At 40.5% G+C, this 72089-nt stretch overlaps 2 protein-coding genes and 1 long non-coding RNA gene across 3 annotated transcripts in view; all 3 read left to right on the forward strand.

Moving 5' to 3' along the window:
* Positions 1-4743: 4743 nt before the first annotated feature.
* On the forward strand, positions 4744-44396 carry epb41l3b (erythrocyte membrane protein band 4.1-like 3b). The gene is made up of 26 exons (XM_042428230.1): positions 4744-4894; positions 12106-12281; positions 17094-17237; positions 22689-22793; positions 23048-23090; positions 23219-23294; positions 23620-23838; positions 25312-25399; positions 27422-27574; positions 28185-28282; positions 28748-28923; positions 29406-29611; positions 30095-30679; positions 32066-32119; positions 32584-32619; positions 33119-33184; positions 33890-34075; positions 34770-34832; positions 35430-36308; positions 37059-37106; positions 37373-37450; positions 38882-38965; positions 39603-39701; positions 40386-40466; positions 40869-40984; positions 43266-44396. The coding sequence occupies exons 2-25, from the start codon at positions 12117-12119 to the stop codon at positions 40977-40979; spliced, it is 3843 nt and encodes a 1280-aa protein (XP_042284164.1). The 5' UTR covers positions 4744-4894; positions 12106-12116; the 3' UTR covers positions 40980-40984; positions 43266-44396.
* A 3200-nt stretch (positions 44397-47596) lies between these two features.
* LOC121908622 (zinc finger and BTB domain-containing protein 14-like) lies at positions 47597-50333 on the forward strand. The gene is made up of 2 exons (XM_042428799.1): positions 47597-47703; positions 48337-50333. Exon 2 carries the CDS (start codon positions 48358-48360, stop codon positions 49528-49530), a length of 1173 nt encoding a protein of 390 aa, XP_042284733.1. The 5' UTR covers positions 47597-47703; positions 48337-48357; the 3' UTR covers positions 49531-50333.
* A 17141-nt stretch (positions 50334-67474) lies between these two features.
* The window catches only part of LOC121908877, a 12269-nt gene continuing 7654 nt past the window's right edge, over positions 67475-72089 (forward strand). The window contains exon 1 of the long non-coding RNA XR_006099318.1: positions 67475-67561. This is a non-coding gene — a long non-coding RNA (uncharacterized LOC121908877). The remainder of the gene's footprint in view (positions 67562-72089) is intronic.

Genomic DNA, 72089 nt, shown 5'->3' on the forward strand with positions numbered 1-72089 from the left:
GTACTGCAAGATTGGAAGAACCCTAAGTGTCCCAATGCAAAGGAATGGAGTGATGAAATGATTAAGATTTCATCATATAATCACATGTTGGGAAGAATTAATCATCGGGGGGGGGACAACAGAGAGTTCAGTTTTGGTTTCATGTTAAATTGAACTTACAATAGTTAATTAATGACCGAACATCTCTTGTGTCCATGGCTTTATTTTAAGTTAAGGGATGGCCGTCTTCTGTTCTGTGTAAATATCCTGTACTGTATCTGCTCTATCATATGCCGTACTGCTCCAAAAAACATATAATAATTTTAATTATTAAAAAAAGGAAAAAAGAAAAGACATTGGATTCAAGGTTAATCAAGGTCAAGGTCAGCATTTATGACCAGTCTGAGCAGAGGAGTTGCACAGGAACTAAGTGTCTGTACACAGCAGAAAAAAGTGAAGACTTAAGCAGCCACATAAGCTAAGCAGAGTCCAGAGATCACATGTTGTCTGTCCTGTGTGGTATTAATCATTCTGCTGACCAAGGGCTGTTCTGGAGGCTGTGAGGAGTCATAGATCTGCACTCACGCTTATCTGCGAGTCACTATACATACAGAGACAGAGGACTCATAGACAATAGAAACTCAAAACATCAGCTATTATTGTAGAAGTCTGGGCCTGATATTTCAGTACTGCAAATATTTCCTTGAAGCATCAGTTATCTGTAAAACTAAAGTTATTTGATTTAATCTAAACTTCCCATGTACAGTATCATTGTCAATCAAGCACAGTTGGTGATACTTCAATGGAGACACACAATTTCCTGTGCAAGGGAACAATTGAATATATGATTATTACTCAAATCAGCATGTGATAGCAAGTTTTTTATGAATTTTTACAGAAGTAAGAAAGGAGAAATGAAGTATGCTCGAATATTTGTGAGTGTTTTTCCAATCTAGAAATCTACTGTGGTTTTAAAATGAATTGAAGCAGTGAGCAGTGAGTCTTTGTCTTATAAAACTGGTCATATTAACATTAAATCAAGAAACTTTTGGTTTTGCAAAAGCTATGCAAGTACTGCAGATTCCACTGAAAACAGCTCTCATCCACTATTAGCTCATTGTTTTAGTTCTCCAGACTGACGAAACCAAAACAATGCCATTGATTATAACTGAACGCAGGAGGCCACACAAGTCAAACGCACATCAGCACAAAATGGACTAGAGCTGAAGTAAACAAGTGACTGGTGAAGAAAAATGGACTGTCAAAGAGAGACAAATATTTTTGTTGTTATGTTGGTTGATGAAAGCAAGCCAAAAAAAACAAGTGAATATAATACTGAAATTTAATAGGTGGACAAAAAGGGACTCTCAGAAGATGCACATGTTGCTCTGTTTTTGCCAGATGTGTAAGAAGCCAGTTGTTTTCTAACACAGTAGCTATAAAAACCTGAAAGGCTGAATGCACATGTGTTTTTTTTTTTTGGTTTCGTTTTTTACAACAAACGCTTTGACATGTCAATAAGTAACGTTAATAATGGCGGCGTTCTGTTTAAGTGTGCACTTTCCAGGTCCATGGTGTGATTGATACTGGCTCAGTAATGGCATAGTGAAAGCCCGGCTGTAAATAGGATGGACCCATAATTAATTTTATTAGTTACACGTGTGTTTTATCTGCTTTAACAATCAGATACATGCTGTGAAAGTGTCGTATTTGCTGAGAGTTTGTCTCTGGATCTTTCGCCCCTTAGTGGCCATAAAGCAACTTTAAAGGAAAATGACACCTTAGTTGTTTTGTGATAAAATTGATGTTATTTGTATCAACCTTTTTACAGATCAGAACAACAACGGTATGACTGAACTGTGCAAAATATCTTCCATTTCTCTCTTTTTTAATGGCTATCATGGAAGTTACTTATTACCTTCAAAGGGGAGCAACATTTGATCGAGTTAATTAGCTCAGCCAGGTCGACTTTGTAAGCTTGCCAGCATTTCTTCCTGTATACTTCCTTGAGTCTTGTGCTTTTATTTCCTTGTCTTTTGCCTGTTAAATATTTTTATTGCATTCAGTTTTTATTAGCTAGAATCAGGTTCAGTGGGTTTATCTTTGTAAAGCACCTTGAAAAAAAATGCTTTTATGATGACATTGTCCTCAAGTCTGAAATATACATCACCAAACTAACAAAAAAAAAAAGGATCCAGACATGTAAGCCACATTGCAATTAGCTGTTTTTAACGATGCAAGCATATAAGCATGGATGTATGATTCAGGGACAAGCTAGTGTGTAAGCCCTCATTTACAATTAAAGATTGTTTACTGCATTACAGGCGCACAGTCACCACCCACTGGCCAGACGGGCCCTGGTGAGCAATGTCTGAGACGATCAGTCGGGTCATGACAACACTGTCCCAGACTCCACCTGCTCTAAATGTAGATAACTATTGTTTGGCTGGGCAGAGAACAGACACCCTTGTTAGCAGTGACTGCCTGTCGTATGTAGAAAGCCTCAGTGCGGTTGTGTCAATTTGTTTTGGGACTGTAAACAAGGTTATCATTACAATAATGTCAGGGCTTTGAAAAGAAGAAAAAAAAATGAGGAAATGAAAGAGCCAGACTGTAGAGAAATGTAGGAATTACAGTATGTAAATTTAGTTACTAAATGTTCACAACAAACCACATATTCTTCTCAATAATGCTTGAACTTGTGGGGTTGTTTTTTCATACTGTATTGCTACCAAAGTACATACTTTCCTTAGACCCTTTTGTGGTTAATGGATGTATCACATCATGCACAGGATGACAACCAAATGAGTTATTGCAGCGTCTGAGATCACTGTGAGAAAACTTTCCTTTTGACTGCCCTCCCCAGGTGTTATTTTTCCTCCCTGCATAGAGGGTTACAGGAATATTTTGTTACATCTATTGTCAGGCCACTGCAGCTCTGAACCTCACTCTCTTTACAGCTGGTTGCTAATAACTTTGGTGTTGTAGGAATTTAAACTGTCACACAAATAGTAGCTAAATCACCTTGGACTGTAATGTGGATTATTTGTCATGCAGAACCGCAGCAGAAAAAAAAATCTCTGAAGCTGTAATGTGCATGACCGTGTGTTCATATTTGTGTACTGTACAGTATGTCTTGGCATGCAGTATACTACTTGAGCATGAAAGCAATTAAATGAAATAAAAGTCAAATGGGTGACCGAGTTGGGTCAAGTTCCCTTTGGGAGGCGGGAGGCAAAAACCCACAAATCCCTAGAGGGAACAACCCAGACACTAATTAAAAACTTGCTTTTATGTCTGTATTTGTGCACGCACGACCACATAAATGCACCTAGAGGAGGGCAGCAGATGTGTGTGTGTGTGTGTGTGTCAGTGTGTTCATGTGCTCACCATTTGGCTCGTACTTTTATGTCTTGTGTTATGTTTTCAATGGGGAGGATATCATAAAGTGCTCCAGACTGGGTGCATATTGTCAGTAAGTCTGTTTGAAACTATGCTAGTATTTTCTGCAATATTCAGTTCAGTAATGGAAAAAACTTTCAGATCCTTAACTGAAGTAAAAGTACCAAAAAGTATCAAGTAAAGTATCAAAAGTAAAAGTACTCATTATGCAGCAGAATGGCTCCTGTCAGTATTATAAGATTACACATTATATTACTGGATGCTGCTGGTGAAGAGTGAGCTAATTTTAACTATTATATGTGCTGTTGGGTAGTTTAATCTATTTCAAAAGCACACCATACATGTTGCATGTAAAATTTTAATTTGTGAACTAATAACTGTTGCTGTCATATAAATGTAGTGGAGTAAAAAGTACTATATTTCCTTTTTTTAGATGTTGTGATGTGAGGGAAAAAGTTGCACAGTTGTGAGCTGGTAATCTTCCTCTGGACAGATCATGTGAGCTGTGTAATTTTGGAAAAGTGGAAAGTGAAACCAATTTTCTTTTGCATAGTACATCAGAGCTGTAATGATTAGCCAACTGACAGAAAATTAATTGGCAACTATTTTGATGGTCTATTAATCGTTCCGAGTAATTTTAAAGGGGGGGGAAAATGCTATAATTCTTTGGTTCCAGCTTCTTAGATGTGAATATTTTCTGGTTTCCTTAGTAAACTGGATATCTTTGTGTTGTGGACTGTTAGTCAGGACAAAACTAGACATTTTAGGTTTAATCTTGGGATTTGGGAAACAGTGATATTTTCTAAAGATTGATCGACTAATCAATTAGTTGCAGCCCTAGTACACCCTATGATGATGTAAGGATTTTTAAACAAAACCCAGACATCTTCTGGTGTGTGTTTTGATGTGTTTAAGTTGGTCATAGTAATTTTTGCCTCAAAAGCCTGGAAAAGAAAGCAAAATTGACTTTTATTTATTTAGTTTCTTGTTTTGTTTTGTTGTTTTTTTAGTATTTGTTAATAATCAACATGCATTCTGGATCTGGCTTTTATGAATTTGTGGTGTTTTTACTCATATTAAGTAGCCTAAATAGGAACTACTTAAGAACAACTACCTCAAAATTATACTTAAGTACTAATTCAGTTTCATCTAATTACATTACCTTGTGAATACAGATTACTCGCACTGCCTTTTCCCAGTAAAACAACAAACCTCGTGCTATTAATTCCTCTGCTCCGTGTGCGCGTGTGTGTATATATATGTCTGTGTCTTTATATGTGTGTGTGTGTGTGTGCGTGTGTGTGTGTGTTTGTGTTTGTGTGTTGGGTGGGGGTGCTGCTAAAATAATGCCCCGGCTGTCCTGATATCCCACAATTCTACTCTCAGCTGCATAGTGGAGTTTGATAGGCTGGTAGAGAGGGGAACTGCAGCAGAGTAGCACCGCTGTCAGGAAACAGGAGCCCACTACGAATGCAACTCGCATAACCAGCTTGAACGAGGGACGGTTTACCTGGTAATAAACCTTTTCTTTTCCTGCTTTCTTCGCTTTATTTTACACTGAGACTGTCTTACATGAGATGCACGCTTCCCGGTTTGTACAGTTTCTTAGTTTTATTTCTTCGCATGCCTTAGTCGGGTCGTTTTGACCACAACACCCGCGGCCGATGACAGATAATTAACATTAAAATACACTTCCCACTGTATCCACTCAGACGGAAAAGTCGACAGGACGTAGCTAACCGTGTCGGCAACATTTTTCCGTTATGTTTTTGTGTTGTAACCTTTCTTTGCGTAACATTGTAGCGATATGTTTTGTGTGTGTGGGTTTTTTTTTTTTTTTTTTTTTTTGCTGAATGGGCTGCCTGCGGCGGTCGTTATTTTGTAGCTACAAGTCTGAGCTTTGGACAGATATTTCAAAGGAGCACACCGCTTAAGGTAGGCTAGCGTGTTCTAGTTTCGTGGCAGAAAGTGTTAAATGGGTGAGAACAACACGACAGAGATGCTTTTACAACCTATTTCCCCGCATTTGACATCAATGAAGGACACCGCTGAGTCACTGGCACACGCCGGAGCGTTTTGTAGGCAATTAATGGATGAAAATTGTCACATTGTCGGAGGTTAAGATGGTATTCTTGGGTGTTTTTTGATCTGCAGTGCGGTAGGCGTGGTTAGGGGCAGGATGACACGGTCTGGATCCTCTTTTTAGCATCCTTACATCCTTGTAGGCAGGGAATGCAATGGCCGGAGTCTGACTTGACAATTTAATTGAGATGCACAGTAAGCTGTGCATTGGTAGGCAGCAACATTGTAGGCCTTGTTTGCAGGGTTGTCACAGTCCATTCAGTGAGAGTGCCCCTTTGATCACAGCCTTAATTTGCTTCAATATGGGTACAGTGAGTTGGAAAATGCACATAGTTATCTTTCTGTCCCACTTTTGATATATATATATATATTAGGAGGATGGAGATCTGTCAGCAAAACTTAAAATCTGTTGCTCAAGTAGCTCATGCCAGATTTTATTTTCTACAACCCCAAAGCACAAATTTGTCTCAGAGAGCTTTTCAGTCTGCACAATTTACGACAGCCTCTATCCTTAAACCCGTGATTTGGAAAAGGAAACACCCCAAATAGGCTATATGATTACGTCACTGTAAAGTTTCTGTTGAGCACCACAGAGACACAATTGGGTCATGTAAAGTGGGAAGTAGCAACAGCCTCTTTTCATTGTTTTTGTTAGTAAAAAAGATCAACAATGATTAGTTTTATTTTATGCTAATATTTTACATATAAATGGTATTTATCAAGATACCTTCCTCTTAAACTGTGAGTGATTCTCGTCGGGTAGAACAGGCCCCAACAGAAAGCAAAAGTAATTTTCAGTAGCATATATTTTTTTGCATTTTGTTATGGGACAAGACTAGAGTTTCCAGGCCCAGGCTGGAATGTTTTCCAGTGAGCAGACACGGTCTAAACAAATTTCAAAAAACAAGCGCGGTGTAGACTTGTCCCAACAACACAAAGGCTCCATTTTAACATAATGTTCTTCAGCAGACATGATTGGTAATCAAGTCACAGCTGATTTACTGATTACCTATAGCTAATCTCATAAAATGTTTAATCTCTACTGGCCCTTCTCAGCGCCTGTTTAAGAAGTTATTAGCTGTTCATCAAGCTGCAAAAAGATTTAGTTCTAATCTTCTACATTAAGTGAGGATTTTCTTTTTTGTTAAAGTAGCAGCACAACTGGATTGAGAGCTACTAACTCCAGCGAACACATTTTTCAATAATTGCTGTCCTCGTCAGCGCCTTTTGGTGATGTTTGTGCCAGGCTTTGAAGGAAACCAACCCTGGCCTTAAGCGACCAACGAAGATACACTGATGGTTTCACACAATGAGGTGTACAATCAAAACGATATGTGAGTCGGTCTGTCTGCTGTAACCCTGAAGGGTCTTGCTGCAAGAGAGAGTAATGCTAAGAATGTAAACGCAGCAAGCTGATGGGATTTATGGCATCCTCAGCAAAAATGCTCTCAGCCACAGATTCACCTCCTTGTTGCTTTCCTTAAATGCTGCTGTGCAGGTTTGGATCGTTTAGTTCAGTTATGTCTTTGATGGTTCAGCTGAATTTTTTGGAAGTCTGGATGAAATAGGGTGTTACAGCTTTTAAATGACTAAATCAAATGTGCAACAAATGTATTTTACCCATTTGTGAGACTGTTTGTATGCGAGTGTCAGGGAAGATCTTCCATCTGGATGATATGAATTTATGCCAAATGTGTCTGTAGCCCAACGCTATTACAGTAATATGAAAAAGAGTCAGCTTGAGATGTTTTGCAGACTCACTCATGTTATGTTTTTTGACATTTGTAGCTCGGTAGAGACGTTTACAACGTACAAGGAATGGTTGGATGTCTTTGCAGGCTCTCTAAATGAAATACTAGTCTTGCATTGCCAGATCTGTGTCCACACTTAGTTTGTGCTGCACCAGAGCAGGAGAATGTTCTGGCTAAACATACTGAAGTAGAAAACGGATCTGGGTTGTTTGGATTTCTTGAATTGTCGAGGGCATGACTACACATTACTAAACATTGACATGTAACATGTTGTTAAGGAACATTTTCTACACGTCCAGTACATCCAATTCAACATGTAGCTTGTTAGCTTGAAAATTCTCACTAGAGTCAGACTAACAGGTAGTTCCTCATTTTATGGCACCAATTTAGGTGCGCTGGCATTCTGGTAAAGACATGACGGCCTGTTGTCATCTCCTCTGCTGGCCAATCCAACTAAATTTGAGCTTTGTCCGTTCCAGTGCTTTTTGTTTTAATCGTTCAATTCTGGGTTCTTTGGGAATGATGCAGGAGAGCATATTTGGCACAAGTCTTAAAGGTTTCTAAACGTCTGGGCCGCAACTAAATTATTTTCAAAATAGATTAATCTGATGATTACTTTCTTGATTATCCAATTAATCATTTGGCCTATAAATGTCATAAAAAATTGAAAAACACCCATCAATTTCCAAAAGTCCAAGATGATGTCTTCAGAGATCTTGTTTTGTTCAACCAACAGTCCAAAACCCCAAAAGATATTTAATTTACTACAATGTAAGACAAGGAAAAGCAGCAAATCCTGATATTAAAGAAGTGGGAACCAGCTATTGGTTGGTATGTTTTTCTTGAAAAATGATTAAAGCAATATTTGGTTATCAAGAATTTTTAACAATTGATCAACTGTTGCAGCTCAACACAATTTAGCATTTAATAACATTTTTAAAAAGTAACAGACAGATCTTCTCAAAAGTAGTACTGACTTCTGTTGTTGTGACAGCACTACCGTCACCACTGGTTGCCACACATACCGTGCATGCCGAGCTGAATCTAATGTTGCATCTATTATAAGTCACTGTTGTTAGGAGTATTTGCCGAATATCTAAATGTAAAACAACAATAAATATCAGAAATGAGTGTTGCTACCGAAGCACGTGGTTTGCCTACAACATTCATGACAAAACATATCAGTAATTTCGTCAGTGTTGTTGTTTTGAAGTCAGGACTGTTAAAAACTCTTTGGGGAGCAGAGTTGTCTCAATTGAGTGGCCATACCAGCTACATAGTATCCTGTTACAGTAGCTGGGTTTGTGTGTGACAGCTGTCAGCCCCGCAGCCATGTAGAGAGGGTCTCATCATATACGGTAGGCCTGCTCAGGATGGGCTTTGACGTGTCAAGAAACGCCAGCTATTCCCCTCCGTGTAACCTCCACAAGCCCCCCAGGGGGGCTATGGGTGTGGGGGCAGGGGTGGCAGGGATGGGCCCAGCTGTGGTGTGCTCCGGCTAATGGCACTCAGCACAGATGGCAGCTCGTCATCCTTCCCTCTCTGTGTGTGTGTGTGTAACTCCATGTGCGCAGGCCACTCTCCAACAGTGTGCATTACAATTACAAATGGACCTTAAAATGGAGGTTGTATGCATGGGACAGCATCAAAGCATTTAGTGTCAGCGATCAATTATGTAACGCAGCCACATACTGATAAGCCTATACCGAGCTTTTAGCATTGACATGAGTCTCCACTGCAATAAATAATCTCACTGCTCCATCTCAATGTAATGTGATTTTTGATTTAATTGGTTTGCTCAGCAGCAGACAGACAGGTTTGACTGTTTATATTGGGAACAAAGACATGGCGGGGGGGGGGGGGGGGGGTTAGGAGTAGTGACATTATTGATCTCCTGAGGATGATTTGTTTCAACAGGAAGACACGTGAGTAAGTGGATTCTGGCTGCCCCACCTTTAGAAGTCAGACCACTAAAAAATATTAGCTTTTATCAGGTGTGACTGAGGACAATATATCTGAGGTGACACTTGATAAAATGATCATGATAAACGATAATCTGCGAGATAAATTTGATGGCATCTTAGGGTTAATTTTTGCAGCGTTTGTTTTTTTTTTCTCAACATTCTTTTATATGTCAGTCACGGTGGCTGTCATTGTTCACGCTAAGTGCTGAGTTCCTCTTTGATTAAACATTTGTTGCTAATGACAGAAACACATGCATCACTTCCTGTGTGTCCTGATTTTCCAAGTAAAAACTCACCAAACGCAGAGCAGTAAAAGCCGTCATGATCTAAGAGTTTGAATCTCTGTTACACAATATTAATCAGCAATAGAGCAGCAGAGAATATGTTTATTTATTTGAAAATGTCAATATTAAATTTACTTTTTCTTGTTTTTAATTGACCAAGTTGAGTCTCATACTCTTTATGATAAGCCTATACTGGTGCAGTCATCAGCTGTTTCTGTATACAAGCAGAAATCCAGGGCGCTAAATGAGTTGTGAATACAGCTTTCTGAATGCATAATGTATGTACCAGTCCATGGTGAGGCACACACACACAAGGCTACTGTGTGGGCCGTTGTCTGACCCTGTGAAGAGCGCCTGTCACCAGTGACTGAACGTATTCTTCCTCCATTTCTATGGTGCTAAGATGTTCCTTTCCTTCCCTCCTACTATAGTTCCTGTTTCATAGGGGCGTTAAGAGAAGCAAAGGTTAGCTGTGCAGCCATCGTCTGTCAGCTGATTGCTTGAGCCCCGCTCTTCAACTCTGCCACACATGACACAATAGAGAAGCAGAGAGGCTTTGATAGGATTCTGGTTGAGTTGCCTCAGTGGTCTTTTAGAGTTGCTTATCTGTCCTCAGAAAACACGTTCTTTTAAAAGCCACGGTTGGAATTTGGGTCTTGTGACTTCATCACTACATTCACATCGCTGCTACTCAGACCTGTAATCGAGATTTGGTAATCTACTGTACACTATGCAGACTTTTTATAGCACCTGAAGTCACTGATATTTGAAAGGGTTTAATCAGCATGTGGTGTTCGGTGACCCATTATGCTTCAGCTCTGCACTCCTGACTTCTGTGAATGCAAAGGCAGAAGTGTTTTGTTTCATTTCCAAAGTCCAGATTTACTGTTGCTGTTGCTGCTGCTTCTGTAAGTCAACATAATTCTGATCCATTTTAACACTAACAAGTGGTTTTTGTTACTTGGCTAAGATTTATTTGGGTTTATATTGTAATCTTCTTTCAAGTTAATTCCATAGGGATTCAAATCCACTGCTCATTACCAAAGAGAAATTACCCTTCGGAGTTCAAAAAGCAATTTCCTGTGTAAGAATTTGTATTATTCTGAAATATAAAAGGCGGTAATACCAAATGATATTGAATCAAGAAGTTCCTTTGATTCAGGAATATAGAAATAATGTGTCTGTCACCGAGTGTGAGAAGAAGAACAAAACAACACGGAGGCATGAGGAGGGCATGGACTCCAGCTGTTAATAATCCAGTTATGTGCTTGCCAGTTCAGTTCACAGCAGGACAAGTGGAGTTAGGCATGTGGGCCAAATTTAGTCCTCCTTAAAAGCCTCTGTAAATTTTAAGTTTTTCTGACCGAGACAGGTTTCTTATTACAAATTGTAAAATATCTTGACCCACAAAATGCTAATTCAAGCTTTTGGCATTTCCAGATAATCAATACCAGCTGGTTTTTCTTTTATTTTTTTTTTTCTCTTCCTTGTGTTTTTGGGCACAGCACTCTGTTGTCGTTGTTTTAGCATTTTAGGCTCTGTGTCAAAAGTTTTTGGGGGATCACCTCAGCTCACAGTGTGGGCTTTGTTGATCCAGAGGCTGCTGTCCCCAGCTTCGGCTGGAAGTCTGAGATCCTCCCACCCCAGAGTAAACACGGCCCTATAAATAGAGCTCAGGGAGAAGGAGGCCAGCAGCAGAATGACAGGCATCCAGACTACAAACCCCAGATTCTCTGTAGCAGAGGCCCACTGTCCCACGCACACACACACACACGCCCTCCAAACCCCACATCCCCAGTGTCAAAGCCTGTGGGTACGGGTAGCACAGGGGCCCCCAGCGCGATCTGTCCTATCTGTCATCTTTGTTTGGCAAAACTGGCTATTAGATGTTTCCTCTCATTACCCAGTTTTAAGCCCATGGGACTGCATCTGTCACTGGTATGCTGCTATTCACAGAGGGAGAAGGTCATGCTATGAAAGACATTTGCTGGCGTGGTTCAGATACCGTGGATGGTTGCGTGTAAACAGATAAACTGTAGACTATGAAATCTGTTAAGTGCAATACTGAGGAAAATGCTACTCTGATTGCATTCTTTGATTAATAGATAACTGTTTAGTCTTTAAATTCTGAAAAAAAGGACAAATCCAGTCCAATTTGTCGTCTTTTAATTGCTTATTTTGTTTGAATAACAGATAAAAAAACACAAAAGGGTTCAGTTTTTATTCATATAAGATTGAGAAAAGTAGTAGATGATGACATTAACTAATTATTTTAGTGTTTTGAATAGGCTAGCACCTAGATATGTACATCATTTCACATTTGTTTTAAACCAGTTGTATCCAGCTGCTGAGGATATGTCAAAAGATTTTTATTTTAAAGTTTTTGGATGTTGAAGCAGTCTAAGTACTTTCTGTTATCAACAGCTGAAACCCCTGAGATTATTGAGAATGGGACTTGAGTGCAACTAAGCCACTTCGATTAATTACACTTTTATTCTGTCAAACAACATCCACATGTATGCATTTGCATCAGAGAAGAGCTTATCATTAAACAAAGCTGAAAGCAACAGTTGATTAATTTACAACAAAGTCAGCTGACTCATCAAGTCGTCTCCTTTACTCTCCTCTTTCATATCACTCCAGTGTGATTCACCATGACGACTGAATCAGGCGCAGACTCGGAGGCCAAGCAGCAGCAGGAGAACAAGGAGACAGAGAAGGGGACAGCTAAAGCAGCAGCTGAACCCGCCTCGCCTCAGAACCAGCCGGAGCAGCTTCCCGCCGCAGTCGGACACAGCACGCCGGCCAGGAAAGAACAGGTCAGCCTCTTCATAACCACATGCTCTCCCTCTGTGTGAAATGAGCCTGCAAAAAAGGAGTATATACAGCCAGTTGTCATGGAATTATCACGCACCTAAACTTTTAACATATTTTTTCTGACTCATTCTTGTAAAAATATTCTTTAGAAATATAATCAAACAATGATTTTTAAGATGTAAACACTGTACATATCCTTCTAGATAAGGCTTGAATTTGAGAAAACATTACACACCATGTATCCCTCCCCCCTGAATGAATTGTGTCTTTGTGTGGAAAATGTAAATGAACATGCAGAGAGGGGAAAAAAAAAATACTGACAACACCACCAGTGTCCTCAATGACAGTTACAACCCTGCATGAGATGCATCACGTCGACAAGTAAACTTATCTGTATGAGCGCTTTCATGCTTAGATCGAGAGACACCTGACAAAGTGGTTTTCAACCCTCATATTATGTCAGCTGATTGCACTGATTAGCACAACTTCACACAGCTGTGGGGTTAATGAGTAAGATGAGCTACTGAAGTAGTAAAACCTCATGGTGTTTTACGTGGTTTGTGGTTTAAAGGTGCAGTATGTAGAATTTAGTGGCATATAGCGGGAACAGACTTGGCAGAAATGGAATATAATGTTCATAAGTAGGTTTTAATTAGTGTCTAATCCCATGAAAATAAGAATCATTGTGTTTTCATTACCTTAGAATGAGCCCTTTATATCTACATAGAGAGCAGGTCCGCTTTGATGGAGGCCGCCATGTTTCTACAGTAGCCCAGAACGGACAAACCAAACACTTGCTCTAGAGAGGGCCTTTCATGTTTTTTCGCAAGTTTCACAGCCAACGTAGATTCTCCTACAAGTTTGGAAGGGGAGGGGAGGTGTATTCATTTGGTTGCAATCTGCAACCTCACCGCTAGATGCCACTAAATTCTACACACTGGACCCTTTAAGAGTTTAGGACAATGAAATGAACACAAATCACCAAAATGTTAGTAAAGTTCAATTGTTCTGGTAACACCTGGTGAGGCTGACTCTGTTGACCAATGATGAAGGCTCTTATTAAAGCACTTTTTGCATAAAACAGAGCATTGTTTTTTTAATATCAGACCTTGATTTTTAAGATTCCCACCACTTTGACGCTTAAACAACCCTGATGTGCTAGTTATTTATCGTCACTTTTAATTAGAGCTGCAGTGATTAGTTGATTAATCAATTAGTCAATAGACAGAACATTTATTGGCAGCTATTTTGATAATCGATTTATTGTTTTGAGTCATTTTTTTTAAGAAAAAATTCTCGGTTCCAGGTTCTTAAACGTGAATATTTTCTGGTTTCTGAAGTCCTCTGTGATAGTAAACTAAATATCTTTGGGTTGTGAACTGTTGGCTGCAAGAAAACAAGAGCTTTTAGGTTGTGTTTTGGGAAACAGTGATCAATATTTTTCATAATTTTCTTACATTTTATAGAACAAGCAACTAAAATAATCCACAGATTAATTGATAATGAAAATAATCACCCTAATTTTAATAAACAAAAACATCTACCATGTACCTGCACCATTGTGGACTCAAACACTACTTTGATATTCTGGTATAGAGCAGACGTTTCTAGTTAAGTGACTGTGGCCTGCAGCCTGTCCATTTAATGTCTTGGACAGTCCAGGTCGCTACCGATGTTATCTGAACACTAAGTGCTTGTCTGCAGATTTCGGCCCAAACAACTTTCAGGGCTCACTATCTAATCAATCTGCAGATTGAATTTCCAGTGCTTCCAAACTGCAGGGGGACTGTCTCAGACTAAATGCAGATTCCTGCTTATTCACTAAATTATTAGTTGAAGGGAAAAACAGTATGACTTGCTGTACACGCATACGCATTTTTGTCTTCAATATGTGTAGTTTTGGCAGTCACAAATATGTTACTGACGTAGTTCCAGGCACTTTTTTATCCAAAACAAATTACTTCCATTTGATGTTTATGCACAAGCTTGAAGTCACACCAAACCAGTTGTGACACAAAGAGTCACAGAAATAGGACGTTAACTCACTGCAGCAGGTTTGAAACCCCTTTATGTTTATTTTTCATCTGCACAAGTCAAGATGTTTCTGTCTGATAGATGCAGCCTTGAGAGTAAAAAAAAATAATAATTTAAAGATCTAAATGAAAAACTAGGTTGAAAGATGTTTGATTTTCTGTATATAAAGGTTCTCAGACTGCATTAGTGCTGGGATTAGCTTTTGAGCTGTCCTGTCATGTTATTTTTACATTTTTGGCATGTACAGTAGCTGACAATCCTGTCTGAGAATTTAAAATAAGTGTAACAGTTGATTTATTTCAATTCCGTAGATTTCTACCATTTACAAGCGGACAATATTAAAGAGTCAAAAGGTCAGAGTCACCACAGCCAGATGCAGACTCTGAGATTTGTTTTACCTTCTTATGAACTGCCACATGTTTGAGCACAAAACCGCGATTTGAGCATGCTCTGGTTCACAACCCCTCTGACCCAGCAGTGTGGCGTTTATCACAATGTGGTAGAAGAAGAATGAAGTATGGAAAAGGGGTGTTTGATGAAGTGAAGAAACAGAGCATGACTTTAGATGTGAATCATAATATGGTTTAATGAGAGAGCAGCAGAAGCATTCATTATAGTCCTGGGCTGGGAAACAAAAAATCGTAACAAAATTTAAATGTCTTAATGTGAAGTAACAAAGCTGCAGGAAAGGAAGTCAGGAAAGTTGATGATACATGCACTTCTCAAATGCATCATTCATTTAAACATCAGAGATTTTGCTATACAGCGTACATGTATACTCTTCTTTCTAATATATCTGGTTGTATTAGTCCACCATTGTGATCAAGTACTCTGATGAGTAACATACCATTCAATATTACATTATATATATTTTTTTTTTAATTTAATCTTTATTTAATCGGGTAGTCTCATTGAGATTGAGCAGCAAACAGAAACAACTAAAGCCAGACAGTCACGATCAACAAAGACTTAATAAAAACAGTTCTAAGAGTCACAAAAACATCAGATAATAAAGCTTTAAAATCTCCGAGGGGTATGAAAGACTCTAGTTTGAGGGCAGTTTGCAGGTCACTCCATTTTAAAAGCTGCATAGTACCTGAAACCAGTTCTGCTGAGATCAGCGCGCACATATCAGATGTCTAAGGTTAAGTAGTTACTGGGTCGTGTTTCTCTAGTTGCAAGATTTCAATGAGGGAAGAGATGTGAGGTAGTTTGGAAGCATTTATAGATGAATATAATGAGATGATTATTTCTTTATGTGTGTATGGAAGAACATCCAACCTCATGATACAGAGAACAATAAAGACCACAAATTTTGTCATTAGTGACGAAGCATAATGCACCCGGATAAACAGCTGCTGAAGTAATGATTGTTGTCTACAAACTGGTTAATAATATAGTTTGTATCATTATTTGTATCATGAAATTACTTCAATGCATCCAATGAGATCTTGAATTTCTCTTTAGGGCTGTTACTAGCTATTATTTTCATTAGCGATTAATCTGTCGATTATTTTCTCCATTAATCAATTAGTTGTTTGTTCTATAAAATGGTAAAAATGTCGAACACTGTTTCCCAAACCAAAAAACGACGTCCTTAAATGTCCTCCTTTTGTCCTCCTTTTGTCTCCACCAGCCTAAAGAATGACTCCAGACGATTAATCGCTCATCAACATAGTTAGCAGTTAGTTTAATATTTGGCAGCTAACAGATTTTCTCTATTTCTTTCATTTACATTTGCTATTTTTAAAACATTCAACTCTGCATGTAATTATACTGCACAGCCCTCATCGTGTCACGCCGAGGTTGATGGATGATGCTCCGCAATTGTCAGAGCTGTGTGAATTGGCAGGAGCAAGGCCGAGAGAAATCACAACACTCTTGACACGACACTGTCAGCCTTCCCTGTGAGACACATGCCCCAGCAGGGTGCACTTATGAATGAAGTGACCTCCGTTTACAGTCTCTCTACTGTGATTTCATACATCTGTGGTGCTTGTCTCCATCTGTCATAAATAATCTGCAAATACATCCTTTGTTTTGTTTTTTTTTTGTTTTTTTTTTTGCAAATTCTAACTTAATCAAATCAAAATGAAGCTGTCACTGTCATGTTCTCTAAAGGTGATATTAAGGTGATAATTTTCCGGTGTGGTGAAGCATTTGAATATGTCCACACGAGCTACAGTAGACACGAACAGTGTGACGGATATAGCCTGAAGAACCAGATAAGAAATGTGTAATATAAGAATGAAAAGTGGCATTAAATCCACTTTTGTGAGGAAAGAAGGAAAAACGTCTTAGAGCCAAAGGCCTCTTTTTCAGCATAAAGTCACTCAGGAAGGGCTTTGTTTTCAGCGAGGTGGAAAATTGGATTTTCTCTGTTTAAGACAAAATGGCGGTACACCTCTAGCTCTTCTCAGTGGGACCTTATTACATTCACTCAGGGTCCCAGTCTCTATTTTTAGGTCGTAGACATGTGACAGAACTCGTGGTTTTGTCAAAGACAGCTACATTAAGTAACTGACCTGTAGGGCCGGGGGGAGGCGGTTAGGTAAGGAGAAGGTGAGCTGAAGGTATTTTTCATTTCTGGTCTGTTCAGAACATCTGTAGTCATCCAGTAAAATAAACATACAGGGCTTTATAGTCATGAAAAGCAGAGCAATCTAATGGTTTACATATACAGAACAAAGACATATCAAAGAACATACAGAGAGCACACTGGTTTACATATAATTATAGTATATAACTCATCATTAAGTGTTTTTCTCTTTTCTTCTCAGGAGCAGCAGGAAGAGGACCAGGTATCCCACAGGTCGTCCACCAGTCGTCTCTCCAGGTCTCCTTTAAGAGGAGTGAAGAAGGTGAAGATCATGCAGTGCAAGGTCACACTGCTGGACGGCTCTGACTACACACTAAATGTAGAGGTGAGACCCTGCGGGCTCGATGGGGTTGCGGATGCGGGAACCGAACGCTCGCGGTTTATTTTTGTTTTAATGTACCAGTAGAGTAGGGGGTCAATTTTAAAGATGCTGCATGTAGCATTTCAACATCAGTAATAGAGTAGAGACAATTAATCAATCAGTCAGTTGACAGGAAATTAATTTTGAAAAAAATAATTGAAAATTGGTGCAAAAACACCAAATATTCTCTAGTTTCAGCTTCTCAACTCTAAGAATTTTCAGCTTTTCCTCATCTGGTTTGATAGTAAACTAAGTATCTTTGGTTTTGGACTGTGTTTGAAGCAGGTCAGGCTTTTAATTTCAGGTTAAAACAGTTTTTAAAATTGCAAATAGTTCAATTCAGTTTTCACTATTCTAATAGCTTTTGCATGTTTGCTTACTTAATCTGCGTGCACATATGATATTTGCTATTCTGTTTTTTTTTATGCTCTGTGTATGTAAAGTAAAACCAGAGATCTAGAGGGACTCTGCGTCCTCTCTGCTAACGGGGGTGGAGCAGGGTCTCTGAGAAAGTTATTTTCATATTTCGAAATAAGTAATGCAACATGTGGCATGATTTACGCTTTGTTTCCAAAACATTAAAAATTATGGTTGATAGAGAACAGCAGCTTTTATTACTGCATTAACATATCAAAACAAAAAAAAAATCATCACCACCTCCCCTGATTCTTACACTGGTGCTGCGTTCTGGATTTATTTTTCCTGTGTATTAATCTCATGATAAAATGACATAAAACAAAAATGTGCTATTTTGACAACCCTTCTTAGAAGTAGGGATTTCATGGATATCACCGCATGTTTACATTTGCATTGAGTTAAATTGCTTTGTGGGATTTGTTTTTTGTTGCTCCGAAAAAAAGCTTCTCTGTGTAGTCTCGAAGAAGAAGAAAAAAATTATTCATAAGACAGTTTTTATATGTTAAGTTCTTACGTCAAAGCTCACCCACCATCCAGAAATAAACCCTATGAAGAACAGAGAGCCAGCAATCAGTGAAAAACATGTGTCTTTTGTGTTGTAAATGTGAAGCTTATAGCACCGCTAACCTAGCAGTGTGGCTTTTATCATAATGTGGAAAAATTAAATATGGTAATGGGATGTTTTGGGAAGAGAAGAAATAGAGCATGAGTTGGTTGTTAATCATAATGTGTTGAATGAGAGAGGAGGGCGAGGTGTAGGATTGATTCTTTCATCTTCTTGGCTGGACCGTGTTAGAAAAAAAAATTAAATGTATTAATTTAATTGGCCAAAATAAACACCCACGATAAAGCTGTCTCATAAGTCTTGTAAGGTTTTGTTGGATGTCCTTTGAACATTTTAAATTTGCATTGTGCAAGATCGCTTCTTAAGGTTAGTTGCGCTGCGTAGCCTCGAGGGGAACAATAACTCTTATGATCTAAATCTCCTAAATATCCAGTATCCAGAAATAAACCCACAGATGCAAACAGATCCCACAATGAGTCAAGAAAATGTCTTGTAAGTGTAGGAGCTCCGCAGCATAATAGCCGCTTTCTGCCCTCAAACAATCATTCTTTCTCTTAGAACATTATTAATTCAGGAATAAATCTGAATAGTGAACTTATTTGGCATTTCACCCTTACATAGTTTCTTGCCTAACAATACAAAGTTGAGCCTTCTCTCAAACTTTTCAAGCCTTTCAACTTTGTACATTCCCAAAATGTGTGTGCAGGCAGCATGGGGGAGTACCAGACCCTCCCCCCCCCCCCCAAATCTCCTTTTGAGCAGATTCCTCCCCACCAGGGGCTTGGATAGAGGGATTATCCGACTGTTTTTTGGAGGTGGTGGTGAGATGAGGGGTTCTGACCGTGAAATAGGAGCATTTGTTGGAGGGAATCAGTGTCATTGACTCTGTGTGTTGGCATGATTACTCGATGTCCCACTGCGGCGCTGGAAGGATTCTTAAGGACGGCGATCTGAAAACGAGGGGTCAGTTCGGACTTCTTACCCTTGAGACAGACCCTGAGTTCATTTCTGTGCCGCTGTTAATTTAAAGCGTTGCTCCAGTCAATGCGCACATGCGCTGAAAACACTGAAATGGCAGTACAGTAAGATTTAGACCAAACAAATGGTGATTTTCCCCATAACTTACATATTTATACGCATAAGAGCATATTCATTTATCCAAATTAACAGGTAGACAAAAATAATTAAATCACATGATTGAAACCTGCTGTAGCTCCAGTTGAAAAACACAAAAATGCTTATTTTTTATCTAGAAGTTAGATTCTAAAATATACAGTATATGATGAGAAAAGAAATAATTGGCCAATTTATTGCCTCTAATTAGTTTGTAGGAGCTTTTCTTGAGGAAAAAGAGCAAAAGTTGATCAAATATGGCATGTAAACTACATTACATACCCTAAAGTTGAGCTTTTACTGTATCCACAACTTTCCTAATTATCATTTAATACATTGAGCCCCCATTTAAAATTAAATGATATGTCTCAAGTAGTTTATACTTGCATAACCCGTGGAAGTGCGTACCTCTTGTAAACATCACTGTTTACGGTGTGTGTGTATTTGTGTCCAACAGCAAGTGTAGAGTATTGAATGACCACGTCCCATCTGTTTACTATCCCGTAATCTTCCAGTCCCGCCCCCCCTGCCAAGTCTCACCCCACCTCACTGCGTTCCAGCACCGACACACACTACATGAGGAACACTTAGAGATGACCAGATTAGGTTGGAGTGCAGTAGAGGAAATGTAAGCAAGAAAAATAAATAAGAAGGAAAATTTTGGATTCATCGGGAGTCACCTGTATAAAAAACTGAAATGTTCAGTTGAGTTTTTTTTTCCGATACTCTGCTCCACATGTTTTCATAAAGCGTCTCCTGCATATTTTATAGTTTGGCTAGTAAGCTACTGCTTGGAGCTCATTGGCCTACTGGTGCTGAAACAGTTATGCAGCAATCCTTTTGATAAGACATTTATTTTTTAAGTCATTTATCAAGCAAAAAATGAAAAACACTTGCTGTTTCCAGAAATAAGAACTTTTTTTCTCTTTTCATATCATTGTAATTTGAGTATTTAATCTGATAAGAACAATTTTAAGTCATCGCTTTTGGTTTTGGGGAAACTGTGATGGGAATTGGTCATTATATTCCGACATTTTATAGACTTTATTGATTAATCGACCAAAAAGAATCAATAATTGAAGTTTTAGTTACACTTCAGCAAGCCTGTGGACTTTAAGTCACAGCTCTGCCTAGAGATAACAGTCTCTTCTGCTGCTCCATGTGCTGCTGACAGAATCAGGCACCTTTTTTAAAGAACAGTCATACAAAATCAAGTGGTGCTAATTGTAGCTAGTGACACAGCAGTCATGAGTCACACCTGAATGATGCTGCGAGGTCAAAAATACCTGTAACCATAGTAACAATATCTTCACAGATACATTTTATACAGTAGTTACTACAGTAGTTCATCATTAGAATAAAAAGCAATAGAAATCAAGAAAGACGGCTAAATAATCGCCTGGATTCCCCAGTTGGTCGAATCCTAACTAAGCTAAGAGCGAAACACAGTAGACACAAGCCAAGTTAGCTTATGTTGTTTCACCCAGTGATGCAATTGAGGTCAGAGGATCCTCAGATAGTTGCCAGGGATTCCTCTTCCTCCTCCCTATCCCATTTGAAACCAGTCCAAAATGTCAAGATTTGACATTTTTATCCCCCTGACCTTGTAGTTTTCAGCTCAACTCAATTTCCTCCTGAGGGAAAAATGTCCTCACTAATCGTTTCCTATCATTTTCTGCGACACAAAACTGCTGAACCTCCTACGCTTCACTTTAGAGGGTGTTAGCTCTCAGTGAAGGGGGAGGCGGAGGGGTCTCACATCACGTTGTCACATACCTACCTCCAGCATTCATGACAATGCATCCTAGTATATTTTTAATACAAGATCCAGTTCCTTCATATAATAGATGAATCTCCAAACACACTCAGTAAATTTGGAAGAGAATATCGTGAAATTCATCAAGTTTCATGTATCTTTTCTAATTGGAGATCATTTTTCCTTCCAGTTTCCTGTTATTTTTTTTCCTTCTTAGTGAAGCCAAAATTCAAGCCAGATCAGCCGGCTTCATCCTCTGCACACATTTTTGCTACTTTTTTTAAATTTTTTATCTGTTTGACAACAATTTGAATAATCCTAAAGAGAGGTTTGCAGTTCACAACCTTTTTTTGTGTGTGTGTGTGTGTGTGTGTGCGTGTGTGTGTGTGTGTGGAGGCTCTGACAGTAAAGCCAGGGTTAAGTGTTCGCTGAGAAGCTACTGTCACAGCAGGGCAGCAGTAGTCTGACAAGACTCTGCTAATTCCCTCAGAGATGTTCTTCTGGTAGGATTAACTCTGCCACCATCGGCTTTATTGCTCTGTTAAAATCACGAACATACTGTACACTCCAGAGCCTCTCATTAACAGGATGTGTGCATGCTTCAAGTCTACATGTGCGGACGCTTAAACATTATATGGCATGTGTCCGTATCGCTACTATTCCTGTACACTTGCCAGGTCTCCGTGTGTATTATATTAATGAGCGTGTTACTCGTTTAATGACTCCTGCTGCTATAATAAGCTGTGACAGCGGTTTTTCGGCGTATCGAGACGTGAAGAGCTGGCTTAGGCTCTGTGCGGGCTGGAGCCGTCTGTGTTGTGACTACTCAAGCCTTAAAATATCCCCATCTGAGCTGGTCAAATGAGTCTGTGAAGTCCAGCCTTCCTCCAGCGGGCAGATGATTGAGCTCCAGCTGATAACATCCGGCACGCAGTTAGAGACGCGCTATCGATCGCCCTCGCGTAGCTCATGTTCACCTCGGGTTCAGAATTTTGAAGGTGAATCATGCTTTTTATAGAGGAATCGATCCAGAGTGGTCTAGCTTGTCGAGGGTGTGGCTGTGATACTATGAGGGGGTTAGACCATGCGGTGTAATGTGCTGTATCATCATGATGTTTCTCTAACTGTGAAAAAATTAATGTCATGTCGCTGTTTCGCAAAAACGGGTTTCGAGGATGAGTAATTTTTATTTGATTATCTCAGTTTAATTAAAAAGAGAAGAAAGGCAAGAAGGGGAGTTTAATCCCAAAGCATCAACATATTGCACAGCCTGTTACATTTTGTATGCATGGTATTTTACGGTGTTGCTAAATTGAACATAGCGTACATAAGGATTTCAGGCAATCCAGTTAGAAGCTGCTAGAATTTAACAATCCTAGATCTTGACATAAAAATAAACAATCAGTCGACACATATGGAAAATATCTTCAATTTTGGTGGTACAATCCTTTTAAATAATAGTTGCTTGATTGTAAAAGGTGGGATGATTGCAGTGTGCTTGTCAGATAACTCTGTGTTGAATAAGTGGTTTTAGTTGTTTTGTTTTTTTTTTTCCCCCTCACAGAAACGAGCCAAGGGCCATGAGCTCTTTGATAAAGTATGTGATCACCTCAATCTACTGGAGAAGGACTACTTTGGCATCACATACAGAGATGTAGAGAATCAGAAGGTAAAGGAAAATGTGTATGAATAACAATGAAAGTGGCATAGTGTGACGCGGATTGTTGGAAAACAATCAAATATATGCAAAATTACACTAAAACTTTCCATAAAACTTTCCTATAATTTTAAAAGACTGTGTTAGCATGATGAACTTATTCATAATGGCAATGTTTGATTAAATTTCTTGGATTTTAAGTCCAGCAACAGTTATTTGCTTTCCAATAATTGAAAATCGGTTATGATTTATGTTGTCTGTTGCAGAATTGGCTGGACCCTTCCAAGGAGCTGAAGAAGCAGATCAGGAGTAAGTACAGTAATCTAATAAAGCCACTCAAGTATCCGGAGTATTCCTGTTTTTTTTAACAGCCAAATGAGGTGTATGCGGTTATAGAAAGCTGCTTCTGATAATTTAATGTTCTTTCTACGTCTCAGCTGGTCCCTGGAACTTTGCTTTCAACGTAAAGTTTTACCCTCCGGACCCCTCCCAGCTGACCGAGGATATCACAAGGTGAGTTAGCGTTTAAATTAGGCCGATTGATTTGTGATCGTTGGCAGGCATTTGCTTCTTTGATGTAACACTGTTAATCAATCCCTTCTTTATAAGTGGACTTTTAAGTTTCAGCTTTATTGATTTGGAAAAATGTAGTTTTTAAAGGAAAATGACAGAACAGAACAGATTATGCAGATAAAACTATATTAAAAACCCTTAAAAGGTTTCAAAGAAACAAGGAAATCCAGACATGCTGGATTGGAAAACAAAATCAAAATGACTCGACTGTTTTTTTTTGTTTTATTATTATTATTATTATTCTGTCTCTTCCCTGCTCTCTTAGGTACTATCTGTGCCTGCAGCTGAGAGATGATGTGGTTTCAGGCCGTCTACCCTGCTCATTCGCCACCCACACGGTCCTGGGCTCGTACACAGTGCAGTCTGAACTCGGAGACTATGACCCCGAGGAACTGGGCAGCGACTACATCAGCGAACTGCGCTTCGCACCCAACCAGACCAAAGAGCTAGAGGAGAAGGTCATGGAACTCCACAAGACCTACAAGTTAGTCTCAGCATCATTTCTAAAACGCTTCGATGCAGTCCTGGACCATGATTGGATAAAGCAGGCGTCATTCATACAGCCGCCCTATATAGAGAATGAATATAAACCCCAGAGAATATGTAAACTGGGTGTTCTTGCAATAGTAGTTGATAAAAACATGATTTTCGCATTTAGTAATCACTCACAACACATAGAGCTTTTTTAAATACTGTTTCTAACATACGTTCATTAATGGACAAGTTGTAGATTGATGAATATTATTTTGATCAAAATGTTTTGGATTTGCTTTGTTTTAATTCATTTTTTCATTTCTTTTATTTATTTTTAAGGACAACACATGTTACAGTGTTAACAGCCTTGCTAATTTTCAGCTGCAGTCCTTTAACAAGATGCTCTGAAATAAATTAAGTGATGGTTAACAATTACAGACAGAAGACAAGAAGATGCCATAAGGACAGTAGCAATAAAATGAATTCTCAAGACACTGCACAAGCCACGCAGAGCAAAACACTATTACAATAATACAGCAACAACATCCACTATTCGGTACATGTGGCCAATGCAAGCAAGACGAGGCAACAAAACACAACCGAGCACTACTGATTAGACACGCAGAGCAACAATAAGCCATAAGACATGAATAAAATATGATAATCATAGTGTTAATCTTGGTAAAATGTTAAAAGATGCAGTTACAAGTTAGTAGAAATGTAATATCATACACCTAACACATGAGCCATCCAAAGTCATAATTATCTAAAAAATGAATGGAAACGTCTTTTCTTTCTCACAAGCAGCAGAATTTCACAGTGTGTCTTAAAGAGCTTTTTCCTCTGAATGAAAACAAAATCACAGAAAGGATCCTACACATACAGTTGACAGTGTCTTTCAGTTTGAAAATGTTCGGTTTTTATATTACAGTTGTACTTTTTATGTCCCAGGTGTACATCTATTGAGTTAAACCCTGCATATTACAACTTAAAGTCAGTCATTCAGGCTACCTGAATGATGTTCACTATCTAGGATAATAATCCATTCTGAAAGGCAACATGTCTCCAGATATTTGATTTGTGTTTTCCTATAAATGGATCTAGCTGGTTGTCCTTTTGTCTGAGCCTCCAATTCTCTCTGTATTAACAATGATTTGTGTTTAATTCAATGCAGTCTTGTCTAGCTCAGTGGGTGGAGCGAGACCGTGACAGTGCCAGGATTAGGTTTTCTCTAAAGGCCATCTATGCTAAAAATTGATGCACTCATGGTACTCTGCAGAGCTTCAGATGAAAGCACCCATAAAAACAACCATTAGAACAAAAATGTATCATTTTGCAGAGGCTTTAATGCAATAAAACTGTGAATTTCTCTAGTATGATGTATTCACATCGATCAGAAAGCATCAAACCTCCCTTCGCTATAGTTGCTTTACTGTGCTTGTCGACTCTGCACGTCTGATCTGTCGTGTCCTTGTCCAATCAGGGGGATGACACCAGCTGAAGCAGAGATGCACTTCCTGGAAAATGCTAAGAAGCTGTCTATGTACGGTGTGGACCTTCACCACGCTAAGGTAACACATCTAAAAAAAAAAAACTCAATTTATGGTCTCAAGTCAAACTTAATAGTATACAAAACTTAGATGGAGGCAGCTCATCACAGCTGTAGATGTCAAGATTGGTTAAAAACGTATTAACCTATTAAACATTGTGTTGCAGTTTGGGAAATGCGCTTATTCACTTTCTTGTTGTGAGTTGGATGATGAGCAGATTGAAACCACTTTCATGTCTGTTTAAATATGAAGCTAGAGCCAGCAGCCAGTTTGTTTAGCTTAGAATAAACACTGGAAACAAGAGGGAAAAGCTTGTCTGACTCCAAAAATAACTAAATCTACCTACCTGTAATTCTCTCTTATTGACAAGTTATATCTTGTTTGTTTAATCAGTACAAAAACTGAAGTTAAAAAAAAAAAGGTTTTACAGGGGGTTGTGTAAGCGTTTTTCCCAAAACATTAAACTATTCCTACTACTACACCACTATTCCTATTTGTAGTTTTTAAAAATGAATCTGTCGCTCATGTCTCCAGTATCGGAGTCTCAAAGATTCATTAAGAAGTGTGCAGGTGATATTTAAGCAAGTTAGAATTAACATATTGCACTCACGCAATCAGTTACAGACGCTTGCTTCCACAAACAGCACTGCTTCAGAAACATCATGGCTGCTACAGTAATGCCTCAGTTTAACATGCCACTGCTGCACCGCTGATTGACTGTCATTATGTCACTGCTTCTTCTGTGAATTTGAAGGGTGAGAGGGCAGGGGGGTGGGGGGGGGGGGGGGGGGGAGGGGTGTCTGGAGCCCAGCTTGACTCGAATGATTTTCTTGCCGTTTGTAATCCGCCGGCCAGATGGGATCAAACACGACATTAGAACACAGGCAGTAAAGGGAGTAGTGGATTACAACAGCAGGACCCGCTGTCATCACAAAGGCAAATTACAGTCATCAGTCTCGATATGAATCTGTTATCAAAAGCGCTTTCGAGAGCGAAAACGGGTTGAGACGCGAGCGATGGAGAGGATATTGCCCCCTCGCAGATTTAGATCCATCAGAACGGAGGAGATGACAGAGATGAGGAAGCGGCCTTGATCAGACTGAGCAAACATCAATGCTCGCTGTTGGATATGTGAGTTATAGTTTTGATATACAAAGAGAAAAAAAAAATGTGTACATCAGACCAGCATCCCTCTTTTGTCTTTTCTCCTCTCTCATTAAATGCAAAGTTGATAGGGAGTCTCTATGAATGCTTGGCTCCAGCTGAGGGAGAGGTAAGAGGCTGCATTCCATGTGCTTACCTGAGTGTATCCGAGTGTACGTGTGTGTGTGTGTGTGTGTGTGTGTGTGTGTGTGTGTGTGTGTGTGTGTGTGTGTGTGTGTGTGTGTGTGTGTGTGTGTGTGTGTGTGTGTGTGTGTGTGTGTGTGTGTGTGTGTGTGTGTGTGTGTGTGTGTGCGCGGTTGCTACTTGTGCATGGTTACATTACAAAGTTGTCATTTCAACATCCTACTGTTACTTATAAGACTGGTTGTTCCTGCTTCGGATCAGCACTCCCCTCTCAAACCGTCATTATTGGTTTCACCTGCTCATCTCAGGCTTTGTGCAGTGAAGAGCATCATTTCGTGCTTCATCCAACATTTCTCTCCCCCACCCCCCACCCCCTCTCTCAAGACTTCACTGTTGCTTTTTGCCACTCAGTGCCTCACGACTCATTAATCAACGGCACCGCAACCTGCACAGAGAAGATAAGATTACCATATGCCTGATTCCACTCTCCACCTGCCTGCTTTACCCTGTTATTATCACAAACTTGGCTCTGTTCAAATCTTCTTTATCCTGCTGTGCACAGACTCCTGAACACCTCCCATACGGTATATGCTGTAGAGTTTGTGAGGTTTATGTTATTCAGAACATAAAAATAAAAGAGCAATGTTGTGCTCAGTGTTGGGGAACAAAAGTAGCACTTTACGAAGGAGTTTCATTAGACTAATTATTGATTTTATTTATTTTTTTCTCCCGTCTCGGTGTGTGTCTCGTCCTCAGGACTCTGAGGGAGTGGAGATTATGTTGGGAGTTTGTGCAAGCGGCCTCCTCATCTACAGAGACAGGTTGCGGATCAACAGGTTCGCCTGGCCCAAAATACTCAAGATCTCCTACAAGAGGAACAACTTCTACATCAAAATCCGGCCCGGCGAGGTGAAAACAGTAACGGTTTCTTTAAATAGCCTAATTATATTTATTTATAGGGATGTCTCAAGTCGATTGGCTGGTTCGGTGCCAACGTGCAGATGAAAGCATTTTTTATTCTTATGTAACAGCTATAATACCCAATTCCTTTCTGACTTAATTTCCTTTTTTTGTATCCAATTGTATTGTAACCCAATTTGCTTCTAACTAAACAACATTTCACAGGTGCACCATGACTCCAAAATATTGCTATTGGTTAAAAACAGCATCTGAGCTTCAGTATTTTATTCATCATGGGAATGAATCTTGTCCAAATTTTCCTTATAATTTCAATAACAATCTGCTGAAAACTATGATGCAGGATGTATTTTTCCATAAGGCAGATCTGTTTATCTGTGTCTAATGTTTAGTTGTGTTATGAAAGAAAATATAATTATCAGATGGAGACTAAAGAGATTTGGGAAAAGGGGGGAGACATTGGGACATCAGTAGTTATATAATCTTAAAGCAACATTATTTTAGAAGGTCAGAATTTGTATATTCAAAACAAAGGGCAGTAGTGGCTTTAAGATGGGAACTATTCAGTGAATCTGACTACGTTCTTCGGTCTCTGTTGCAGTTTGAGCAGTTTGAAAGCACAATCGGTTTCAAGCTTCCAAATCACCGCGCTGCCAAACGGCTGTGGAAGGTCTGCGTCGAACACCATACCTTCTTCAGGTAAGAAATAATAGAAGCAGCTTTTCAAGTAGACGCAGGCAGGTTTTTAAAAAAAGATATAGTAAATCCAACTTGTCAAACTAAATAAAATAATCAGATTTCCCTGAAATCAGTAACACTAGCTACTCTGTTTTCTCAACTCTTTGGCATCTTTTGTTGTTAAGTGATCACAGTCATCCCAGCCTTGTAAATGCGATGTAATGACCTTACATGATTTCTTTGTAGATGAAATAGAAACAGTGATGAGACTGTTAGTTGTTGTTGCCATTTGGACAACAAGCAAAGTTGTCTTGTGCTGCTTTAAGCAGAAAATTGTCTCCTGGGTTCTTTTGAGTAGCGAGCCAAGCCTGGGGGCTCTCTGGAGAGTATTCAAATGAGTAGGCGTTCTAATGTTTTATAGCGCATAGCTGAAATCTGTGTTTTATTTCTGGTTTGATTAATGTGTATGTTTGTAACCTGTGACAGGCTCGTATCCCCCGAGGCTCCTCCGAAGAAATTCCTTAGCCTCGGCTCCAAGTTTCGCTACAGCGGCAGAACGCAGGCTCAGACCCGCAGGGCCAGCTCTCAGATCATCAGACCCGCTCCGTTGTTCGAACGCTCTTCCAGCAAACGCTACAACATGTCACGCAGCTTAGATGGAGGTGAGGGGCACTTCAGAGTTTATGTGTAACGGCCACAAGTGCCACCCAAGTTGAAATGCTGTCAATCATGGACTTTTTGTTTATTTATCCAGCGTATGTTAAGCAGGATTATATTTTCAGTAGCCCCCTTTTTGGCATCATTTTATAGCTTCTTTACATTAAATATGCAAACAAATAGTGCTCAGCTAATTTTAAGTCTTCTCTGAACTGGTGGGGGGGAAAACGAAGTGCAATTTATTTCTTTCAAAAGAAAGAAAAAATATGTTTGCTCCTGACAGTTGGCAAAGCTACTGTCGAATTCCTGGCACATTTTAGCAATGCAGCGACAATTGGTATCATAACAACAGTGTGCATGAACAAATCACACTCTTTATTGCTCTGCTCATATTTTCCCTGTTGATTATTATAACAGACTCTCTTAGTGTCCATAAACTGACACGATTCCAGTCCATCACATTCATCTTTTTCCTCTGATTTTCCAGCTCCAATTATGGAGAACCATGAGACTCTCATGAAGGACAGTGCAGCCGACGGGGCAGCCAAAGTCATTGCCAAGGGAGACATTATCACCACGGTAACGACAGAGAAGAAGGCAGAAGAAGAGAAGGCGGAGCAGGAGGACACCCAGATGGAGGCTGCAGAGACACCAGAAGCTGCTGCAACAACACCGCTCAGACAAGACACAAAGGTAAACCGCTGGACACCGTCAGTGCAGTCAGAGCTGCAGTTTATTTGGATAAAAGAACCTTTCAGAGGCTTTTATTGTTTTGTTTTGTGGGGTGAGGGGGGGGTTCAAAGAGCTTTAGAGGTAATTTTTCAGAAATATGCCATCGGATTGTCAAGGAAACGGATCATGTTTCTTAGAAGCTGCTGCAATTTTATCTTTTTAAGTCCGTTTTGTGATTTTTTTTAGTTTTGTTTTCTTTCTTAATGGACTTCTTAATGGCTGATGGAAATATCCCAGTTGCTTTCAGCTTAACCCACTGCAGTAGACTAGGCCTGAGTGCTTTTCATCTTATGTGCGCTTTACTAATTAGCTTTTCTTTTCTTGTCCTTCCTTTGACCCCACACTATACTCGTGTGTGTGCTCATGCGTATTCGCCCCCTTTCCCCTTCGCTCCTCTCCATTTACACACACGTCATCCTTCCATTGACATTTCTCCTCCATCAGTGCTCCCCTCGTGTATACACAACCGACCCCCTCCGTTCTGAGCTCTCACTCCCTTCATCTCCCGTTTCATCAACTAAAGTGCGGCGAAGGCGCAGGGAGAACGCGCGTAAACGGGCCTCATCAGTTAGTCCAGCCAAGAGCATCGTCGGCTGCCGCCGGCGGCAAGCCCACGCCGACCGCAAGGCCGCCCTGCTGGAGGAGCAGGCGCTGCTTCTCACGGCCCGCAAACAGAGGCTGGAGCAGGGAAAGAGCCGCGGCGGCACACTTTTCTCCTTCTCCCTGCACCTGCCCGACCTGTCCTCCATCCTGGATGAGGACGGCTACATCACCTTCCCCGACCTGTCAGAAATGCGCTTCCTCCCAGAGTGCGCGCAGAACTTCCTGCCCATTAAGTCACCTTCACTCATCCCCTGCTTCCTGTTCATCTTCTTCTTCCTGCTCACCACCTCCTTTTCCGTCCCCTACGCCCTTACCCTCTCCTTCCCCCTGGCGCTGTGCCTCTGCTACCTGGAGCCCAAGGCAGCGTCCCTGACCGCCTCCATAGCCCAGGGCTACCATGACCATGACAGTTCAGAGGAAGAGGAGGTGTGTGTGTGTACGCCTGTATGTTCCAGTACCCGCCTCTGGCTTAGAATCATTATAACGGTTAACCCCTTATCCTGTCCTGTATCTCGCTCTGCTGTTTCACCAGTCCAGAGCCGACCTGGAGACTGTGTTTGTCCCAGTGTCTGTCAGTTCACCTACTTTCAGAACCTCATCTCTGCCCGGTCACACTCTCATCCTGTAGACTACATCCCCCATCAGCATCACCAGTACACAGAGATGAACCTGCAAGTTTCACCATTTCATATTTGATTGGCTTGTATTTACTCCACCTTTTAATGAGAGGGTTAGACACAAATAGCAAGCACCTTTAGGGGACTATTTACTCACATGGGTTTAAAATTTGACATTTTTTTTACCACATCTGCACATAAAGGTTTAAGCAGCATCACTAACAAATTACAGTGCCGCAGTGTAAAACAGTCCATCATGCAAACATTTGATTTAGCATGTTTTATTAGAGATCATGAAGAATTATAGAAGTCACCTATCTTCATTTAGTCACTAATCCTTCACCAAATCCCATTTTTAAAACACAGCTTTGTGCCTAACCCATCTCAGTATAAACCCATCGACATTCATGACTTTACCGTAGACAGTAGTGAATGCCACAAGACCAGCTGCATGCAAACAACCTCCATATTTTTCTAAGCACTCTGTCTCTCTGCATCGTTATATGACTCAAGCACAGCAGCGCAAATTAGAATGAGTCATTTAAATGGAACTCCTGCTGAAAAGGCCTAAAAGCAGCTTACTTACTATAGAGCGACAAGATGTGATTCTTCCCTCAAGCAACATCCTTTTTAAATCCCAAATGATCAGCGTAACATAATGCATGTTGTGATGCAGAGAGACGGATAAATGCATCAAGACCACCCCTAGTGTCAACGTGCATGAAGAGGAGGGGGGAGGGCCTGAAAGTCAGGTTACTGTTCGTCAAAATTCAATTATTCTTATTAAGTGTTACATGTTTTGCACAGTGACAAACACAAAAATGTTTTAGCTGGACTGAATTCAAATAAATATCAATCCAAAGCAAATTTCATATTGCGCTTAAATTCCAAAGTGACTGACCGAAGGTTTCAACTTCCTCTGAGTCTGTTTTGCTTGCTTACTTTTCATTTGCTTTTTTTTTTTCTTTCTTTCTTTCTTTTCTTGTGTTGTTATTTTGCGAACCTTCTCCGTAGTGTTGTCTGATTAATGTGTAAGCTTACCGAAACAACCAGTGCATTTCCATTCGTTCCATTTGTGGTTTACAAGGAATCTTTTGTTGACGAGAAATGCAATTTTCAAGGGTTTACAAGTTGGGTTTTTCTCGTTTTCTTGCTTGCCGCAACGGAACGGTTTCGGTCTGTTTCGACAAACCAGACCGACAGCGAACAGACCGACTTTGCCTTTGACGGAGAGATGACTGCCACAGAGGTTTGTACATCGAGGAAAGCTGCGGTGTTTTTAAGGCGTGAAAGAAGTACTGACGGAAAATAGAAATGAAACTCATGCTGAATCATAGGTGTAATGCTCGTTTTAGTAATAAGGAGAATTTGTGCACTTGAGATTCTGCATGTCATGCATGTATTGAGTACTGATGACCATTTAGCTGTTGGTTTTTGCTGACACAGGTTTTCTATTCTGCCACCCTGTCTGCAATTTCCTCCGTATCAATATTTTTAATACTTTTCCACTGGCCACATCCCAATTCCTGTAACTTTACTCTTTTTCTTTTATACTTTACAACCACCATCATCTCCGTCTCATATATCTCTGCTTGCCCTCCTTGTTGCTCACTTTCTCTTTCCCATCACCTGATTCACCCTCGGCATCTCTTCTCTTTCCTACTCGTCCTTGTCTCACGCTGTCTCTGTGCTCTCCTCTTTACTTGCTGTCAGTCGGAAGCGGACGACGACTCTGAGATGCGGACTCAGGTACACTGGGCTGACTTTGTGGCCCTGCTCAGTGCATCACACCACCACCACCAGATGCACTGAGCCACTCAGACATCAACCATCAGTGCCGTCACTTCCCACCTTGGCTTGCCTGCTGCTGCTGCTGTTGGCACGCTCACTATCACACCATACACCAGACTGACCATTCAGTTTTGCCTGAATTCACTTCACAGACTGCTGCCGCAAAGCTGTCGCCGCTTCTAAACGTGCCATTCCAGCTCATTTCTCAAGTGCTTTTGTTTGTTCATGTTGGAGTCATATTTAGATTTCTTTTCCTGCTGCTGCAGGATTTCAGTTTTCAAGTTGTTGGTTTTATTTTCATCCTTTTTATGGTGCAGTGACTTTTCAGTGGCCATCATGTCATGTCACAGCCATACCCATAGGACAAATCTCCCAATTTCTCCTAACAAGAGTCTATATTTAACGTGCCATAGCACCTTTTTAACTATAAATCCTCTCCCTTCTTTTGTCTTTACAGTATAGTTTCATAAGACGAGTAAAAGGGGAAAACGTTTTTATCAGGCATAGTAATCTGATGCTAGAGGTTGGTAAGAAAATAATGCATGACTGAAATGTGCATGCAGGTGCTTTTGGTATAAAGAGTCCTAACAGGACTGATAACAAATATATCTAACCCGCCAGTATATCTCTGCCAGTTTTTGGTTTCCGTGTGTGAATTGGAGTTATAATTACACTTATATCCTAACAGAGTTCCTGCTGTGAGCATCCAAATTAATTTTTGTAAGAAATGAAGCGACAGAAAATATATTAGTGTAGAACTCTAATGAGATTTGGGAGTGTTGTGCTTAATTAAACCTGTAAAACTAAATCTGTGAATCAATGCATGAGACCATTTATTTTCATGCTTGTCTTAAATGCTCTTTTAGCATTTAAGTACAAGTTGCTACTGTACGTTACTGCGGTTATCATGTGGGTGGACCCTTTTGCTGTTATGCTGTATGCGATGTATGTCCAAAATGCACAGGTAGCCTGCACAGCCTCCTAAACAGGCCTGTGAACAATAAAGAATAAGGAAGCGCATAATGCAGTTGATTAAGGTCTGTATCATTTACATTTTGGTTTCCAGACCTTTTCAGAACTGCATTTATGCTACCCAATGTATTTTTTTTTTTTGTAACTCATTGGATATGCAAGCTACCGTTGCGTACATAAAGCATGGCCGCCGTTCCCTCCACGCTGCTCCCCCCGTACTTCATCTCCTTGTATCATGGTTGACCGGCTACTGCAGGACACCGAGCCTCCGGCGGAGATGGTCAAACACCAGACAAACATCAGCGAACTGAAGCGCTCCTTCCTGGAGACAGACGTCATCGTGCCGGGCATGACAGAATGGGAGAAGAGACTCTCCTCGTCCCCCGCGCGCTCACCCAGATTGGACGAAGCACCAATGATAGAGCCGCTGGAGCCGCAGGACGTAAGCTGCAGTCCACAGCAGACTAAATGACGGCATGTGTGTGTGAAGCATGACATCACCGAGGATTTATAGACATCAATCTAAGGAGTGTTTTTGTGTAATGAGTCATAGAGCAGTAAATTTAATATCCATAATGGCTATAGAGCCATATTTTCTGCATCAAAATGAGTCTGGAGCAGTATATTTTCTCTTCTAAGTGCGTATTAAAAGAGAATATGGGCACTTTGATAGAAGAAATTAATCTGTAAAGTCATTCAGAGTTAGTGCGCGAATAAAGTTGCACGTTAAATCCCGTGTCTGTCTTCGCTACAATCTCCTTATCTCTTCACCATATCTCATCACCAATTCAATAACATTAATTTGTCTCAGTAATGGATGGTGCCGTCATTAATCAGTAATATGATTGTTGTTCTCAGTGACATTACATGCTTGAGTTGAGATTTTCTCTGCGTTACGCAACATAATCTGATGAACCCACGCAGGACAAACGAGCAGCACTAATTACAGTATCTGAGGACTAATCACTGACATCAAACGTGTCTCTGACTGGCTGAAATGAAAAGACGTTGACCCTCTGGTGGAGCTTTGGGATCCAGATCTGCCTCATTTGAACATTGTAGTCACACTCTCTTGTCGTTTCTTTTGTCTGTCTCAATATGTGTGACCTTTTTATTTTATTTTCTTTCTCCTGCAGATCGAAGATGAGCAGCCCGCGGGTAATGAGATAAAGGAGGAGGTGGAACCTAAAGCCACTGAGGTAAACTGTCTCCAGTTTGTTCAACACTTTTTAAAAGTCTGTGGTTTTTTGTGAGTGTGGTGTTGTGTGTTGCTCCTTTTATCTACATAGCTCCAGACGTATGTGGACACTGGCACGCTGCGGTATTTTGGCTCTTACTCTTTTTCTTGCCTTAATCTGCCCTTTGTCTTATCTCTCGGAAATTATGATTCAAGTTCAAGTAGTCCATTTGTTTCTGGGGAAAAAAGAGCAACACAACTCTTCCGTTACATGTAGTTAAGTGACATTTTTCTGGTGTAAAGAAACACTTTATTCTTAGTAAGGAACTACAGTCATTTTTTATTATTATTATAGCCTTTTTGAACTCATAATCTAATGTCACAAGTGCTCATATTATTTCAAACATTACCTTACACTTCCATATATACACTATAACAGACAGCACTACAATATCTTTGCAGAGAGTGCATCTCCGTCCAAGTACTTATGGAGCTCAGTCTGCGTGTCGTTTGTAGATGAATTGTCTCTAGAGCTTATTCCCGCTCTATATTGGCTGTCGGATTCCTTCTGTGTATTAACTTGAACGATCCATTTTCAATAAGCCAAGTGTCTCCCCAGGCGGCAGGACATCTGGTGAAATACGTGGTGGATAGTACCGTAACAGATGGGGCCACCTCCTCAGGGCCACACGGGATTAGTCTGTCAACCACTATGGATGACGACGTCTTCATGGACGGCACCCTCAGGGAGGTGGAGGAGAAAACCCCGGACTCCCAGGAGGAGGTGTCTGAGAAGTCGATGGCGAAGATCAGCCCCGGAGCTGTCAGACAGGAAGTGTCCCAGGCCATCAGTGACAAGAGAGGGATGCTCATTATCTTAAAAGAGGCAGAGGACAAGATGGAAACAGAAGGAAAAGAGACGTGTACTTTGGTCGAGAAAGAAGAGCCTCTAGTCCCCGGTAAGGCTGAAGACGAGGAAAGCGAGTTGTTGTCTCCCTCTAAAGAGAAAGAAAACCTCAAAGAAGACACCACCGTTGTCATAGAATCCCAAACTATAGTTGTCAAGACCTCAGGTCCGAAGACTGAGATAATAACTGATGACATGACTCAGATTAAAGTTACTGGCTCGCCTAAGAAGGCCATGGCCTCATGGATTTCAGAGGCGGTGAAGACAGAAGCCTCAGAGGTCATCAGCGTGTTGACAAACGAAGTCAAGGAGGTGAAGACTTCCGAGGAGCCACAGCAGAAAGCTGGAATCTTCACCTTCGAAGAGGTCCAAACTGAGCAGGCAAAGTCCAGCCTGAGTCAGATTACAGTTTCTGAATCTTCAGCTACATCCTTAGAAGTGGTACTGTATGAAAACTATAAAGCAGCAATTCAGTTTTGGCTACCTCCCTCCACATCTCCACCACCCGCAGCCTTACCTCCATTACCTTCCCTCCAGCAGCAGCCAAACCAGTCTAACAACAGTGTAATCAAGTGCTGTGCATGGCTAACGGTCCCTTAACACCCAGCGTTCACTCTCACACTTGCCAAAACCGCCGGTTTCTGTTGCAGTCAAGCCTGCTGCTTCTTTTTGATACAACTGTTTTGGGTTTGTGTTTTGAGTTTGTTGACAGCTAAAACAGCTCAACTTGCCTTAGCAGCTGGCTCCCACAGCTGATAAGGAAAGAAATAGGGCCTCTGACTCTTGTTTGTTTTTTTTTTTTACTGTTTTGCTCAGCTGCACCATTCCTTTTTTTTTTTTTTTTTTTTTTTTTTTTTTTTTTTTTTTCAGCTCTCTTATCAGTTCCCTGAAAGCGGTGACTTCATAGCTCTGGCTCAGTGCCACCGCTGCAGCTTTCCCCACCTCACCCTCCAAAATCCCCTCTGCCTCTGTAACAAGTCAAGAAATAAAATTGTATGGGTCTACCTGAAAAAAGATTTCACTGTTCTTAAGAAACAGTTTTTCCAAAGAAAAAAAAAACAGATTAGCGGAACTTTGCTGCAGGTGCATTCAGAAAAAAAAAAAAAAAAAAAAAACAGATTTGTGTTAGAGGTTTTAGGATTTGTTCAACTCTGCGTTAGTGTCAGCAGATTTAGTGAGCTACGTAATGGTATTCCATACAATCCATACAATATTTACATTTCACACTTCATTTTTTCCCACCCTCTGTCTTATTGCTCCTTGTTTGGTGTTTGACTTTGTGTCCATTCTGACTTTCCTCTCTTTTCCTTTCTCTCTCTGTCCCTTTTATCCATCCATCAGTCTACGCTGGGATGGGTTTCCTCTTCTCTGAGTTCCACCTCTCCAAAGGTGACCAATCTTCTCTGGTCCTCATGAAGTGACTTTAAATATATTCCTCTATCATATGTAATAGGGGTATATATTTAATATGTATATATGCCTCTATCATAATAATTTTATGATAATTCTATGTGCGCAGTGAAAGTCTCCAAATGAATAACCTACTTAACCTTTTTCCTCTATCAGGTGTGATCTGAAACTGCCATGTACTATGTGGATCATTTTGTAAACGGCGGTGCAAAAACATAATCTAATGGTACAATTATCATTCACAGGCATCAGCTGATCCGGAGGAGAAGGCAGTGGTTGCCACGGAGACAGAGGCAGCGCCAGCCGAGTCGACAGGGCCTACGGTGAATATCCAGACCACAGAGGCTGCAAAGGCCGAACCAGTGCACACCACAGCAGCGGAGCTAGAGCTCACAGTCAAAACAATTTCAGCAGAGGCTGCAGAGGGGAAGCTAGACTGGGCTGTGGTGTCACAAGAGGATAGAAACAGCAATAATTTAGGAGATCAATCAGTTAGTTGTGAAAAATCTGGTATTCCTGATTCTGCTCCATCTGTATCCGACAGTAGTTATTTACCAGAGTCTGCGGCGCTAGCAGCAGCAGGAAAGGAATTTGTGGAAGTAACAGATGTGGAGAGAGAGGATACACTGATGACGGAGGAGGACGCACCGATGTCAAAAGACAAAAATTATGATTTCAGATTTACCGTCGCTCCCGCTTACATCAGAGATGGTGAAAAGGAAAAACACAGCGAAGAGGAGCTCGCTGCGGAGGCGGAATTAGCAGGAGAGAGAAAGCACACAGAAGTAGACGGCAAGAGAGTCCAGTTCTCCAGCGAAGTGCAGTATTTCGAGGGAGACGAGTTCCCCACAGAGTTAGAAGATGGTATCGAAGAGGTGGATGAAGAGGAAGACGAATGTTCACCGGCATGCAACTCTCCCAACATCCCGAAATATTTGCCATTTGAAAAAGAGAAGTACCATCATGTACAGACGGACAGCTCGGAAGACGAAGTGGAGAGAATAGAGAAGGAAGAAGAGACGAAAGAAGAACCAGAGGAGGAAATAAATGTCAAACTAGAAGAAGACTGTGTTGATGAAAAGACTTCAGAGGTGAGAGAAGATGTTAAAGAATCAGAGGAAGAAGAAAAAGGCCAAACTGAATTATTAAAGAAAGAGGAAACAGAGGAACCAGACCAGAAGTCCACACCACCTCCAGCCTTGTCTCATTTGGAGGTAACCCTGCATCAGCTCCAGTGGCTTCAGCCTGGGCCCTGTAACCTCACCTCCACCTTCCCCTCCTGCCGGCACAATCTGCCACTAATAATCAAGGGCAACACTCGAACAAAAGCATGGACATGCGTTTTGACTTGCTTAACATCACGGTTTGTCGCTGAGCAGATCAGGGGACCTATGATATGATGTGGTGCACACACACACTTGATCGAAACCTTGTGATTTGCATTCTCCAGTATCCTCTCCTTCACTGGATTAGGGACTCTAATGCATGACTGCATGCTCGTTTAGAGATTTAAGCCCTTCAATGACTGTCTTTGGCTTAGTTTATTAGCATGCGACATTTATTTGTGTCAATTCAATTTCATGTACAACAGTGTCGAGCTATTTTAGGAACAAAGACATACAGTGAACACCAACAGTAACGTGTTTCAGACGTGTCATTTATCTAGAACACAGATGGTTTTGGTACTGCTGTGCTCTTCCCTCCGCATTTGTTTACTTGTTCCCTTTTTACCTTTTTTTTTTTTTACCCACTAGAGTCCTGATGCTGCCGAGGTGTGTTCCAAAGAGGTGCCTGTGGTCCACACAGAGACAAAAACTATCACCTATGAGGCTGCAGAGGTACGTATGAAGATGATTTTGAATAGACTTAAAGCTGCACCAACCAATATTTCTTTATGTTAACAATAGATCACATGATTATATGTATTGTGAAAGTTTTTGCCGTCACCCAACTCTGTGTTTCCTATCAGCATCACAGAACGTTTTAGCCCCTTTTAGCTCATTGTTTTCACTATGCACTATCCTTCAAACTCTGCTATCATAAACCTCACTCTCACACCAGTGGGCAGCTGTTTTTATCCAAGAAAGCTCTGAAAAAACCCATTGTTCCAGCACCAAACGACAGACAGGCCAAAACTAAAAGGAAAATAAATATTGGACTCACTTGGACACACATTAAACTCCAAATGAATGCTAATGTTGCTCCGTGTCTGCTAGCTCTAAAACTTAACCATAACTGCTTTATAATGTGATAATATGTCAGGTGGCTTTTTTTGTTTTTGTTTTTTTTTGTTTGTTTTTCTCCAGCTTGTTGAGGAGCGCATGTGCCCCCAAGTGGGCAAAACAAACTAAGTAACGCAGCTTTAAGGCTACTGTAATATTTGAAAAGCTAGAGTGAGTGTTTTGGGGGTTTTTTCTACTTTATTTGATTACACACATGAAATGTCATTTTAAAAGGTGTGTTGCTTCTCAACAGGTCGACACTAATGGTGACGCAGACCCCGGGGTGTTGCTGAGCGCTCAGACCATCACCTCGGAAACCACCAGCACCACGACAACCACACATATCACAAAGGTTAGGAGTTCATCTGTTGTCCCTTTGGCCTCTCAAACATGACTACAGCCTATATGTGCGTCTGTTTTAGCCGTTATCTGCCGTCTGCTGAATTCAGAACATACAGAGACGTGTTAAGAGTCGAGAAAAGAAGTGTACCACAGAAACAAGCCTCAGGGAAATAGAAACACACTTATGGTGCTTTTGATGCTGAAAGGTCACGTTCTACACATACACACACACGCACCCACACCTTTTCACTTCTGTTTTACTGGTACAACGAGTGATGTTAGGTGTTGTGTAACTGCGCACAGCAGCCTTTAGCTGATAAGTCTGACCGTAAGTTTGATAACTTTATTTTAAGACAGGAAAAAACAGACTGTTCTTACGGCTCTTTATGAGACTGTTATAATTTTTTAATTTATTACTTACTGTGGGGAGAGAACTAAATTTAGTCCCTGGTTGTTCCAGTACGAACGAGCCCGCCATTGAAAACTTTTTGCAGTGGAAATGGGCTACAGTAATTGTGAACATAAATTTCATTACATCTACACTATTGACCTAAAAACTTCAAGATATGCTTGTCATCAGTTGCCTTTCTTCAGGATTTAGGCCAAACCAAGGGTACTGATAGCACAAATAGGAATGAAAATGGTGTTTATTGCCACATGTTTTGTGCAAATACTGACTTTCTCTGTTGGTCAGACGGTGAAAGGAGGAGTATCAGAGACAAGAATCGAGAAAAGGATTGTCATCACAGGAGATGCAGACATTGACCACGATCAGGTCTCTCAGCGTTTTTAATCTTGTCATGTTGTTTTAGTTCTTTTAACCCCATTATACTCATCATTATTTTTTGTTTGCTTGTAAAGTCAATAATTGTATTTGAGCAATGATCCTGGAAAGAAAATGCTGAACTGGACCTTAACTTAGCATCTCTCAGCACATTTTTACAGTCACATGATAGAAAGAGGCTTAGCATATGACATTTTAAACAAAACATTCACATATTTTTTATTAACTCGTGATGCTACTTTAACAAATACTGAAAGTATGACAAATGTAACTAATAGTGACTTCCCTGTTGGCATATTGACTCACAATCCAACACCCCCGCTCCTTCCCTGCCCTTCCCCATTCTCTGTCTCCCCCTGGTGATCCCTCCTGGCACTGCACTCCCGTATATAGGCTCTGGCTCAGGCCATAAAGGAGGCTAAAGAACAGCATCCTGACATGTCAGTGACCAAAGTAGTGGTACATAAAGAGACAGAGATCACGCCAGAGGAGGGGGAGGACTGACCCAGGTAAGCCAAAGAGGTCCCAGTCCTGCTCCTGGCCCTGTCCGGCTTAGTCTGGTTTTTTTTTAATCTGGTTAGACTGGGCTTTTTCAAGCTGGTCTCCATTTTCGGGCATGCTGCTTTTCCCATCAGCACTTCTTCACAGACAGCCTTGCTTCTGTAGCACCTACAGCTAATGCATCATGCTGTTGTCATTCCAGCTCCACTCCCTCCCATAGAGAAAAGGTCGGCTAGTGCGTGTGCACTCTAAACCGGATATTATAGTCTCAATTCATAATGACAAGGCTTAAAAACCTTTACAGTAATGCTTCTGGCAGTCTCATGCAATCTCATGTAATTTGGTGGCAACACTCCCCCTGCTGGAAAGAAACATAATCCCCCTTTTTTTTTTTTTTAGAGAGAGAGAGAGAGAGCTGCTGTTTGTACAGTAAACCCAGACCTCTCTCTTCGTTTTATTCAGACAAGTTTGTCTTTTTAAAAAAATCTAAATTGCAATACTGATCTTTACAATTTACACAAACTGCTTCCTAAACAAGCGAGACAATCTGAGACAATTTTCGTGTTTTTTTTTTACCTCTAAGTACAGCAAAACAAGTTATGTTGACATAGCTGTGCCTGCATATACAGTACAGTAGAGCGATATTCTGTAAAAGCATTTTGCGTACGTTGTTTTGTCTACTTTGTGTAGCCTCACAAAGGGCAGCAGCAGTGATGAGCGATTAAATACCTGCTGAACTGGCTTCTGCTTCTCAGAGCGTTCAGTCTATGGCTGCTTACATATTCACTGAAATCTGATCTCATGTGTACACAGACATGGTTAAGTCTATTTTCAACTCTGCTCATACATGAAAAATCAAATACTTAAACCGGGTAACCGCTTTGCATCCTGTGACATATTGGTAAATAGGAAATCTGGCTTCCAATTAGTATCAGTTAACCAATGAATTTTTTGCAGAAATGCAATCATTTATGCTGTTTTGCATGGAAGACCTCTGCTCTAATAGCACCAGTGTGATACTACGTAATATGTACACCAGGATTTTTTGTATAATTAAAGACTGATAACAAACTGGTTTACTAATATTCTTCAAATAAAAGGTCAGTAAATTACACCAGTTGGTAAACCAACAGTGTAAACATGGCACAAAAGATAATAATAAAAATAGTACTAATCTTACACTATACAAGCAGCCTAACTCAGCAGTTATTAAATGCACGGGGGTTTATCCCTGAAACATTAAAGCTGTGTTTCCAGGACGCTCTCATTTTACCGCTCCTTTCAGTTGCACTCTGCTTTCCGTGTGGGGGGAAAAATAGGTCAGCAGTCCTTGTTGCAGTGTCTCCACAAACTTCACAAAAGCAACCGTTTGTGTTTCAACTTGTCCGATGTCAGTATTGTGAGGATTATGACAGGTGTGGAGCTGCGTGAGGGAACCTCTCATTCCATTGTACCACAGCATGTCATTATAACCCCGCCACCTTTCCTCCTGTGCATTTTGTCTCTGGAAAATAGCCATTTTTTTTCCTATTAATCCTTATTCACCTCTTGGCTCTGAAGCTTATTATTTCATTAGCTTTTACTGAAACAGTCCCAAGGCGCAGGGTTTGGGATGAACGAGCGTGCATGTGCGTACTTGCGTGACTCACCAGATGGGAATGTTTGGCTTTGTTTCTGCGGCCTTGCCCTCAGTCTTCTCTGTGTGTGCGTGCGTGTGTGTGTGTGCGTGTGTGCGCTGTCTAACATGTTTGTAAGAACGGCTGTGTTTCTCAGCTCTATTAACATGATACTAAATGTTTCCTTTGTGGTGTTTTGGATGCTCGTCTCTTTCAACTGTAGATACACACAGAGCGGTGAGGCAAATATAGCATCAGGGAGGAAAAAAATTGGAGTAGCTGCATCCATGGGTGTAGAGATTAAAAAAACAAACCACATCATTACAGATAATGATGGTGTTCTGTTTTTCTGCTTGTCTTCGCTTTCAATAGAAAGTAAAACAATTTGAATTCATTTTCTTGGATACCACTGGGATCATTGTTTGTAAAATACAGCTAGTGCCCAAGAAGCCTGTGTGTATCTATGTTGTGTATATGTGTTTCTGTAGCTCAGCAGTCCTTCTGTGCATCTAGTTACGCAGATAAAAAACTGATGTAACCTTTTTATCAGGCTCAGTTTCAGTCTTTGGCTCCCGCTGTAAGGCCGGGTGTACTGTGGAACTGAAGGTTCAGACGTGATAAAATATTCAGGATGGCACTAACTGCTGTTTTCCCCCCTGCTCTGCTCTTCCAGGAGTAAAGCTGAGGGCTGTTTTCTGTTCAACCTCCCAGAATCCAACATCCAGAATTCCACATATTACGCCGGGACTCTCAGAAGACTAGAAAGGCTCCTACTCTCCGAATGCTGCAGCTCGCCGCCAGTCGCAACCATCACCTGCAAAATAAATAAATGCATTTTGCATGAGAAGGACGCAATGTTGCATTATCAAACAATTGCAAGATTATACGGAAAAAAAATCGTACGATTTTAAAAAAAAACGGTTCTCGATCCATCTGCACGCTGAATCCCTGTGTGCAGCAAGCAAATCATTTGCTTTCACTGCCTTATGACTTTGATGCATTTTTATGATTGAGAATAATTATTGTAGCAACGTTTTATTTATGAAATAAAGCCATCACTCCAGAAACTTAAAATTGCTGTAGGCTGTATATGTTAGAGCATACACTATTTAACCTTGCTGTTAGAAGTGCCAACCTCATTTGCCAGCAAGCATCGCCTCACTCACTCACTCCAACAGTCCAATGATTCTCCGTCAGGTATGCCACTATAGATATCACAGCCCAGTACTGTACATATCAAAGCTTTCCTAGGAAAATAGCAAATTATCTTTCACATTTGATTTTTGTCGTGTCTACTTGAATTGCATTTTCCTTTTTATGATCATTTCAGTATTTTATTGTTTCTCATCGATTGATTCCACCACTGCTAAAAAAAAATTGTTTTTGAGAAGGTCTACTATTTTGGCGAATGCCAAGGAATCAAGATTTCTGTGCAAGAAATAGATTTTATGTGCCTGTGCAGGCTTTGAATGTGTTCCAGGGTAGATGATCGGCTGCAGCACAAGTCCCAGGTTTATGTGACTGTGAGGCAAAGGGCTCAGACTGCCGAGCTCTGCCCAAACTAGATGCAAAGCCAGGAGAGATCTGTCCCATCCACCCCAACCCCCACCCTACCCCTACCCTACCCTACCCTACCCCACCCGCTCATGTCAGCTGTATGCCTCCCTCATCTGTTCAACTATATCTGCATAACCGAGTATTGTTCATGTACAGCGACGTTTTCCTCAAAATGGTGAAATAAAAGTGGCAAATGCATTTGTTTTAATTTGCTGTTTTCTTCTCAAATAATAAAATGTTGACAACAGTACTGAAAATTGTGTCGCTGTGGATGTCACCTATTGATGAGTGTTTGTATCTTGGGGTCAGTGTCAAATACATTAGGTCACATGGTCAAGAAAATACTCAGTGATAATTCAAGGGATTTGGATTTGGTTTTCCATGGACTCTGACTTTTAAATGCAGATAAAGATTTTTTAAAAATACCGGTTGTTACCATTAAATAAGAACTCACCCTTAACAACCTACAAATAATCATTTACCCAGATTTATTATGCAACACAATGACACTCTGTGCTTCAAGATGGATTGAGTCACTATTTTATGGCAGTCTTCAAGCTAAAATAAATGTGTAGTAAAAAATAATAATAATAATCTTAAATTGCAAGGTTAGAAAATATCCAAAAGATACTCTTTAACTCAGCAAGCAGTAAGAGACAAAACAGATTTCATAACCTCAGGCACTAAATTAACCTGATGAACAAGATTTGATTATTAAAACCGTAAAGTTGTTTTTGTTTTTTTTTAATAATTCATATAAACGTAAGAGGTTAAAACTAAACCCAACTGTTGCCCATTTATTATTTATTGAACCAAATGCTCTAAACACTTAATTGATTGGTTAAAATGAATACCCTCGGGCTAATTAAAGCAGGATTTTTATGGCTAAAGGTAATTATGCTCAATCCGCGGAGGCCCCGCCCCCTGTGTACGTGCGCGTGTGGCAGAGATAGACAAAAGGTAAGAGCTCTCACTCTGTCTCTGTTGCTGGGTGTGAGGAGATAAATGCCAGCGGCAGACCAGCTGATCGAAATACAATGTAAATGTTGATCAGTTGTATTTATGCTGATATTTCTGTGTTTTAAATATTTACTTTACAACGTTCACAACAGCTGCTAAGACGTATGACCAGTGGTGGAAAGTAACCAAGTACTTTCCATTCATATACTTTCTACTACTCTTTTACATGTCAAGGGTAAATCTTCTATTATTTATTCTATTATTTACTATAGTATCACTACTATGACACTATTACATTTACTTAACAGTGACTTAGATTTTACAGATAAAATAAATTTTAAAAACTGATGCATTATTATAGATTGAAGGTCCTGCATACCCTCACAGGTGTTTTTCATTTATGTGGATGATTAGACCTGCTCAGGTTTGAATTATGCAAAGCTCTGCTGGGATTTGCTTGAGCTCACCAACAAGAATAATAAAGTTGTAATATGTCCTGCGACAAAACTAACAAGATGGCCTCTGAAATCATGGGGGATATTTTATAAGATAAGGACTTTGTTGATTTAACACTCTGAAAAGTGACATTATGCATGGATGGATTTAATGTCTCCATGGGGGAAATTTGCTCCACTGTGCATTACTCGTTTTACATTCCTCCAGAACATAGACAGATACACATATACACACATACATTACATACTGTACATGCAGACTAATGCAAAGTGTTTTCTTGTGATTAGTGAGCAATGGAGCTTAAAACTGTTATGCAGAGGGGACAAAACTTCTGCTAGAACTTACCTGAATCTGCAACCAGATGGGAGGGAAACATGGATTGCATAATGACTTCAACTTTGAATCAGTACATTTTAATGATATTACTGTTATACTTTTATTCAATTATAGTTTTGAATGCAGAGAATTTTTACACTGTGGTGTTGCTATTTTAACTTAAATAAGTGATCTGAATATGTCTTCCACTACTGTGCATGACTGTTGTGGCTATTAAGTAACAAATAAACAATAACAATTAAATTTCATTAAACTGACATAAAAAAAAAAACCCCAATGATTTTTAAACTATGTTTAATCTATTGTCATTTCATTATTTGTTTTATTGTGTGCTCTTCTGTTTGTATTCTTGACTTGCAAACATATTTTAATATAACTTTTTATCACATTATTACATATTTGATATGTATAAAATGAGTCATATTTTTATTGTGTTAAATGCCCAATAAACCTAAAATAGACTACACAAATATACACTATCCATATTGTTAGTTAAAGGTCTGGCAGGGAGGTGGAAAGTTGATTTGTATTTAAAATGGACCATTTGGCTTTAATATTTCATAAATTATATTTTCCTACATGACTGCCATCTTAGAGGAGTAAAATTTGGTGTTTTTTCTGTGTTCCCACAACTGGAGAGAGTCAGCAAACATTAGTAATTAGTAAACAAGTTAAAATCAAACAATACATACAAACAATAAGTTAAAAAAAAAAAGAATATGCAGGGAGACAAAATAATCCTATTAGGGTTATTGATTACATTTACCTAAATAATATGCTGCACATACATATATATATACAAGAAAAACAAAATCATACTATTAGGGAAAAGAAGCAATGTTAGAAATATTCCATTACAAGTAAAAGTCCTGCATTAAAAATCCTACTTAAGTAAAAGTACTTAGGTATTATCAGCTTGATGTAGTTAAAGTAGATTATTAATACTGAAGCATCAGTGTTAGAGCAGTATGTTACTGTTGTAGTTGCTGGAGGTGGAGCTAGCTTGAACTACTTTATATACAGTTAGCTAGTTTAGTCCAGTGGTTCCCAACATAGGGGTCAGGCCCCTCCAAAGGGTCTCCAGCTAAATCTGAGGGGTCGTGAGATGATTAATGAGACAGAAAAGAAGAAAAAACAAAGTTCTGATACACAAATCTGTTTTCAGTTTTTGGACTTTTTCTCTAATCTTTGATTTTTGGTGAAATATTGGATCATTTGAACATTTATTTAAATGAAACCATGTGAGAAGTTTAGAGGGAAAAATCACTATTTGGTGGAGCTGTTAACAACTCATAGATCATCTGAAATGTGGCCCTGACTACACACTGCTTTTTGTAAGACATCAAAAGTCAAAAAGGTTGGAAACCACTGGTTTCATCTTTAACAATGTGTTGTATTTTAAAAGCTTGTTATATCATCCATTGTGTCAAATCTTCATCTGAAAAGTAACTAAAGCTGTCAAATAAATGTAGTAGAGTAGAAAGTACAATATGTCCCTCTGAAATGTAAACACAGTACTTGATTAAATGTACTTCGTTACTTTCCACCACTGCTTATAAATGAAAGAAACATGTTATCTCTCCATCTGGACTAACACTCTTCCGCTGCAGAGTGACTCCTCTTCTCGGATATATACGATCTAGGTGTCGTACATGCTCCGGTGCTGTAGGTGGCAGCAGAACAATGCGGCATTTCCTGTGGAGCCCAACAGTCACAACAAGAGGAGGAAGAGGAAAAACGACAGCTCTGGATCGTCGTCGACTGCCTTGCGTGACAACACAGGGATCGCGTTCAGGCTTCGGGTATTAACATTTTTATTTTCTCTTTTGTCGCGTCGAGCGGCGCAGAAAGCGACGCGGCGTGGTTTTTTCTGTGTGAGTTGTTCGCCTGTTGGCCGCTGTGTTCTCCGCTGTTTGTGAAGTGCTTTAAAGACACCGAAACATGCCAATGGAGGCTTGCTGACCAAAATGGCTGGGCGCAGTGAAATGTGAAATATTCTTTGCTAAGGTTATCCTTTCTACACGCAACGCGACTGTCACGCGAACACCGCGGTTTTAACGCATTGCTTGACCTGTTAAAAAGTGCATTTGTTTGTTTCTGTTGCTGTTTATGTTTTTATTAGCATTACTGCGGGTTTTATCGCTGTCAGGCCTATCGTATTTTTTTTCTAAAAGATTTCTGCATGATTGATTTAGCCACTTTTACTTATTCTTTGTGTTTTTGACGGTCATCTGCAAACAAAAGCGCTGCTAGTTGCATGTTAGTCCTGTAATTGCGTGTGATTGGGTGCTTCATACTCGACCTGTATTTATTATTATAAGAGGCATGCAAATAGCGCTCCACCCCTCAGCTGTGCAGGTTACACACATGCCTACTTTTGTTGTGATTATTAAAATATGTGACTGTTTTTTTTTTTTTTCTTTCTCTCTCTTCAGGTTGCCAATTTGACCTGCAACATGTCAGACTTATTGAGATATATCGACTATGACCATAAAGCCACTTTTCTGAAGATGCTCAACCAACAGAGGATGGAAGGTGAGCACTGTGATGTGGTGGTGGTGGTGGAAAACATTGAGTTCAGGGCTCATCGCTGTGTCCTGGCCGCCTGCAGCAACTACTTCAAAAAGCTCTTCAAGAAGCAGAGCGACGAGGACAACTCCATCGTGGAGTTGGACTTCATCCGCTCCGATATCTTCGAAGAGGTGCTCAATTATATGTACACAGCACGGCTGGCTGTGAGGAAGAAGGACATCAATATGATGATGTCATCTGGCCAAATCCTGGGCATCAACTTCCTGGATAATCTGTGCACCCAGAAACGCGAGCTGACCAACATGAAGACCCGGGAGAACCAGGCCCCCGGCGACCACGGGATGCGAGCCCAGGACGCCATCCTGAAGGAGCTGGCCATGGAGGAGGTGAGGAAGAACAGCTTCTATGACCAGGGTATGGATGGTATGGGTCCTGGGGGCTCTCACGTGTCTCAGCCACACAACTACAACACCAACATGAGCAAAGACCCCCACAGCCACGGCTGGGGCTCCTCCTCCTCCAGCGACATGAAGCTGGAGTACCTGCTGTACGGCCACCGCGACCACGGCTCCTGCCAGAGCACAGGTGCGAAGCCCATGGACCACAACGCCAAAAAGGAGCGTCTGCTCACCGCCAACCGCCCCTACGGCTGCGAGCACTGCCCCAAAGCCTTCACCACTGCCGCCCACCTCAAAGAGCACCTGAAGATCCACTCCGGCTTCAAGCCGCACCGCTGCGTGGTGTGCGGAAAGGCCTTCATCAGGGGCCCCGACCTGAAGAGGCACGAGAGGGTCCACAGCAACGAGAGGCCCTTCGCCTGTCAAATGTGTGAAAAGGCCTTCAAGCACAAGTCCCACCTGAAAGACCACGAACGGCAGCACCGGGGCGAGCGGCCATTCAACTGCGGCTCCTGCGACAAAGCCTTCATAAAAGCGTCGGATCTGAAGCGCCACTGGAACACCATGCACAGCGGCAACCCCCGCAGACAGATGTCTCTGTCTCCCGCCGCCTCCCAGCACGGCACGGCAGAGGCCGCCGACCAGAGAGACTGGAAAATGGAGACCGGGCCACACTCGCACAACTCGGGGGACTGTTGAGCCTGCAAACACACCAAACATAAGCACACATACTGACAACACAGACACACTTACATGCATCACTCAAACTTAAACATGTATACACACTGACACAACCCCCCTGTGACAGGCCGCGTGGCCTGACATCACACGGACAATGATCGGAGTGAGTAACGAGAGATCATAGCATGTTCATAAGACTGTCGGGCTGTATTATTATTCTAAAGAGTTATGTCAAAAACGATGTTTTCTTTCCACTTGTAAAATCATGTAAATGTTTAGTTCACTCTACTATACATATATTTTTCACAAAGCATCGTTGCTATCTAGACTGGGGGTTCTCATAACATTATTCTCTTTTACTTTTATGGGATATGTAACATTTAAATGTTTGTTTAACCTTTAATGGATTTTATGGAGATAAAAGAGAGAAACAGTGGGGATGGGGAAAAAAAAGATTTTCTGCATAACATTTGTTGCATTGAGTATATTCATGTGGATGTTTTTAATGGATGTGTTTAGTTGTATTGATTGATATTACACTGTAAGAGTAAGAGTCACCATTTTGCATTTGACACAGATGATACCAAAGTCTTGGGCCTTTGTCGGATTGTCTTAAACGACTGTCCTGCCCAAGCAACCGGCCAACTAGATTTACTGTTATACAGTATAACTGTCATCCAGCTATCAACAGTTAATGATAGATGTCTGTATATACTGTAGCTTAGTTTGTTGCACAATTAGAGTACACAATAATGAATTATGCACATATAACATTGTCCTACTCCTACACTTTGACAATAAACACCATTTGCTGTGTTTTATTGTTTTTTCCGAAGTTTGGTTTTTGTTGACGAGAGCTCAGTGTGCGGGATTTGTATCGTGCAGGTTAGTGTAGCTGTGCCACGCCCAAATCAGCCTGAAAGTACCTGAAGACTCGGTGTTGGATCTCAAATGTTCCTCTGTAATGTTGAAAATTTGGAACTAAATGAGCAACAGCCAAAGTTTATTTTTAAAAAAATGTGTTTGTGGAGATTAGAGGTGTTCAGAGGTACTATAAATATATTCTGCTGTTGCCACATTGGTTATAACTTGGTTAAATGGGAGGTTTTTTGGGGAGGTGGGGGGGGGGTTACGGTTGACCTTTACTTTCCAAAGTGAGCACAAAATCTTATCTATGTGACATTTGTGTCCACTTGAGTTCTTACACAAGAATAAATGCAAAGCAAGAAGTCGATCTTTTAAAATAATAAACCATCTGGAGTTTAATTCCACTCGAGACTTCAAAACGAAAGTGTAACTTCTCCGAGCTCCGCAGCAACTCACATTTTTGATATGGCTCAACAACCGGGCCAGAGGGGAGCTGTTTGAGTCACAGCTACATATGTCAAAGTGTTTAAAAACTGGCATAGTGAAGCATTTTAGAGAAGAGCTGCTTCTTAAGATGCAGTGTTTGGTTTGTCTATTATATGACTACATCATAGCAAATATATAACTGGGACAACAATACAGTAACAAGGATACTTAGAAATAAAGCTGAAACGATTAAAAGTGAAGTCACTTGACAGAAAATTAACTCTCTGATGATCAATGAAAGTCATTTTTCAAGCAAACATGCTAAATATTCTCTAGTTGAAGCTTCTCAGTGATGAGGGTTTGTTGTTTGTCTTCTGTGATTGCAAACTGAATAAATTAAGGTTTTGATCATTGGTTTTACAAAAAAAAAAAAAAAAAACAATTTGAAAATGACACCTGGGCTTTAGGAGACACTTTTTCTGACAATTTATCAATTAATTGCAAAAAACTATCAGCAGATTTATTCATAATGAAAATAATAGTTGTAGCTCTGCTTAGAATAAACTTTCCTCCATCCACTGATGTACAAGAGTCTCAGCCTTTGGTTTGTTTATAAGCTCGGCTTAAGCAAACAATCACATCTGCTACCCAGCCCCCCCCCCCCCCCCCCCCTCCCCACCCCCACCGCCCCCAACCCTGAAGTCCACCGCACCTTGGGTCTGTGCAGCCTGTTTTTTTTTATCCCTATAGTTTAACACTAAAACTAACCTCTTAGCGATTTAAAGTGTTTTCATGAGTCACGACACCACACTGCACAGGACATAAAACCAGCAAACACACACTTAACATGGCTGTACTCCGTCGTCTGGTAAAACTTTCCAGCAGTTAACTCCCATACTCTGCATGCAACACTAGATGGTGCCCTGTTCATAGTGATTGACCTGTTGCTGCCCAATTTGACCTGCTCATGTTGACTGTCCAGGACTAAAAAGTAAGCACTGAAGATACCGGTGGCACGGTAAAATAAAAAGTTAACGGCTTTATAAAGGAGGCCGAGCTCACTGAAAAAGACATATGGCGGCTGTGTGGAAATGTATGCGCTCTCACACCTCAGTGTTTTCCATATATTTACATACATCTGACTCCGGCGGTTGGAGAGAGGCCAGTGCAGTATCAGGGGTTTCACAGCCGCCTGCTCTGTTTGCGTTGACAGTCGGATGGAGATACTCTCCACCTACTGTACTTATGACTGTTTGACCGCACGGTCTGGAGGGAGAGCATCCTTAGCGGGGGTCTTGTTAGCCGCATGTATCTTAAGATTGATCTATTCTCGACTGTCAACAGAGGAAGGGTTTGATCGCCTGTAATTTAAGGTGAAACAGTTTTGTGGAAAACTGACATCAGTGTCTAAAGGAAAAGGCGGGCCTTTGCCTCACTGATGTCAGTAGATGCCCAAGATCTGTTTTTTGCATTTCCTGGCCCTTCTGTAGTGTGTGTGTGTGTATGTGTATGTGTGTGTGTGTGCGTTTTAAAACTAGAGAATGATGCAGGATATGTTTTGCATCACACTGTTGGACTGATTGGAGCTGGGTGTGTGCCTTTGTGTCGTGACTGCCTGTGTGTGTATTTCTAAAGAAGGTTGAAATGTAGTGCGTGCATGAATTATATTGGTGTGTGTGTGTGCCAAGGGATTTGAGTGATGAGGGCTTATTGTGTGCGTGTATGTGTGTGTGTGTGTGTGCTCAAGCATGTGTCTAAGCCCATTTATATGTGTGTGCACGCATGTGTGCGTGTGTATGCATGTGTAATGACTGGGAGAAGGGGGAGGTGGACGGGTCTGTGGAGAGTGTGAGAGTGCATTCATGCGTGTGTGTGCGTGCGTGCATCGGAGAGTGTTTATGTTTGTGTGCGCTATATGTATCTGTAATGAGTTCTGTGTGTACGCACGCACATCCGTATGTGAGTGACAGGCGGCGAGTGAGTGTGCATTCATGCATGTGCCTCCCTGCGTGTACTCATCCGTGCCTGTGCGTGTGGATTGTGCATCAGTATGAAGGAGGTTGTGAGTGTGTGTGTGTGTGTGTACGAGTGTGAGAGTCCTTATTTGTTTTTATGTATGCATGAGCTCGCATGCATGTATGTGCATGCGAATGCACACATCATCACTATTTAGGGAATTTACGTGTCAGCAGGCTGAATTCTATAATGCAGGTAGTCACATGAATGAATATCTATTTGTGTGTGTGTGAGAGAGAGTGTGCGGCATACATTTGTGGGAGTATGCATCCAGATTCATGTCTGCATAAGTTTATGTGGCTCTCTGAGTGTATATGCACTCCTCAGCTTTGCTGTGTGTGTGTGTGTGTGTGTGTGTGTTTGTGTGTGGCATATATATGTGGGGGTTGCGCATCCAGATTCATGTCTGCATAAGTTTATGTGGCTTTCTGAGTGTATATGCACTCTTCAGCTTTGGTTTATGTGTATGTGTGTGTGTATGTGTGTGTGTGTTTGCACGTATGTGTATATGTGTACGGTGAACACCCGGTTTCCATTACCCCGGCCGGCGTGGCTCCCTCAGCCAGACCACAAACCTCCTGTCTCCACTCTGGCTCCACCCAGCGCTGCCACAGGCTTCCCAGAAAAGAACAGCGTCTAATTAAAAAACTTTAATTACATTCATCTCATCTCTCGCTCTCTCACTCACACACACTCGAGCAGAATAAAACAACTGTATACAAACAATTCCATGTGATAAATGGGCATGAAAGGCAAAGCCAGCACTTTTTTTTTTTCTCTCCCCCCAAGCAGAATGGCTTTTAATCAGAGTTGCTGACATTCATGAGCCATATAGTCCCCTGTGATGTCGTCCTCCACTTGAGCACCATCTGGATTTTTTTCAGTTCTTAAGGACTTCATGATCATGGTGTCTCTCTGTCTTCCACTGTCCTTTCATGAGACATTTTATCTCCCTGATTTGATCTCTAAGGCATCTTAAAACTAGAAAAAAAAGAAGCATAAATCATCTTACAACTGTGTATCTCCAGTTTCTTTACAAACACACACTTAAGCTATTAAATTGATTTGAGAGGCAGCACTTAAGGTATGACACAAATGTAAAATAACACTCGATTAATGGCTCATCTTCAGAGTGGATGTCACATTAATGGGAGGAGGATCTCTTAGGAATGTTCCCGGCCGGTCTCACTCATCGGCTTGAACACAGGGGCTCCTATCTTACCAGCTTCCTCCTTTCCCATCAGACCACATAGAAGCAGGTTTATTAAGGGTGACCTGGTGTGTCCACAGACAAGGTATGTCTTTGTTGATCGGCATGGCGTTGACCCGCAGAGCCAGACCGGTGGAGGTGGGTTATCAGGCCCATCTCCGCAGGGCTGAGAGAGGCGGCCAGATCGCTGCGATCTGCCTGCTGGAACCCATTGTTCAGGGCCAGACCAGATGTTCCAGTTGAGAGATTACCATCGCATCACTCCTCAGTGGGAAGCCCAGGTCAGCTCGGCCTCTACTACATCACTGTCTCCCCTTTTTGTCCCTACTACTCTCCTCTTATCTCCTTCCCTTTCCCACCTGCTGTTTACTCTACATCCTGCTCCACTGTCCGTCTTCCTCATCTTTCCTCTCCTCCTCTCTGTCCCTGTTCCTTGTCCTCTACTCCCCCTCTACTCCCCTTCCTCTGCTTTCTCCTTTCCTCCCTATGTCCCCTAGTCCTCAAACGTTCTCCCTTCACCCCTTTCCATCCCTCTCTTCTTCCCTCATTTCACCTCCTTCCCTCCATTTGTGTTATATTCTGTACACATATCTATTGCACGTCTGTCCATCCTGGGAGAGAGACCCCTCCTCTGTTGCTCTTCCTGAGGTTTCTTCCATTTTACCCCCATTTAAGGAGTTTTTCAGGGAGTCTCTCCTTATTCGATTAAAGGGTGTAAGGACAGGGGATGTTGTATTGCTGTACAGACTGTAAAGCCCCCTGAGGCAAATTTGTGATTTGTAATATTGGGCTATACGAATAAAAATGACTTGACTGAACTTCTCTCCTCTCCTTCCTCCTCCTCCTAATTTTTCCTTCCTATTCCCCACTCTTCTCTTCTCTCCATTTCATCTTTCTCTCTTCTTTGGCTTTTATGTTTATGATCAAGCTGTCCCCCTATCAGTAAAGATAAGATAGAACTTTATTAATCCTGAAGGAAATTCTTGTGCCAGAGATCCTTTAAAACTTACAGCAATATAAGAATAAAAACTATAAAGTCAGAAATGTAGTGTATAAGGAGTAAATGCTAACACCTGTGTCTAATAGAATAACAATAAAAGTAAGAAAAATTTAGTAAAATAACCTAAAATATAAAAGTAATATTGCACGATATTGAAAAAGTAATATTGCACATGATGTTGAAAAAGTTTTATTGCACATGATGATATTATTGTTCTCAGTGTCTGATGTTTCATCTGACGGGAGAGGAGTTATACAGTTTGATGGCCACTGGTAGAAAAGACCTCTTGTGGTGTTCTGTGGTGCACCTCGGTGGTCTCAGTCTATGGCTAAAGGTGCTCTGATATCACTCCAGTGTGGCATGCAGGGGATGAGAGGCATTGTCCATAATATTGAGTAGTTTCCTCCAGTTCCACTGCCAGGACAGAACCCGCTTTCCTGATGAGCTTATTGATTCTATTCACCCTGCTGCCCCAGCACACTACAGTGTAGAAGATGATGCTGGCCACCACAGTGATAAAACACCTGCAGCATGGTTCAGCAGATGTTGAAAGCCTCCTGAGAAAATACAGGCAGCTCTGACCTTTCTTGCACAGAGCCATCTTATTGTCTATGTGGATTCGGATGGGTCTTTCACCTCCTAAAATCCACCTCCAACTCCTCAGTCTTTGTGATGTTGAGTTGCAGGTGATTTAGTTCACATCCCTCCACAAAACTGTCCACCACACTCCTGTACTCAGCCTTCTGTCCCCTACTGATACAACCCACAATGGCAGAGTTGTCTGGAAACTTCTGTAGGTGGCAGAACTGTGAGCAGTATCTGAAGTCTGAGGTGGACAGTGTGAACAGGAGAGGAGACAGGACTGTCCTCTGGGGTGCTACTCACTATTATGTCCAACTAATTGTTCTGCAGCCTCACATACTGTGGCCGACTTGTGAGGTAGTTGGTGATCCAGGCCACTAGTGGAGCATCCACCTGTCCAGTAACTTAGTCCTGAGCAGGGCAGGTCAGATGGTGTTAAAAGCACTTGTCAAGTGGACAGCCAGCGCCTCGTCCATTGGAAGAGTGTTCACCTAGTCTAAGAACTGAGTGAACAGCAGCCACAGCGATGCGTTAGGGAATGATCAGGAACATGTGAGCTCATACACAAAGTTGGGAAAAACAGGTGATTTGTACCTCACTGCTGTGAGCTGCTGCAGGAAAATAATTTCCTGTGAATCGATTTAGCTGTTGGCAAGGAGATGGAGCCAGCCACGGCACTTCAAGGCGCTCGGCCATGCGGAGGCACCTGTCAATCAAGGCCAGAGTGGTGCCATCGGTCTTGGATGGAAGATCTCCAGCACCGAGACTTCCAACTACTCCTCTGAGAGACCACCTGAAGCAATGAGGTAAAGCTGATCCTCAGACAGCACACCGAGCTGTGATCGTCAGTGGAGACGTTGAAGTTGGCTGGGACCTTCTCCATACCCATGTATTCAGTGGTAGTGACGTTATCAAACATGTGAGCACCCCATGACTGTCCTACTCCCTCATCGAAGTTCCCACCTTCAGGGCCAAACTTTGCAGATGAGTCGAAGGCTTCAGACAGCAGAGGATTTCCATGTGCAGCTGAGTTTCCCAGCACCCTTGATAGGAATGCCATACATCTTTCCAAGGTCGTCCTCTGGAGTCAGTGACAGTGTGCACAGGTCCCTGGGTTAGCAAGTGCCTCTTTAGCATGCACCATGCCGAGACACACCGGGCAGGCATTGTGAGTATCTGTCTTGGAAAGAGAAAACCCGCAAGCACTGGGGCATGGATGATTTTTCACTTTCACAGCTTTGCTAGCTTTGCTAGACTCGCTGGAAGAGCTTTCCTTTTTGTTTTCAGGCACCATTCCACTTGGCAAGTTAGCTTGCTAAACAAATCGCTAGCTTGCTAAACAGGTGTGAAAAGCGGTTCTGTTTGCGAGGTTAAACAAGTGCACATTATCTGGGCTAAACGCAGCAAAGCAGCTAGTTAGTGAGCTAAACAAGTACTGTGTAGAGAGCCTTCGTTGCGACGCCTTGAGCAATGAGCTTCTCCACCTCCAAGCAGGCAGTTAATTCACAAGCAAAGTCAGGTTGTGCAAGGTGAAATGCAAAAAGGAATTCCCCTGACTGCAACAGTCTCATTGACCTTGACAGGCATTTTGAAAAAGGTTCATCAGGTTGGTCTCACGAGGACGCGATCCCCATACTGATGTGTTGTACCAAGTGTACTGACAGAAAGGGAACTTTTCTTCCTTCTCTCCTTTGCTTCACTTTCCTCTCCTCTCTCTTCATCTCCTTTATCTCCGTCATCCTCCCTTATCTTTCCCTCTCCCCTCCATCTCCCTGTCTCCCCTTGTCTCCCTTCCTCTGCTCTCCTCCCCTCTCATTTTTCTCACCTGACCTCCCCACTCCTCTTTCTATCTTTTCTTCTCTCCCCTCCTCCTCCTCCTCCTCTTTCCCTCTCCTCTTTTCCCTTCCCCTCCTCACCACCCAGAAGAGATAACAACTGAGGGCTGCCTTTGGTCAAACACAGAGCATGCTGTTGTCCTCCTTTTCCCTCCTCACCTCCTCCCTCCTTCACTCCTGCCCTCCCCTGCCGTTATCTGTCTCAGTCATGGAGGTCTCACTCTAATGAAATTCCCCTGCTGATCACACTGACGGATCTAAAAGGCACTGTTTGGAGACCACATTTGGGGAGTAGCTGAGGGCATAGAAAAGAAAAAAAAAACATCTGTAATCTGATTATAAAGAATGTTACCTGTCGTCCCAATCTGGAATCTGTTACTCAGGAAAAAACATTTAACCAATTACAAAACATTCGATTTAAAAGAAGAATATGTTACTTGTTGAGTTATTCAAATGACCTGTTTATCTACCTGAGACTGTAGATAACATCATCATTTTACAGATCTTTTATACCACAGTTGTAATTATTCAGTACTTTGGATTTACTTAAAATGGCATCTAAATTATATTGAAGGCAAAGTGCCCATGAGATAATCATTAATCTGTAATATTTGATGAAATCGATAAAATTCGACTAGGGAATATAGATCCTAGACTGGGATGTTGTCAAATGGTCCACAAATAATTTGCAGTGTTGTTTTAAGATGCGGATGTACTATGTGAATGGGGTTTGTTGTACAGGTTAATTAAGTCATTCAGGCTGTTTGTGCAAAAATTACACATAATTTAAAGCAGAGTTACTCTTCTTTAATTTATAGTTTTGAGTTACACAGACAAAGTGACAAAAAACAGAACATAAGAGGAAAAACATACAGTATTTAAACATTCAACACAGACTAATATAATAACATACATATTAGAGGGTGGGGTTGTTACAGTGTCCACATCTTTCTTAAATCAAATCACATTCAATATGTCCACTACCACTACTATGAAAACCATGTATCTTTAAAATGTCAACTTTTCATAAGCTAAGAGAAACAGGTCTGTTTTCAGTTTTGTGGGCATGTAAATGGTTAATTTAGCTTGAGAAAAAGCAGAATGTTTGCAACCCATGAAAGAACCTCCAGTTTATCTAATGATTAAAAAATTGGAGAAAGGTGGTTTTCATTGGACAGCAACACAACACGGAGACTCTTGAGATCAACAGGTAACCTGAACTGGAGAATTCCCAGCAGACATTTTGACGACATATCAGGAAAAGCACAGGTGTTGCTAATAACGTTAATAACCACTTCATTTCATTTACGTGTCCCAGTTTCAAGGTCCTGATGTTCGTGCAATGCTGGCTCACTGTCATGGTTTACTGGGACATTTGAATTGAACAATAGCTAATGTTATTATCAGTTACACCTGTGCTTTTCCTGCTCTTTGCAGTGAAAAAGGTCTATCCGCCTGATAACACTTGAACAAAGCAAACATCACTACATGTTCATGACTGACTGAGTTTCGCCTAAAATATAAAATCTGATTTTGAACTGACAAACTAAAGTGTGCAGCCCCTCTGGTCTTTAAGCGTGAGTTAATACTATAGTACACTTCTTATAGATGTATTTCACTGTAGTGCTGCCACTCCTTATAGAGGAAAGAAGATGTTGTTTGGCACTGAAAAACTTCAAAAGGGATGTTGAGGACGCAGGTCGACAGGCAGGAATATGTGCAAAAAAGGTTGTTTATTGACAAAAATATTAATGAAACAGAGGCAAAGAAAAGAGCAAAAAAAATACTTAAGCTAAAGCAAAACAACAACAAACAAGTAAATAAATAAAATCTGCAGCTTCAAAGCAACCTGCCACCTACTCTCACTCATCAAAATTGACCAGATTGACCTTCCTAACTAGAATCTACCATCCACCGTAACTACTTACCATCTAATCAAACACAATGCAATTTAGTTTTCTGCTTCCTACTTGAACTTGACAGGGCCTAGTGACTCACTGCATAATGCACTTAATGAAGCACACCTGTTTTCACTAGCACTGATTAAGCAGATCTGCCCCACCATCACGAATCTCTCTCAAAAAAGAAACATCACAGCGAGACTGAACTGCATCTAAGAGACATAACATTGTGAAACACAATCTACTCAACTGAAACACGTATTCTGTAATTTGTGTAACCTGACTAATAAATAACAGATTAACAAGAAGAAACATTGGACTGAGAGTAATGATTTAACACAAAGTGTGCATGGTCCAACAACCTATGTGGTCGTTTAACTTGGAGGACTTGTTGTAATGCTGGGAACCAGGGCCTAGTGTAAAGGGAGAGCAGCAGTGTTTTCACACACACGACTGCAAACACTTGAAACAGGTTTTGCATAAAGTCTGCAAACATTAACAGCAACTTTATGTATGATTTGAAGCAAACTGGAGAATAGATTTAAGCCTTTACTGTGGTGTACAAAGCCCGTAAGTTCAGTTAGGATGTTATCTGATTATCAGCAAACTGTTGTGTGGAAGTGTGTTTAAACTGGTTTTTCAGTATATTCACTCTACAGTAATCAGATTATGTGTTTCACCGCAGATCACTGTCTTATAATATAGTTGCAACCATGATATCAAGATTATTCATTCACATTAAGCTGACTTCACACAGAAGTTTGTTTTTCTGCCAAACAATAATTCAATATCTAACTCCAATGTGGAAGGAATTCAGTTTTAGGATTTGTGCTAATTTTAATTTTAAGCTAGTTGATAGATGCTCTGTATTACCTAAGAATTTCATGTTTCATATGTCTTCTTCCATGTTTGAAATGACCTCTTAGACCAGATGGTTTAAAAATAATCATACAATAAAACACGTTTTCTCTTAGATTTGAGGTTCTTTTTTTTAAAAAAAAAAGCTGTCAAAAGTATTTCAACTGTAACTGAGGAAGAATCAATAATGAATCCCCAGTGGAGCATTTAACCAGACAGATGAACACAGTGAGTTTAACCTATGATTGGATTTGAATGGTTGCCCTTTAACCTCCAACTGTAATCTGTTGCAAAAAAACTCTTCTGCTTTATGTAGACGACCTAGATTTACTTGTATGACATACGAAATGATCCAAATTGCATTTCACTTACAAGGTTCTTGGAACAGTAAGATCCTTTACCAAATCATCTTTGTAATCGTCTCCAGACGCAACTCGGGGTAAAGGCTGCCCACTTTCTGTCTTCTTCAACCTCCCAGATCATGACTTCACGATCACAAGTTATTCTGTGGTTTCTCTCAGAGGGGAAAAGGGCACCACTCTTTAAAGGAGAAGTGAATCTGTGTGTTATTCTGATCCCGAGAGTCTACTCTGGATGCTCTGCTTGAGATTCAGATGTGTGTCGGGCTGTTTTCAAGGGGCACGTCGACCCGAACAACCTCAACAACCTCAACAATGTTATCAGTAAGGTCTGTCAAAGCAGAGATGGAGGTGAAGCAAACATCTCATTCAGCTGAATATTAAGTGAATCCTCTGTGGTTGCGGTGCAGAGAACAATGGCTGCATAAACCTGTTGAAACGTCGCTTTATGTGAGTTGGCCTGAAGTTGAGAGCTTCACCTTCATTTTTCCTCAGCAGGTTCAAATATCCATTATCAGTGGTTGTTTCCGCAGTCTGTGTCTGCAGGAGTGTTTTTTTATTTTATGTTTAATCTGAAGACGCCCCCACTGAGGGAAAAATAAATCATAAAAGGTATCACTTCGATCTCTGTCTGCTTGGCCTCTCTCTGTCTTGTCTATGTCTGAGCATAGAGGGGAACTTTGAAGTCAGCCAGCGGTGTTGGGGTCTGGGTTCATGAGAGGGGCCTCTGTTTTCTTCTGCCAGACGTTTGGACCGCAGGACCCTCGCTGGGCAATGCACAAGGTTAGAGGAAGTCCCTGAAAATATTGACTCATCACTAGATGTGCACTTCTGTGTAATTTGATATGAAAATACGTGCATTACATGCATATGTCTCTGTTTTTTATTTTCTTTTTTTGATTAAGGATTGAGCAGAATAGTAAATCAAAAACAAAGTGCAACAATAATGACACATTTGTACAGTAAGTCCAATTTTCTCGCTTTCTGTTGGCAGTAGCCCCTGCACTGTTCAACCTCCTTTGTGTTTGTGTCTCAAAGGGACACTTAAGTGCTTAATTTTTGCTCTTATGTCACACAAAATGGAACATGTGAACAGCTTAAGTGTCCTCTAAATGCTCCTCTGGTTAACTAAGGTGCCACTATGCTGTTAAGTAACGGCAAAATGAACCATAAACACAAACATAACCCTAAAACCCTGCATGCAAAGTGTCCTTTTTGCCTCCTGTACCTCAGAGAGTCTGTCACGTCACAGCTGCTAACTGCTGGTTTCTCAGATTTCTGAAGAATGAAAGTTGAAAAGTACAAAGAAAACTAAATGTCATTTTCATTTAAATACATTTCCACTTTTATACTCTCTAGCATGGATTAACATAAAACAATGGTGGTTTGATTAAACCTTGGCTGAAAAGCCAAAGAAAATAACACCACCCAAAAATCTGAAGCAAAAGAAAATTCATTAAAAATACAATAAAAACAATCAGTTGGAGAAGTGCGTAATATACATAAAAAAAACATACAGAGAAACATGATCCTCCCAAAAAAACAAACAAAAGAGAAGCCATTTTTGCATATGCTTCTTTTTTCAGGTAACTTAAGCCTCTATCTAAAGGTAAAAACCAACTCAAACTTAAAGTTTTTTGGGTCAATGTCAAGCTGAAATCACTACAGCTGACGTAGCATCTTATGAATTTTGGCCAACATGTTAACAAACAGTTGCTTATTCAAAGCATCCAGAAGACACAAAGAAACATTTACTTGAAGTCATGTTTCAACCTAATGAATATAAATCCAATATTCACTCTCCTTTTAGCTCTGGTTTGGTCTCCACTAACTTGTAAGAAAATGATTGCACTCTTTAGCAGCTTAATGCTTCACTATGTTCACCAGCTTGACTCTAACTTCGTCTGTTTGCTGTTAGGTGTTTGTCAGGTTGTGTACAACAGGTTGTATCAGAGCTAGTTTGCTTAAACAGCTACGACTGGAAACAAAAAAGGATGAGAGCAAAATTAGCAGAAACCAAAACAATAAGCTAAAAGAGGCTAAAAAGCTTAGTAGAACTGCAGAGCTGGGTGATATGTTTGTTACTACAAGCAACATCTCTCACATTACACATGGTCATTTGACCCATTGTTAAAAAATAGTAATAAGTGCAGCTTTGAATGGTGATTTTGACTTTGTTTAATGCATCTGTCACATCTGTTGCTCAAAAATGACGCACAGATGGCATCGCTTTCCCGCTAGCTTACTGCCTGTTTCATAACATTTTGCAACCTTCACCATATTGGAAGCTTTAAACCAAGAGCTTAAAAAAAGTGAAATTTCCTGTCTACATTTAAACCATCTAACCTCACAGGGAATAAAGTCTCTGTTTTAACAAGTGACTTAAAACGTAAAAAAAAAATGACCGCTTTGCTCTACAGTTGTCACCAAAATCAAAGCAACACGAATCCGGAGATAACCACTTTAAACTTCACCCTGAATGCATCTGCTTTCATCCTCACACACATGACTCAAATCAGTCCGGAGCTGGCGTTATCAGCAGCTGTACCCTCCTCTGATCCACAGAGAGCTGCTCCATGAACAGCGAAGGCCTTGTCTCAAAACCATCACAAGTGGTCAACAGCCAGCGCCGCAGCCAAAGGTTTTGAACTCACAATCTGGCAACAACCACCCGACATCATGTAATGTGGTGGCTCAGTTGAAGCGGTTAAGCGGTTATTCAATCAGAGCAATGTTGTGGCTGACATTTTCAAAGGAAATCTCCTAATTTTCTAGGTAGAGCCTGCCAACGTGCTGAATGAGTGAAAAAGAACAAAGCGAGTAGTGGAAAGATATGCGACCGTCAGAAGAGTTTGCAGTTGTTACGCTCACATACTTCCTGGGAAATCATCTGAAGCCGTGTTTATCACCATCAAACCAAACTACAGAGTTCTTTACACTCGAAGACTCAAACAGGGATTAAAAGTGGGACATTTATCTGCCATATTCCCACAATCTAAGATTTCAAACCGAGGCTTAGCAGCGGTAGGGGCTCCGGCGGAGGAATGAAAGCACTGTTTTTACATTTGAGTGTGGGATCAGGGAGGGTCACATAGCTCAAGTGCCTAAAATCCAACCTGCTGTCATAAACACCTCGTATGGGAGAAGGTCAGCGGCCCGCTTTCAGAGGGATTTCAACCCCCTCCAGCTCAACAGTTGCTGCACAAAATGGACGCACTGTGTAGGGGAACAGGTGGAGTGACGATGACGGTACCGTTACAAGAGGTTAAAATAGGGTGTCATGTGCTCGAGAGCGGTGACCTATTTCTCTACACATCTGCGAGACACTAAAACTGAAGATAATGCTGCTTAAGAGCAACAAGAGCGAGGGGACATTAGTTTGATTTATACCAACGACGCACCAGGAACAGCTTATGGGAGTGGAGCGTGTGAATGTAAACAGGATACGGCGTTGACTCTAATTCTATACACACACTCACTTAGCGCATGCCTTTCCCTGCAGTGTACACACACCTATGACACGGCCCCGTCGGCTGTCGGGCGGGCTCTCTGAAAGGTTAAAGAAACTCAGATGATTAAATGGCTCCTGAGGTGAATAATTCACCAGCTCGATAAAGTTGATGCGACTTGAGGGTTCAAAACTCGAGGCAAGCACTGAAAGAGAGTGGATAAACTTTGAACGTGCGCTCCCTCGCTCACCCATCACCACCACCTTCCACACACACGGACACACACTCGGACATGCACACATAAGTTAAACATGTGCATAGGTGTCGGGCAACGGATCTAATATCTGAGGGACTTTAAACATAAACACGTGATCTCAAGTGTTTCCTATCCATCATGTCATGGACACAGATGGATGAGGAAGGCGGAGGAAGGGATGTGATTTATTGACGAATCCTTTATGACTCTCCACACCTACATTAGTTCAAATGTTAGACTGTTATTTTTTCCCCAAGGAAAATGCCACTACAAAGATGAACGAGCTGACACTGACACATTTGTTCCTGCCCCAAGGGAAGGCTCGTCATTATTGCTTAAGTGAGCTAGTTAATAATTGATTATTTTATTAATGATTATTTCATTAGCTCTTTTATCAGCCTACACTCATTCATCACTGCCCATTAGCTGAACTAAGATTAAAACTTCAAATTCTTTTTCAGCTTTTTTCCTTCAAATCTTCTTATAGCTATTTAAAGGGTCGTTCCACCCAAATTACAAAAGTCATATTTTATCACTAATCCTTTATGGCTTTATCTAGCCTTGCAGATTTCGGTATATCTGCTGTGGTTTAAGGATAACCATATCATTTTCTACTACTACTGTAGTTTCAAATCTGGATTATTCAGAGTAAAAGGCCCCGGACACTGTGTGCACAGCGATCTTGCAGGTTCATTGAGTGTCACACTGTGCATGATGGATCTAAAGTATTAAAATCTTGCTCACGATCTGTTTCAGACTGTATGATAACAATCTCAAGGCATGTCAGATTGTGCAAGCAAAGACACGTCGTATATCTGCTCTGTTCTTATGTTTTGCAAATGCAGCAAGATAAAAAAGAACAAGCTTTTGGCTTTGCACTGACACCTTTCTCATAACTTTAAATCTGCTGTAATCAATATTTTTAGATTAAAGGATATGTTCACAATTTTTCATGTCTAAAACATTGAATTATAATCATTCCTCCTGTTCATAGTGGTTATTAACAGATGCACTTCAAATGCACTTTCAGTGTAAGTGATGGGGGCCAAAATCAACAGTGTGTCCACATAGTTTTGTGCAAAAATGCATTTAAAAGTTGATCTGAAGCTTATATAAGACTTCAGCAGTCTGAGTTAGTCATTTTAAGTAGATATCATTTACAGTTTTTTTAGCATCAAACAGTGTTGCCTGCAGTGTCACTTTGCTAATACATTCTGCTTCATTTCATGTTAAATTCCGAATAGTTAGTTTGTAGACGTGTGTTGTAGCAGCAGTCACATTGTGAAAATTTGGTCCTAAATTTCTGACACTGGCAGAATTTTGACAAAGGCTGTCTTTGGTTGCCAAAGATATAAATTTACTGTCAGTGGATCTAGAACCAGAGTCATTCGGGAGAGTCCATAATTGTTCAAGGTGTAGGGCTTAATTAATTTAATGATTAATAATTCATAGATTTTATCTGCTTTTTCACTGAAATTCCATTTACCTTCATTGAGATAAGTTTAGGATGACAGTAGAAGTTTCAGAGATATATCAAAACGTGGGCAAATAAAACCAAAATTATTTGTATGACTAAAAAATACTAGAGGTAAGTTGGAATATGCGGTATTTAGGTGGACTAACCCTTTAATTGATTGATTGCATTGATCTGCAACTTGCAACAGTCACCAGTCTGATTTATATCCTGTAACACATCCTGTTACATCCAGATTTGAACCCATTCAGGCACACTGAAAACATTAAGGGTTTGAGCTCTTTTTTTTTTTGTTTCATTTTTCAAAAGAGGCTACGAAAGGCGAACGCCCACTCCAATCTGCATCTGTGGGTTGCTGGTTCACATTGAGGCGGTCGTCTAATGAGAAGCATTCCTGCCTGAGAGAGAGGAAAAGATGGCTGGTCTGCAAGTCCTTTAATTTCCAAGATTTGTACCTTTGATTTTGGCTTCCCCCTAATCGCCCCACTGCAGCGACACCAGGTTGCCTGTGTGTGTATGTTTGTGTGTGTCTGAGGGGGTGGGGGATTCACACATGTGGTTTTGGGTAGCCTTCAAGGGCAGGCCACATGTTGCTGGAGTTGCTATCTGCTTGGCGAGGTGGTGCTGAGGAGGAAATGTGATAGGCGATGTTTTTTCTGCCTCCGTCCCACAGCGAGGAATGCAGACAGTTTTGGTTGGGGGTATGTCATTACTTCCAAATTGAGAGAAATCTAATGTTGCCATTACTGATGTCAGTGACGTCTGGCTCCTGTGTGTCATAACATATGATCGCACACAGGTCGATCCAGTGCAGGACAGAAAAACATCTGGTGACATTAAATCGACTTACATACACACAGTGAGTTTTTAAGCTTCAAAGCATGACCAGAGTCAGAAAAAGATATGAAAGTGAAATTAATATAAAGGAATGTGTCTCGGTAGGGTTGGAGTTGAGATACAGTACAAATGCTTTGCTGTGCACGATGTTGTTTCCTTATTATTAATCACACACACATCAAGGGGAACCTGTAGTCCAAAATGCATATTAACCTTTTTATGTGATTTAACCTCTTGACCCCTAATTTGCCTCTTAAACTTCCCCTCCAGTGGTTTAAAGTAATGATTGCTTGCCCCAACACTTAATCAGCATTTTTTATGGCTCCGCCAGATGTCTTATGCAGCATTTTATGCACAGCTCTTCTAATTCAGTTTGACATATGTGGTATCTTTGGAAACTTTGGGGTCTCCACTAGAATTTAAGAACAATGTTTGGCTACACAAAATGAGTTTGTAACATTTCAAGGGTTCAAGAGGTTAAAGTTCAAAAAGCCAAATTGATTTTAATAAGATGTATATTCTAAAATGTTCTCGCTCTATTTACACAAACATATACAATACATAAATCACCTCCTGTGCTGATGATGCCATTGTAAGGATAGGAAATACGTTTTTTTACAAAAATCTTAGTGTGGCCAATTATCTTGTTAACACAGAGAGTATTATGATAATAGTAATACAATTAGTTCAATTATCTACAATTTTTTGTCAAAGCTAAAAGACTAAAATTATGACTAAAACACATTTTATTAAACTAAAGTAACCCACTCTGGTTAAATCCATTTCTGTTTGAGTTGGTGAGTATCCTACATTTCCCAGAATGCATTTTCCCCAAACTTGTTCCATTAAACTGTAGCCTACAGGTGTTGGTCAGAGTTTCTCTAATTGAGTCATGCCCACCAGGAACTCAAAACACAACTTGTGACTGCATCACTTTACAGTAACTTCTGTTTCTCCTACGCTGACTTGTCCTTGAACAGTTGAGTGTTTAATGTCAAATGTTGAGTCTTTTGATGCTGTTTGTTTGTTGTTTGCTGCTGACATTTCGAAAAAATGAAACACTGTGCAGTCAAAGTGTATTGTAGGTGCCAAAGAAATATCTTATCACTGTCTGCGTTCAGCTGTTTTGAAGATAAATGTGTCAAATAACAAGAAAATGGAGGCAGGGCTGATGGATTAGCAGCAGGTATTTTTATCGGTGCTGATTTAATGTGTTTTAATGGGGATTTGTCCAGTTTTTTCATGTCGTGTTTTTGGACTTCTCATCCGTATTGGCTTTAAGAATAAGTATGAGAGTTCACTCTTGATCTTGGAATCAGTAGTTAGACAAAACTGTCTCAACTCAAGGTCCGCTTACTAGTTTTTTCCAGAGCTTCATCCATATCACACTGTCTCCATCAGTGGGGGGGAGAAAAGTCCTGAAGCTTGCTTAGAAAACTCCAGGGATGAAGACAGTGTGATTCAGTTGAAAACTCCATAGAAAGTAACAGTAACTGGACTTTTAGTTGGGATTGTTTTGTCACATTACTATTTCCAAGGTCAAAAATGGACTTTCATGCTTTTACTGCTTGTCTGTAGTCATGAACCAGCATTGTATGTTTTGTTCTGAAATTCCTTTAGTGCAGCAGCATTTTGTAAAAGCAGTCTACCTGTCCAGTACTGTGTGGAAACATCTGGGCTCGCTTGTTTAGCATCTGCCGGAAGAGAAGCAGTGTCAGTACAAATCTCATCGCTCTTTGACACTGACCCAGATTTGCAACATTTGGCAGTCAAAAGGACTGTTTATGGCCTGGCTTTATGCAAACTTCTGAGTGTTTCTCTTTTTTTAGTTTCACAAGATCTTACACAAGATTAGGAATTAAGGCATTTCAGGCCTGAAATTGTTTGCGTGTGTGGTTGTGTCTGAACAAATTAATTGGTCTTGTCACCTACAATTTTGACTTTGTAGTATGAACTTGTTGGAGAGCTGAGGTGGAAAATGGAGTATTAAATGTAGCTTTCCTCAAACTTTGTAAAAAGCTGTTAACACATAAATTGGTTGCTCTTATCAATGAATTTACAGAGAATTTTTACCTGAGTTCCCTTCAGCTCTACAGAGTATTTTAGTGTCTTTTAGCTCTTTGTTATGGTTTGGTGAACATAGTGAAGTATTTTTGCAGCTAAAGACCCATATATTTCTCTCAGGAGCGGGTGGAAACCAGACCAGAGTTAAAAGGATTATAAATATTTGTTGGGTGACCAGAAACATAAATCCAAATGAATGCTAGTGTTGCTTCGTGTCTGCTGGATGTTAAAATAAGTCGTTTGTTCACTAACTTCATCATCGTATAAACTCTATGAGTTGATAATATTTCTGTGTTGTGGATAGAGCTTGTTAGGCTGACCCACATGGCAGAAAAACTACTTAAAACTGCTTTAGTTTGGAGTTTAAGAATAATTTCTGGTTGTGTGAAAGTGAGAGGGCTACAATTTGAAACACGACAAGCTTGGAAAATTAGAAAATTGCAACATATTTAAATAATTGAAGCAATTTTTAAGGATTAGGGCCGTTTATCTTTGACAAAATAACAAATGATATATTTCTTGATGGCCCTGCAGTTTGATTTTCCTCCTTTTAAAACTGATGATTGGAAATGAATTTGTACATCTGGGCTAAACTGAAACGCTCCACTGAGGTCACAACATTAGCTTGATAAAATTCTCATAAAATCAGACTCTTTGGAAGGAACATCAGCTTCCACAACCTCTAAATGACAGTCTCTCCTTCCATGTGGCTTTGTCAACAAAATTTACCAGAGTGTTGTCGTCCAAACACTGAGTAGTAATAATTTTAACAGTTTTTGGATAACTGTTCGGTGCTCACTGCATGGTGAGGTAGCTGGCAGAGCGAGACTCTTGCGGGTCAGAAGCCTCAGAGCTGTGGAACAGATGCACACGATTAACTCAGGCTACTTCAGATTAGATTCCTTTTGAAGTTCAAGTTCCTTTTTTGTGACATTTTCTTTTAGAGACCAGCGATGCCTTGTAACCCGAGACAGAGGGGAGGGGTGGGTGAGATGGGAGGGAGGTGTGGGGGTCTTTTTGGGTGGTCTGTCCCAGAATAAGGAATGCTGAGAGTTTGCCTTTGAGCTCATACAGATTACTCTGTCGCTCAGTATCTGATTTGGCCCTAAACACAAACCTCACCACCTCTAAACATGCAAACTGAGCCTTTATAGAAATCAGCATCAGTGCGTTCACCAGTCAATACTGCATGATTTAACATTGCTTTACAATCCTTTAACTGTTTTCAGTATTGTTTGCAAAAAGAAGATCAAAGGCAAGATTCTCAGTGAAGGAAAATGTACTTTTTAAAAAGTTTTTAAAAGCACATTTTTTAAACAGTTAAAATATTTAATTGGCTTTTGGGTTTTTGGGGTTTTTTTTTTCATTGAAACACAGCCAGTTGCAAAAAAAACAATAGTTTTACTATAATCAAATAATAATGACTTCTTTGGTTCAGAAAATGATTATGAAATATTTAATGAATGAAAACAGAGCAGTCATTTGAGTTGCACTATGAATGAAAAGTGCAATTAAATGTATTATCGTTTATTAATTATATTCTCTTTGCATCCCAGGTGACAAAAATAACCTGATCAGATAAAAAAATAAAAACCAGCATGACTTTGGGTCTTGATCAGACTTAAAAAGCACCGAGGAGTTAGTACTTAAAGCAAACAAAAGCTTCGGGAACCTGACGCCATCATAAAATCTTTATAACCTATATAAATGTCAAGATATATGTTAACATAACATGCGAATTTCCCCTCTGGAGATCAATAAAGTCCTATCTTAATATGAATAAGCGTTTTACAGGCTTGAAACATAAAAACCAAAGGCCATCACATCCTGCTAGCCCCTGCAGCATCAGCCCAAAAATGTTTAATTTCTTTATATAAACATGTGAATGAGAGCAGCAGGTTGTGGCACAAAGCCTTGTTCAGTGATACTGAGGCAGAGACAAACATTTTGTCTTCGGTTGTGATCGTGCGCCTTTGATCTAAAGTGAGAGATATACATTTCCTCTCTGCAAAACTAAAGCTGTACATCACACCTAAGTAGATACAGGCAGGCGGTACTTAAAGGATGAGGGCGTACTCTGTTTATCTTCAACTCTGATAACCAGTCACAACCATTTACGCCTGTTTCTGCTAACATTTACCTGATGGTTTTGCTGGTTTTTAATGTGATGCACTGGAGGAAATGGCTTCTCCAGTGTCATTAAGTAATCCTGCTATAGAGAGGAGCAGCTTCACATAACACCTAAATATGTAATCTATATTATAGGGTTACGTCCACTAAACTTTTGAAAACTTTGGACTTTTGAAAGCAGTTTTTCCAAGAGCACATAGTTTAAACTCTGCCTGAAATTTACCAGTGTTATATCTGTCACGGTCATAAATGTGAGTCTACGACAGTATGAGCATGCATCAAGTTGTTAGACTATATCCCTGCAAGTAAAAATACAGGAAAATATACACTGTTTGGAGCAGATATTGCATTTCATTCTTAATTCATAAAGTGTGCATGCAAAAAAAAAAAAATCCTTGGCTCAAAGAAACAGTCACTGTTCACAGAACTTGGGGACTGATTTGTCCCTTACATAAATCTGATATGCATTTATCAAATGGAAACCAAATGTTTAAATAAATGATGAACTACTTTGGTTAAATCTGCTAACATATGTGTCACAGAATTGGATAAATGTGTTCCTTCTCCTGCTTCTCCACAACAACAACAAAAAGAAAAAGAAAAACATACTACGTGTTATGTTTTTATCTGCATGGTACTGGATGAGCTTATAAGGGTAGAGAAGCTGGGGATAACGATGGAAAGCCACATGAAAATAATAACGCCAGTTCTCCATAAAACTTCTCCTGATGAAAATATGACTGCATCCATTCAGAGCAGCCAAAAAGGAATTTTCTGCTGCTGCCCACTACTTTTGGTAAGCCCTCTATAAATAGCGGTGAATAGAAAAATTCAGAGAGGATTGTTTTTGCTTTACAGTAATCATAATGTGGGTTAATAGAGATGAAAAGGCATTAATCTGAATCCGCTTAGTTATTTTAAAGCTGAAAAACAACAAAAATTTTCCTTCAAAAATTTAGATTTTATCATTTTTAGAAGTGAGGCCTATAATAACAGTAAAAAATAAAACTGATTAAATCAACGGTTAAAAGATAAATATTAACAGCAGTATTTTAGAATATAACTGCACCATTAAGATTGTTATTCAGAATGCAAATAGCAGGCACTTTGACAGATTATGAGGCAAGTGTCTGAAGATAGTTTAGATATTGTCTGACACGTTCCTCCTCCCATCTGTTTCCAACCTGCTAGAGGAACCAGACAAAATGGCCCTGCCAAGAGATGGAGTCAGTGAAATGTTTGAAAATCCATTGCCTCGCAACTCATCAGTAATGAAGTGTTTGAAACAGTGCGGTCTGGAGAGGAGGTGGGGA

Source organism: Thunnus maccoyii, chromosome 12 (assembly GCF_910596095.1).
Source record: "Thunnus maccoyii chromosome 12, fThuMac1.1, whole genome shotgun sequence".
NCBI lineage: Eukaryota > Metazoa > Chordata > Actinopteri > Scombriformes > Scombridae > Thunnus > Thunnus maccoyii.

Coding starts and splice junctions, on each gene's coding strand:
- epb41l3b (XM_042428230.1), top strand. CDS start 12,117: ATGACGACTGAATCAGGCGCAGACTCGGAGGCCAAGCAGCAGCAGGAG. Junction 30,680..32,065: donor ACAGTTCAGAGGAAGAGGAG/GTGTGTGTGTGT, acceptor TCGACAAACCAG/ACCGACAGCGAACAGACCGA. Junction 32,620..33,118: donor ACTCTGAGATGCGGACTCAG/GTACACTGGGCT, acceptor TTGTCTTTACAG/TATAGTTTCATAAGACGAGT.
- LOC121908622 (XM_042428799.1), top strand. CDS start 48,358: ATGTCAGACTTATTGAGATATATCGACTATGACCATAAAGCCACTTTT.